Genomic DNA, 72089 nt, shown 5'->3' on the forward strand with positions numbered 1-72089 from the left:
GCTCGACCTTCACTCTCTGACATACATCACAAACTGCTACATACTCAGCAATATCCTTCTTCATACCAGTCCACTAGAATCTGTCCTTCAAATCCAGATACATCTTGGTGTTTCCTGGGTGAACAAATACGGCGAATCATGGGCCTCCTGCAGAATCAACTTCCTGATCTCGGGCTCATTAGGCACATATACGTGATCCTCAAACCATAAGGTATCATGCTCATCCACATGAAATCCTTTACCCTTTCATTCGCTCATCCTTTCCTTTATCTCATCAATCTCTTTGTCCGTCTTTTGAGCTTCCCTGATCGTATCCATCAAGGTAGACTGACTTGCCAACGTTGCTACATAACCTCTCGGAACTATTTCCAAACATAGCTCGCGAAGATCCTCTGCTAACTCCTTGGGTAATTGATAGAGGCCAAGGTGTCCCGTCTTTCGATGAGATGGTGACTATCGTTTTCTGTGGGAGTCGACATTGACGATCCGACTATGAACATGCGTGACGTCGCGCCTTAGCAATCGCTAAACCAACTTCTGAGGGGTTATTAACCATGCCGGAGCACGATCAACCTGACCACGAGGGTCTGTTTCCTGCGACAAACAAAGAACAAGCAAGAAACTAAGATTGCAATCTGGATATTGTGAATATAAGATGAAAGCTTTATTGATCAATATGGGGTCCTGTGACGTCTTGGTCTGGTCGTTGAACACAAACGAAGTATGCGAAGTTGCAGCTTTGGCGAACTTTAATCTAAACAAAACCCAAGTCTAAACGATGCCTTAAGGGCTATATTTATAGGTGAAAGAGAGGGGATTTTGTCCACCCTTGGCAAGGTGGGACTAAAACACCTCCTAAGTCATTTTCCCTATAATATGGACTCTAAAAATAGATTACATGGGCGTGGCCCAAAATAAGGTGGCGCAACACCAATAATAAGCTATGGACGAAATTTATGAAAGGCCATCTTGTATATTTCGTCCATCATCTTGTATGTCATCATGGTGGCTTCAAAGTCCGGAAATCTCCACTTGAACCTCTATTCTTGTTCTCTTCGCACGCACCTTGATCTCCGTGCTTGACCATGCTCCAATGTTCAACCTTCTTATCCGTGCTAGGCCCTTCAATTGCAAGCAACACAAATGTATCTAAGTTAGGCAGCATCATATTCTCATGAACAGTAGAAACATTACCAAGAAACGAAAGAACCTGATAATTTAATTAGCGTATCTGAGCTCTAGCAACTGTTCCAAGAGGTAAAACAATAGGGAATATGGGTGTAATTGTGGTAGCCATGTCCTCATCATCCTCCCCTTCTTGAAAACAATGCTGTCTTTGGTGTTGCTTAATCTGAAATCTGGCTAACAAAAGAGACAAGGTGTACACGTTATATATGTATATGCCATCCATTTTCACTGATCTCAGTTGGGGCACATGTGACACAATTATACAAGAGCACCCTTCAAAAGTCGTGAAATATAAAGCCAATATATTATCACAAGAAGTCAAAGGCATGAAAAAATTGCAACTCAGTTTGCACATATAAGTGAAGCTCTTATTCACATCAAAAGATTGACAATGCTTATCATTAAACCATCCCAACATTGATGAACCATCACCAAGATTAGAGGTCATATCAAAATGATTAAACATTGGCACAATTATTTTCAAACGTATTTGATCCAAATCTGATTTATTCCCTGATTCACTTGATTCTTTTGCATCGATAGTTAATTCAATGGGTTCACTCAAAATTGGTTGGTCACATGGCAAAGTCAAATCATCAACATAGTCCTCTAAAATAACTGGTGTGATCAAAGTAGTGGGTAGCTCATGGCATGGTGCATTTAAATTGACAAGCCAAGCATCATACTCATGTGGAGGTGGAAGATCGGTACCTTTGTCATTACCTATTACGATCGACTCAGATGATGTAGGCACTCTCAAAGGTGATGTGTCACATGGTGGAGGTGATGTAGTCCTCACACAAATGGATATGGTTGTCATAGTACGCATAGCAGTGGAAGGAACAACCGTATCATCACTTGGAATGTGCTCCTTGCGCTTGTTCTCCTTGTGGGCAATACGTCGTTTTATTTCCTGTTCAGCTTTGCAAGCAAGACGAAACAAACGGTCCATAGGATAAGACTTTTCATGAATTAGTATCTCCTGAATATCACGGTTTAATCCTCCCCAAAATCTATCCATAAAATCATCTTCAGTTTCCTCTAAAAAGGAGTGCAACAAGGTAGTTTGTAAATCATCATAATATTTTGTTACAATGTCGCTACCTTGTTTTAAATGTTGTAGTTTTTTAAGCATGCCACGAGTATAATAAACATCGACGAAACTATCTCTCATGACAAGTTTTAAATCATCCCAAGTATTAGGTACATAATCAGGGTATAACCGACAATGTTCACTCCACCAAACAGTAGCGAAACCAGTGAAAGTACCAACCGCGACCTTAACTTTTCGACGTTCAGAATAATTATGGGAAGCAAATATAACATTTATTTCAAACTCTCATTCAATATATAAGTCAGGCTTAAAACGACCATGAAATGGTGGCATGGAAACAAGAACCTGATCATGTGCATTTGGATGTTTTGTGCACCTCTCGTGACAGTTGTGGTATTTGCATAGGTGATGGCACGTCTCCCACGATCGACAAACCCCATGAATTGACTCTAGATCCTGTCATGATTAGTAGAACAAGAAACAAAATCCAAAAATAATGTTCCAATGAACTACTGGGACGTGATGGTAAAACGCTCACAGTATAGCAAATCAAAGCCTTACAAGTTCTTACCATGCAGCAGATGGTGACCGGCAACCAGCGGTGTCAAATAACTCCAAGAGTTGGGTAAAGCGATTACCAGGTAAACGTATGTATGCACGATGTAGAAATATGTGGAGCTGGGGTGGCTTTATATATGTGAGGAAAAAATGCTACAACCACATTAATTAATGCAAGCTGAAAATTCGTTCAAAGTGGTCGAGTGCTGGTCCTAGACTAGACTGTACTAGAGACGCGAGCCTAAGACACAAGTGAAATTCATGCGTGGTACCAACAAGAACTCAAGTTGTAAAAAAAATGAGGAGTGATGCAACAACCGGCGTATACTGGCACCTCTATGTGTCAAGACACTATAGAAGTGACTTGACAACTAGTACTACTGGTATACAAAAGATATACCTTCATATATGTGTGCCTTTTCTTTTCCTCAACACAACACTCTCCAACCAATCAAAACAGACCAACAATTTCTCTCTTTTTTTTTTTGCTCCTTGACCACATAAATGTCACAAGTACTAGGTAAAAGCACTAGTCACGCAACTCCACATGCTGCTCCTTTTTTTTGCCTTATGTTCACTGGTTAAAGATAATGTGCGTACCTTCCTTTCCTTGTATTTCGCTATCACTACTTTTTTTTCAAAGCACTACTCACGGTTTCCAAAGGAAAATAATCCCAGCAAGGTAACAACCGGACCAAAATATCTACTCTTTGGAAACGCCCCCTCTATCTTCCAAATTCCAAACATGGAAACAACCAGCTCTCCTTGATTGACGTGCAGATTTTTTTTTAAAGATTTATATCCTTCCCAAAAGCAAATAACTCATGCGGGATTACTTCCAAAAATGCCAGCCGAGCTGTGTTTTTTTTTGCAGATCAAAACTTTCCTTACTTGTTCCTTAGTTTTTCTCTCTGTATTCCTTTTATTCCGCGAACCTCCTTTTCTCGCTGCGATCTCCAAGGATCCAAACTTGCACGTATTATGATTTGGTCAGCCAAAGGAAGGAAACAAATCTTGTTTTTTTTTTTCAACCGAAGAACAAACGCGTCTGATATTTATCTGTTTCCTTTTAGTACCGATCCAAGGCGTTCCAAAAAAACTGCACGTAGGAGTCAATCCAAAGTTACTACCAATCGGACTAGATGTTTTTGTCTATCCCTTGCCGCGCTCTCCACGTCTCACGTAAGGAAGCTGTTTTTTTAAGATCCTTTCCAAACTGATCGGCTCTTTCTCTCTTTTATTTTTATTTCTTTCCAAAGTTAAACAACCAACGTGGGAGGAATCACGTCCCAGATCCAACTGATCTGCTTCGCTTTTTTTCTTTCTAGCTGATTGGATCTCTTTCCTTATCTCTCTTTCCAAACATACATGCATGCAAGGCCGATCATGATGTTTTTTCCTTCAATATCCAAACGTGGCAACTATCTCTCTCTTTTTTTTGGTCGATCAGAACTTGCCAAAACTGAGTCCAACAAAATCAATCGCAGCAAGATCACCAGATGGATGTGGCCGAACCCCCCTTTTATTTTATATAAGTAGGCTGATCTGACTTGCCTTTTTTTTCTATCACGGTGGACCAGTCCAAAGAAAATCCAACAAGCGTGAATTACTAGGACTCCACCCCACGTACACCTTTCCTTGGAACCCAAACCGAATCTGCCCTTTTTTTTCTGCTGTTTTTTTTTCTTACTGTCCAAATACCGAATCTGCTATGTAGCCTTTCTTGTACAAGAAACGAATCAGCCAACAACAAATCCAACGCCTAATCTCCACTTCGTTTTTCTTTCTTCTTTCCAAAACGTGAAGATCAACGTTGGTTGCTCCCTGTTTCTGTATCTCTTTGCGTTCCAAGAAATCTTTACGTGTAACCAATAACGCAATCTTTCGACAATTGCGGATGGAGGTGACAACGGGGATGGAAAAATAAATGGCAGCGGAATATGACAATGAGGTGGATGATCGTGTATGTGGATGCGGCGTGAACAAAACGTGACTAAAACTTGAAACTCTAAAAGACTAGATACCAAAACCAGCAACTCGACACACGCTGCAACCGAAAATTCAACAATGCAAAAAAAAAACTAAGTGGTAATGGCGAAAAGGCTCAGACTGTCTGGGACACAGATGAACTAATCTAACTTTTTTGTGGCTTTTTCTTGGACTATAGGTATGAAGAACAGATGCAATCTAAGACTGAAAAACTGGAAGATCTCACCGAGTAATTTGAAAACTGATACCACTTGATAGAGGCCAAGGTGTTCCGTCTTTCGATGAGATGGTGGCTATCGCTTTCTGTGGGAGTCGACCTTGACGATCCGACTATGAACGTGCGTGATGTCGTGCCTTAGCAATTGCTAAAGCAACTTCCGAGGGGTTATTTACCACGCCGGAGCACGATCAACCTGATCACAAGGGTCTGTTTCCTGCGAGCTAATGAAGAACAAGCAAGAAACTGAGATTGCAATCTGGATATTGCGAATATAAGATGAAAGCTTTATTGATCAAGATGGGGTTCTGTGACGTCTTGGTCTGGTCGTTGAACACAAACGAAGTACGCGAAGTTGCAGCTATGGCGAACTTTAATCTAAACAAAACCCAAGTCTAAACGATGCCTTAAGGGCTATATTTATAGGGAAAAGAGAGGGGATTTTGTCCACCCTTGGCAAGGTGGGACTAAAACACCTCCTAAGTCGTTTTCCTTATAATATGGACTCTAAAAATATATTACATGGGCCTGGCCCAAAATAAGGTGGCGCAACACCAGTAATAAGCCATGGACGAAATTTATGAAAGGCCATCTTGTATATTTCGTCCATCATCTTGTATGTCATTATGGTGGCTTCAAAGTCCGGAAATCTTCACTTGAACCTTCGTTCTTGTTCTCTTCGCACGCACCTTCATCTCCATGCTTGACCATGCTCCAATGTTCAACCTTCTTATCTGTGCTAGGCCCTTCAATTGCAAGCAACACAAATGTATCTAAGTTAGGCAGCATCATATTCTCATGAACACTAGAAACATTACCAAGAAACGAAAGTACCTGATAATTTAAGTGGCGTATCTGAGCTCTAGCAACTGTTCCAAGAGGTAAAACAGTAGGGGATATGGGTGTAATTGTGGTAGCCATGTCCTCATCAGTAATCCTCCAGTCATGAGTGTATTGACATGACTCTTGTGACTCAATGCATCGGCTACTACGTTAGCCTTTCCAGGATGATAGTGTAACTTCATATCATAATCCTTGATGACCTCCAACCATCTCCTCTGCCTGAGATTCAACTCCTTCTGCATGAAGAAATACTTTAAACTCTTGTGATCCGTGTATACCTGACAACGGTTTCCGATGAGAAAATGTCTCCATGTCTTCAACGCATGCACTATGGCTGCTAACTCCAAATCGTGTGTAGCATAATTCAACTCATGGGGTTTAAGCTGTCGTGAGGCATATGAAACAACTCTTCCCTCCTGCATCAACCCTGCTCCAAGTCCTCGACGAGAAGCGTCGCAGTAAACTTAATAATCCTTGCGTTGATCTGGAAGAATCAACACTGGGGATATAACCAAGCGTTTCTTCAACTCCTGAAACCTGGCCTCACATTCCTCAGTCCATTTGAACTTGGTGTCCTTCTTCAAGAACTCCGTCATGGGCTTTGCAACCTTAGAGAAATTATCAATGAACCTTCTGTAGTATCCCGCGAGTCCAAGAAAAGTTCGGATCTCTCCAACTGACGTGGGTGATTCCCAATTTGTCACAGTGACAACCTTGGTGGGGTCTACTGCTATTCCTTCTCCGGATATAACATGTCCGAGGAATCCAACTTCCTTCAACCAAAACTCACACTTGCTGCACTTGGCATATAACTGATGTTCTCTGAGCTTCCCAAGTACCAAATGCAAATGCTCCTTATGCTCTTCTTCATTCTTCGAGTACACCAATATGTCATCAATGAACACCACAACAAACTTATCCAAAAACTCCATAAACACCTTGTTCATCATGTTCATGAAATATGCAGGCGCGTTAGTCAGACCAAATGACATAACGGTATACTCATATAGCCCGTACCTTGTGGTAAAAGCTGTCTTGGGTATATCCTTCTCTCAAATCTTGAGATGATGGTATCCTGATCGCTGATCGATCTTGGAAAATACTTTAGCTCCTTGCAACTGGTCAAACAAATCATTGATCATTGGCAGTGCGTACTTGTTATTGATCGTCACTTCATTCAATCCACAATAATCAACAACCATGCTCAACGATCCATCCTTCTTATCCACTAGAAGCACTGGTGATCCCCAAGGTGACGAACTTGGGTGAATATAGCCTTTATCCAATAACTCCTTAATCTGCTTCTTAATTTCTTCCAAATCCTTTGCGGGCATCCGATACGGTCTCTTAGATATTGGCCCCGTGCTTGGCAAAAGCTCAATCAAAAACTCTATGTCTCTATCCGGTGGCATGCCTGGCAACTCCTCTAGAAATACATCAGGAAAATCCTTCACCACTAGTACTTCCTCTTGTACAACTCCTGATAAGGAATTCACTTGAGTCCTCTTCGGCACATGCCAGGATACATACTTAATCCTTCTTCCTTCTAGGGTAGTGAGCAAAATTGACTTACTGGCGCAGTCAATGTTCCCTCCATACTTCGATAACCAATCCGTGCCTAATATTACATCCAGTCCTTGTGACTCCAATACTATTAGGTCTGACGGGAACACGTAGTTACCAATCCTTAATGGTAACTGGCCACACCATAGGCTAGCCATATACTCTGCTCCTGGCGAGGTTACTAACATGGGTGACCTAAGGGCTTGGGTTGGCAGGTTATACTTATCCACAAATCCCCTTGATATGTATGAATGCGATGCACCAGTATCACAAAGAACGATGGCAGTAAATGACTTAACCAAAAACTTACCTATAACTGCATCGGGTTGTGCTTCAACCTCCTCCATGCTAACGTGGTTCACTTGCCCCTGTTGAAAGGGTTGGGCTTCTTCCCAGAGCTTCCATTGCCATTTCCATTCTTTGCTTCAGAACATTCCATGGCGTAATGTCCATTCTTCCCGCACTTGAAACAAGTAATGTGACTTAGATCCTTCTTGGCGGGCGTCGCTGCGTTGGAACGGTTCTGGCCGTTGCTTCCTCCATTCCCATTTCCATTCTTGGGTCCACTATGGTTATGCGAACTCCCACCATTGGAATTATGGCCTCCCTGGTTATGGTGAATGTGTCCTCCCGAGTTCGGAGTAAAACGGGGCCTCTGCTGAGCTCCTGAATTGTACTTCCCTTGTCCATACTTCCTCTTGTGGTTGTCAATCTGCTGCTGCTTCCCTTCAATCATGAGCGCTCTATCTACCAACTCTTGGTAGTTGTTGAAGGTTGCCACCATCAACTGCATGCTCAACTCATCATTCAGTCCTTCCAGAAACTTCTCTTTCCTAGCGGCATCTGTAGCAACCTCATCCGGGGCATAACATGCTAACTTACTAAAATCGTCCACATACTGGCCCACTGTGCATCCTCCTTGATTCAAGTTGTGAAACTCGCGCTTCTTCATGGCCATAGCTCCTGCTGAAACATGGGCAATGCGGAAAGCATGCTGGAACTGGTCCCATGTGATAGTGTCGATGGGGTAAGTGGCCGTGAAATTCTCCCACCATGATGCTGCGGATCCATCAAGCTGATGTGCGGAAAAACACACTCTCTCCACATCTGTGCATCCTGCAATGGTCAGCTCCCTTCCAATCTTGTAGAGCCAATCATCTGCAACAATCGGCTCGGAGCTACTAGAGAACACCGGCGGATTCAGCCTTAGAAAATGGGCTAACAGGTGGTGGTGGTGGTGGGTTGTTGTTGTTGTTCCCCTTGTTATGATTCTGGACTAGTAGCTGCATTAGGGTATTCTACTGCTGAATCAACTGAGTGAGCTCCGGTGGGAAACCAAATCCATTGTCACGTCTCGGAGGCATCTGATGGGTTTAGAAAATATGAGAAAACAAAATAGAATTAGGTCTAGAGGGAAAACACTACCCATATGCACATGAGACAAACACAATCATATCACTTCAATCAATTCAAACAAGGCATTCAAGCGGTCTAACTATCGTTACAAAAGTGCTCGGACTATACTATGTACATGAGGGAATACTACTCCTGATATGGTGATCGTCTAGAAGTTTTAATCGGTGGAAGACTCCATGATATCTGCTCCAGCATCAGCAACACAATCATCATCGCTATCCTCGGGGTCTAAGTCGGTGGCATCAATGATGATGTAGTCCTTCGAGCGAATGTCCTTGGAATCGTCGTCATCTCCTCCTGGCGCGGGGTCTCCCATGAATACTCCTAGCTTCCTCGTCAAATCGTCATTCTTCTCCACGAGTTTCGTCATTTCATCCTCATATCATCGCGTGTAGACTTGAGTTCTTCCTCCAGCTCCGTGATCCTGGTCATTGCCTTCTTCAGATCTATCATGCCTGCGCACATCTAGTTCTCCTAGCATCGAATGTGCTGGTTTAACTCCTGGATGAAAGCTGCAATGGACCTATCCCTCCTGGTGCTGATGATCTGCCATTGCTCATCTCGGCGCCCACAAATCTGGTAGATAGTATCCTTGAGATCCTTGTGGTAAACTTCTCCAATGCATCCCATGGTGATATGGGCTGCCATGCTCTTTCCCAGACTCTAGGTTGGTGCATCAAAGGAAAACTCTATGGGCTCAGTGACTGGCATCAACGTCCTTCCTGGAACTTTAACTCGAATCATCCAATGCTCCTCTTCTGGTAAAGTGGCGATGTAGGTCCCGGTGAAGCTTGGTATTTCGATGTTAAGGTAACTAGTAACTTCCTTCAGGTGTTGTCCAAAAGGTGTATCTTCATCCGGTTGTGTGAACTTGTTCCTTGCATCCTCCATCCTATAGAGTAGAAAAGAGGAGAGAAGTCAGAAATGAGAAGAGAAGAGTGACTTATGGTTTTAGCTTAGTGGTCATGTCTTACAGTCAGCGTGTGCTCTGATACCATATTGTAGCAACCAGACCTCAAATAGTGCAGTCTTTGTACATCGGTGTCATCCCTGGATCGGTAATGCTGACATGCAAAGTACTTGAGGATTTATAATAGAGTTTCAGTCACACACTTATTACATCGAATGTCTCAAAAGAGAACTTATCACAATAATATGGCTTAAGGCCATCTAAAAACGATAACATCGGAAGGCTTGGAAGATAAAGTGAGTCCATCAACTCCAACGGCATAGCTGAGTGAACGACAATGACCTATGGCATCTTACTCATCGTCTAAAAATACTACAACATGAAATGTTGCAGCCCGAAACGGGTCAGCACATTGAATATGCTGGCAATGTAACACATAGAGTAGTGAACAGAATAAATGCTATCACAACATGCATATGTGGCTGGTGGAAAGCTCTATGGTTACAGTTTTGCATAAAGCCAATTTTTCCCTACAACAAAGAAATAAAGTTTATTTAATAATCATGGTGGTTGTTAAACATTGAGAAGGTTCCTCCAACTCAATCGTAATTAAACATCATCATTAAACCCAATCAAATTAATTTAGAGTGATGAGATCAACATGATAATCCAAGAACCAGATACTCAAGAGTCCATAACCGGGGACACGGCTAACCATGATTAGTTTGTACACTCTGCAGAGGTTTGTGCACTTTCCCCACAAGACTCAAACACATCCATGGTCAGAGATTCAAGACACAGTCTTTCTAAAGCATTAACTCTCTACTATGGGTAGACAGTACCACCTACAACCCACTACATCTGCTAGTCTACCCCTTTAAGAGCTTCACGCAACTTACTCAACTATGCTAGAGACCATATTGGCTTGTGGCTGCACATGGAAGTTTCTAGCATGAATAATCTTATGATCCCTTTGAGCCTGGGTGGCGAACCGTAGGATGATCACACGGGTACTCCGGGATATCCTAGGACAACACTGGATTCTCCAGGTGCCCTGACAACCACTGGGTACTCCAGGGTGCCTCAAGCAATCCACCCAGATGTGTATTTAGGTAGCCACCTTAAGTTAACCATTAATTAACAATACTCACATCGGTCATGGATTCACTCACCCAAACCACGTCTACGAGCATCGCATAGCAATATAAGCATCACGTAAAAGTAACTCCAAAAGGTTTGATAATAAACAGGGCAATAGGTTCTACCTCATCATCTACTTCCCAAAACCCACATGTTAATCAGATCCTAACCATGCAATGTTTGAGGGTTGATCTAATGCAATAAAACTAGGTAGTAAAGAGGTATGATCAAAGTGTTACTTGCCTTGCTGATGATCCGCAAAACCTAGAGACTCATAGTAGCACGCTTCGCATTCCGGGTACTATATCACAAACAAACAATAACATACATAATCACTCAACTAGAAGCACGGGTAAAACTCAAATAAGAGATCTAACCAGAAAGTTCAAGTGAAGAACTCCGGTTTGCAAAAAGAATCAAATTGCACGGAGCAACGAAACTCAAACTGCGAAAGAAACAAGATCCGTTTACTAATCTGGACTAAAGTCAAATTTTACAGTACCAAAATGTCACACCCTGCTTTTTGTAACATGTCATTTGCATTATCAAAGCATGAAAATTTGGACCAACAAAAACTTTTGCATTATGTGGCTTTTTATCTGGAGTTGGTTTTTCTCTGTGTGGATTCTAGTGCTCCTTAAAGTCAACACAACTCCACCTTATATACTTCATCTCCTTGCCCCGAACTTCTACCCAATAATCATGCAATGTGTATAGTGAAATATAGTATTTTCTTACAAAAATAATTTGGCCAATTAGTATTTAAAAAAATTAGTTTTCCAAAACCCCCTGAATTGAGGTTTGCACTACAAGTACTTGATTTGGGGTATGAGAAATATTTCAAAGAGTATATTTGAAACCTATTAGATATAGGACCCCCATAAACCACAAAATATGATTTTAAAAGTAATTTTCCTATTTTATTTAAAGGCTTTTCCTTTAGGCCAGAAATGGTCTTTAATAGGTAAAAATTATTTTAATGCTTTAAAAATATTTGTAAAAATTCAGGGAAACTCAATGGACATATATTGTCCATATATAAGAGTTTCAACACATGGTCATGTTCAAAATATTTGTCAAACCCCTCCAGAACCCTTTGTGGATATTTCATGCTTTTGAAATATTTACAAGGAAATATTCTCTAAAAATTCGAAGAAAATTCTAGCATGTCACTTATGACATATTGGATGATCTGCCAAGCCTCATGTCTTGGAGAACAAGATAACGTCACCAAATCCCCCCAAAACCCTCTCTGACCAGAATCAAATTTGAAAAACTTTGTACTACCAACTTTCTCTCCTTGACCCCAACTTTTGTGAGCATGATCACATGACCAAATGAGGCTACCACACCAAGTGGTGCATCAAGGAGAAGTGATTTGCTCAACTAGATCTGCACAAGTTCATTCCTACCAATTTCTAGGGTTTACAAAAGTTGCATTGGGAACTTTACACAAATGAGCTCAAAATGGGTGGAAGGCCCTAATTATATGTGCCATTTCACCCTGTGGAGTCACATGACTAATGGAAATCGTCTACTTGCCCAAACCAGCATCAAACACCTTCTGCCTCTTTACCAAAATCCCATTTTTGGCCTCTCCCACTAATCTCCATGAGCTCTGCTTTTTACCACAACCCCTCCTGGTTCCCCCTATCACCTGGATGCTTTTCTGCCCGAGGAAGCAATGATGAAGGGAGGGGGAACCCCATTTTTCTTTTCTGGACAACAGATTCCTCCCTCTCTCTTAGCCTCCTTCTCTCCCCTCAGCTTTCCAGAGCATCCAAGGCTCTCTCCAGCTTTTGCCCATGTCCCCTCTAGCTGCCAGACACAAGTGGACGCGCGGGGACGCGGGAAAACCGTGTATGCCGTCCAAAGTCGCGCTCTGGAGCGCCTGTCTGGGCACCCGACCGTTGACGCCGCGCCCCCGACCTCCTCGAGTCTCCCCCGCGCGCTAGTCGATGCCCCTCGACATCCGCTCCACGCCAGCAGGCTGCCCACTTGCTCCCGCACCCTCCTCTCTCTCTTGCAGCTCGCACCAGAGCGCCGCCCCACTCAGCCAATGCTCGCGCCGCTCCTGTGGCCCGCCCGCAGCTCGTCCCCCTCCTCCTCTCTCTCCCTGGCACCCTAAACCACTCCCACGAACGCCCCCGAGCCCCCATTCCCTCTCCAACAGCCACCCGAGCCGATCCCGCGTGCACCCGTAGGCCACGCCTACGGTGGACCTCGGCCAGCCTATATAAGGCGACCCTGAGCCCCTCTCTCACTCCATGTCGCTCCCCCACGCTCCTAATCAACCTCCCGCGCCCCCCATTCATTTCCAGAGCCGCCCAAGCTCGAGATCGAGCTCGAGCTCCGCTGCCTCAGCTTGTCGGCGTTCGCGCGGTACAGGCCTCCTCCGCCCCCGTTTTCTCTTGATCTGGAACTGCGCGGCATCGCTGACCCTTTCCCCTCTCTTCCCCAATCTATTTGCAGCCGGGAACGGCCGGAACCATCGACGCCCGAAGCACCTTCGCCGCGTGACCTCGTCGCCGGCAAACCAGGCTGCTCCGGAGACCATCGCCACCACCACCCGAACGACGACATACCCCTGAGTCCAACGGTACCACCCACGCATCCCCCCGTGCCCTATATCACCACCGGCAAGCTCGCCGTCGCCTCTGGACGGAGGTAGACGACGACGGCCGTGGGCCCTGTTCGTCAGCCTCATGCCCTGACGGGTAGGACCCACCCGTCAGGTTTGAAAACGCACGCGCGCGCACCGGTTCACTCGTCGGCTGAAGGCCTACTTCGCCTTTACGCCTTCGACGTGGCGGCCTCGCGCGAGCCGATTTCCCCCCTTGGCCTGCTGCACTGTGGCCTTTCTGGCCCAGTGGCACAGTGTCATTTTTTTTCTTTTTTGTCACTTTTCCAAAAATTCCTCAAGATAAAATATTTATCCAAATGAAATAAATCCAACTCCAAAAATCTTAGAATAATCCCACCTATTTATTGATGTAGCTTTCACACACATCCATTACACTTTTCCGCACTGTTCAAATTTAAATTCAAATTTGAACAATAAATCCCTGTTTAAAAATCCAGTACTCTGTCCCCCTGACTCCAAATCCAAAACTAAGAATTTCCCCTTCTTAGTTTTCCTCCTAGTATTTTACAAAAATAAGTTGACATTTTTCTGAGCACTTTGACTTTTCTGTTTTTATTATTGTCTTATTTTTCGTTGTTTTCTTGCGACGATTAGATCCCGTGTTTGATGAAGTAGTTGGAGAAGAAGAAGGAGAAGGCCCTGGAGACTTTGAAGACCAAGCCAATCAAGGCAAGCAGCCCTTTGACCATGACACCCCTCTTGTTCATCGGTACCCTTTTTCCGATTGCATGATGATGAAATATGACGGTGGTAAACTTGTTGTGAACCACCCCATGATGCATACCCCTACACATGACCTTACCTTGTTCATGATTGCATTGTCAAGAGACTAGTGGATGCATACTGATGCATGTGTACCATGAACTCTTCATGGTTACATTCTTTCGAAAACCCCATCGGGTGCCCCTAATGCCCTTGGGAGATGTTGAACTAAGGTCACCACTTGAGGAAGAAGTGGTGTACCGAAGAGAGCTTTTGGTGTGTGTGTGTGTGTAAAATGATGGATTAGATTTATGTGTGATTACCGTCCCAACCAAACATGTGCAACCACTCTACCCCTTTATGGGATAGGGCATTATTGATTACTTAGGCTGATACTAGCATGGTGCCCACATTACTAGTGATGGGGGTGACTTGAGGTCACTCTCGGGACGGGGTCGTGCTTGGATAGGCGGCCATGACTGTTTTCACAGGGCACCGGACACACCATTGGTCCCTTCGTGTATGCGTAATAATGGGAAAAGGGCAGAGTCCCACGATCGTTTACTTATACACGAGGGCTGTGTATCAACGAGTGGACCCTATGTTAGTGTCGTCTAGGGAAAGGTAATGATCGGGTGCTTTCCCCGAGTACTTGAGGTACTGCGGGATCGTGGATGACACGAAAGATTCCTGGATCTTATGGGTAAAGTGCACCACCACTGCAGAGTGTCAAACTATTCGAATAGTTGTGTCCACAATCATGGACAATTGGGAGGTGCTACTTAAACTATGTCCAGAAATTTTACAACCTCGGTGCATGTGTGTGTGGAAGAGAACTATTTGTGTCAAGGTGGTGACTTGACATGTTGAAAGACATGGCATTGATTCAAATTCTATTTATGTTGATACCTGTAACCTGTTCTCAAGGTTACCCATGTTCATTGATGCATATCTCACAAGTTGATAGGACATCTCAACTAGCTTGAAGCTAGGTTGCTTACTTGTTGTACAGTTGCATTGTTACTTTGAACCAAATCATGGGTTGCTTGCGAGTACATTCAAAGTACTCATTGACTTGCCACTGGTTATTTAATTGACCAGGCATGGAAGAGCATGAGTTCGAGGAAGAGTTCTTTGGTGACGAACACGTGAACTAGGACGCTTCCCAGTCAGAATGCCTGTAGGGTTAAGGCAGATGGCATGGGTTCTACTTATCAACGAAGATTTCCGCTGCTTAAGTTTATTTGGTGTTCAGCCCTTGTGGCTTCATCTATGTAAGACTTGACCATAATGGTCATAATTTGTGTAAGACGGTATGTATGGATGTAAGACTCTTGTTATTCAGCTTCTGTGTGTTCAGTGAGCAATGATCTATGGGATCACTGTACACGTGCATCCGGTGATCATGACTTATGAGTCGGGGTCCCCACAGAGCTGGTATCAGAGCCATCCTGACTATAGGAAGCCTTAGTTAGCATGGACGTTAGTTAGAGTGAGACTATCTACGAAATTACCTATATACCTATGTTTTCTGAAAATATCCCAAACATAGGTCACATTTCCTCTATTGACCCTTCCCCTTCCACTTTTGTAGATGGTCGTCGTACCCGAGGACTTCCTGACCATCGGATTTCCCGTGCTTCTTGAGGATAGCCTCAGGAAGTGCCAGTTCACTCGAGACGCCACCTTCTCCTACCACGAGCACTGGATCAACATCACTAAGAAGGAGTATCATGTGGAGGTAGTCGTGAGGGCGAACGACTCCCCGACGAGATGGTTCTTTGAGGGACCCCAGATGGCGACCCTGCTTCTCGCCATTGAGACTGCTGCTCTCAAGGCGTTGAATCGCCTTCAAGATCTTCTGCTAGAGATGGCAAATGAGCCAGCCACTCGTTACCTGCCTTATCATAAGGAGGGTGATGACAAGAGCAGCGCACCAGCTCCACCAATGGACGAAGGACTTTCCCGCCGTTTCCAGACCTACTTCAGCTTGTGTGCCGACAGCCTGGCATAGCACCTGGCCTCAGAGTCGATGGAGCTTCGAAAGGAACTCCACGAGACCAAGGAACTCCCCCACCTAGCTCAGACGAAGGCGGACAGGATCAAGAAGGATGGTGCACCCCCTGGACAGTCCGTTGTTGCCTATCGGGGCGGGCGACCCCCACAGATCACGAATGCCAAGTGGTCATCTCAGCCATGCCGTATGATGGCGAAGGACTACCGCAACCTCTTCACGGTGCCCCCGGCGAAGCAGCGCCGTGTTCAGCTCCTCCACTCCCCCACTCCCTCAAGTGACGAAGAGACTGAGACAGATGAAGATGAGGAGGAAGACCCAGAGGAGCCGGAATACCCGACCGAGCATTCCACCACTTAGACACCGTTCAGGACTAGGATAGGCCAGTCCGTAACCCTTATGGTAGGATAGGTCATGTACCCCTTATGTGAAATCGAGTCCATGTAATGGTTCAAATGAAACCATGTTGTGTTGTGTTTGCTTTCGACTTGTTTTGATGGAAGTTGTACTTTCCCTTTCGGGAAATTGTAAACAACTACATCACCCGTTTGGTTTTAATGCATGAGTTTGGCCCTTCCGGCCTTGGCTTAACTTAAAATTGTATCACACCCACCCCTTACTAGGCATCCCATCTATATTGCTTTCCCTCATTTTTCCCAATCATGAGACCTTGACCGCTCCAACAGGATGCCTGTTGTAACACGTACTGGTACCTCTACCCAGCAGTAAGAAGCCGGAGGTTTTGCTGAAGCAGGAGCCAACCAGGACCAAGCCCGAGGACAGACTCCACCATCGCCACCACCTCCAAACATGGACATGGCTCAGCTTCTCCAAGCCTTCCGGGAGGAACACCAAGCCAACACTGCAGCCCTCCAGATGATTGCTCAGGCTGTCAACCGCCAGCCGACGGGGAACGGCAATGGACATTCCACGTTGGCGGAGTTCAAGAAGCATGTAGCACCCACCTTCATCGAGACTGCTGAACCCCTGGATGCAGACGACTGGGTCCGCACCATTGAGGACCTGTTGGAACTATTCGGCTGCACTAAAGACCGTGAGAGGGTGGCATATGCTACCCACTATCTCGGGGGAACTGCCAGAGCTTGGTGGGATAGATTCAAGGTCATGCATGCTGGGCAAGACATCACTTGGAATGACTTCAAGGAAGAATTCCGCAAGGCCCACATTCCTTCCGGAATCATGGCCATCAAGAAGCGTGAATTCCAAGCCCTGAAGCAAGGAGGCAGCACTGTCAAGGAGTACATGCAGAAGTTCAGTGTTCTCTCAAGGTATGCCCCTGAGGATGTCAGCACTGATGCTGCCAAAAGAGAGCGCTTCATGGAAGGCCTTAACCAGACTCTGCAGTACTCACTTGTTGTGTGTGACTGCCCAACCTTTCCTGATCTGATGAACAAGGCACTCATGCTTGAAGACAAGCGACGTGCTTTGGATGATACCCGTAAGCGCAAGATGATCAGCAAGGGTAGCTCCAGCAACTAGAAGCCTCGCCAGTGGCAGCCAGCCCCAGTCAGGCCAACCTATCAGCAGCCAAGAGCTCCTGCACCCCGCACCAACTATCCACCCCAGCAGTACTCCAACCCTAGGCCAGCTTACAACAACACCAATAACATTGGTGGCAACACGACCAACAACCCAAACCAAGTCACTTGCTTTGGATGTGGTCAGTCATGACACATCTCAAGGGTCTGCCCCAACAAGAAGCCCGATGCTCCGCGCCCCAGTGCGCAGCACCCAGGACAAGGTCGTGGAATGCCCCCAAGGAACCAAGCTCCCCGCAACCTTCCCAACAATGGCAAGGGGCATGTGAACCACGTCAGTGCAGAAGAAGCTCAGGAAGACCCGGACGTCGTGCTTGGTACGTTCCTTGTCAACTCAGCACCTACAACTGTCTTGTTTGATTCTGGAGCCACACATTCATTTGTCACCCAAAGGTTTGCATTAAAAAGTGGCATGACCCCTAACCACTGAATAACCCCATGGTGGTACAAACCCCCGGAGCAGAGATGAGATCCAAGATAGGATGTAAAGGAGTCGGGATTGTCATTAATGGGGTAGATTTCCTAGCGGACCTTATCATCCTAAGATCACAAGGCTTGGACATGATCTTGGGAATGGATTGCCTCAACAAGCACCAAGGCTTGTTAGATTGTGCCAACCGAAATGTCACTGTGACCAATGACCAAGGAGTCGAAGTTAAATTTGCCTCCAACCCCTCCTCTGCTCAAGCCACCCAAGTCAACTGTTTGACTGAAGTTGGATTGGAGCAAGTGCCAGTAGTATGCGAATACCCTGATATCTTTCCTGATGAGCTGTCAGGAATGCCTCCTGACCGAGACATTGAGTTCAGCATCAAGCTCATGCCCGGAGCAGGACCCATCTATAAGAAGCCTTATAGAATGGGATCAAAAGAGTTAGCAGAGTTGAAGAAGCAACTGGAAGAGGAGTTGAGGAAGGGATTTATCCGCCCTAGTGCCTCCCCTTGGGGATCACCTGTTCTGTTTGTGGCAAAGAAGGACGGTACCATCCGCTTGTGCATTGACTATCGCTCCCTCAATGAAGTTACAATCAAGAACAAGTACCCACTTCCCAAGATTGAAGATCTGTTTGATCAACTCAATGGGGCCAAGGTGTTCTCCAAGATCGACCTCACATCTGGTTACTACCAGCTGAAAATCAGACCCCAAGATATTTCGAAGACGAGATTTGTAACCAGATATGGCCTGTATGAGTGCACGGTCATGTCCTTTGGATTGACCAATGCCCCAGCTTACTTCATGTATCTCATGGATAAGGTCTTCATGGAATATTTGGACAAGTTTTTTGTTGTCTTCATTGATGACATTCTTGTCTTCTCAAAGACGGAAGAAGAGCACGAGCAACACTTGAGGATGGTCCTAGACAAGCTTCGAGAGCACCAACTATACGCCAAGTTCAGCAAGTGCGATTTTTGGCTGCATGAGGTTGGATTCTTGGGTCATGTAATGAATGCCGAAGGGTTGTCAGTGGATCCCACCAAGATCCAGGCCGTGACTGAATGGCAAACCCCGAGCAATGTGAAATAATTCAAAAGCTTCCTCGGACTCGCGGAATATTACAGCAAGTTCGTTGAAGGATTCTCAAGCATTTCCCGACCCATGACCCAGCTCCTGAAGAAGGACAAGAAGTTTGAGTGGACACCAAAGTCTGAAGAGAGCTTTCAGGAGCTGAAGAAGAGATTAACCACCGCCCCAGTTCTGGCCACACCTGATATTCACAAGGAATTTGTGATATATTGTGATGCATCGAGAACCGGACTCGGTGGTGTCCTGATGCAAGAAGGCAGAGTCGTAGCATATCTATCCTGATAGCTACATCCTCACGAAGAGAACTATGCTACTCATGATCTTGAATTGGCAGTTGTAGTTCACGTGTTAAAGACCTGGCGACATTACCTTCTAGGGAAGCGATGTGAGATATACACTGACCACAAGAGTTTGAAGTATATCTTCACTCAAAAGGAATTGAACATGAGACAAAGAAGGTGGCTAGAGTTGATCAAGGACTATGACCTCAATGTCCAATACCACCCTGGAAAGGCTAATGTGGTTGCAGATGCCTTAAGCAGAAAGGCTTGTACCTTGAATACTATGCTTAAGGAAAGGCTACCCGCCTTATATGAAGAACTTGAAGGCTTCAGAATGGAACTGGTTGCACCAGGATTCTTAGCCAACCTCGAAGTCAAGCCTACCCTAGTGGATGATGTTAAGGAAGCTCAGAAGGGACATGAGGGAGTCCTAGATTAGGGGGTGTCCGGATGGCCGGACTATGACCTTTGGCCGGACTCCCGGACTATGAAGATACAAGATTGAAGACTCCGTCCCGTGTCCGGATGGGACTTTCCTTGGCGTGGAAGGCAAGCTTGGCGATACGATATGAAGATCTCCTCCCATTGTAACCGACTCTGTGTAACCCTAGCCCTCTCCGGTGTCTATATAAACCGGAGAGTTTTAGTCCGTAGGACGAACAACAATCATACCATAGGCTAGATTCTAGGGTTTAGCCACTCCGATCTCGTGGTAGATCTACTCTTGTACTACCCATATCATCAATATTAATCAAGCAGGAGTAGGGTTTTACCTCCATCGAGAGGGCCCGAACCTGGGTAAAAACATCGTGTCCCTTGTCTCCTGTTACCATCCGCCTAGACGCACAGTTCGGGACCCCCTACCCGAGATCCGCCGGTTTTGACACCGACGTGCTTTCATTGAGAGTTCCTCTGTGTCGTCGCCTTTTAGGCCCGATGGCTTCTTCGCTCGTCAACCGCGACGCGGTCCGGGATGAGACTTTTCTCCCCGGACAGATCTTCGTATACAGCGGCTTCGCACTGCGGGCTGACTCGTTCGGCCATCTGGAGCAGATCCAGAGCTACGCCCCTAGCCATCAGGTCAGGTTTGGAAGCTTGAACTACACGGCCGACATCCGCGGGGACTTGATCTTCGACAGATTCGAGCCACAACCGGGCGCGCCGCACTGTCATGATGGGCACGATTTAGCTCTGTCATCGGACAACGCCCAGTGCGTCGCTCAGGTGTCCGCGCCGACCATTAGCTCGGAGCCCACTACGCCAGTCGGGGACGGACGGTTAGATGCCACCCCAGAAACTGCAATCTCTATGGCGATAGAGCTGGATACCAGCCTAGTCCCTCGCAGGGCCCGTGACTCCGAGGTGGCAGACTCCGATCCGGACTCCGCAAATCCCGCACCTCTCCCGGTTAAGCCCGATTGGGCTCCGGTCATGGAGTTCACCGCCACGGATGTCTTTCAGCACTCACCTTTCGGCAACATCCTGAATTCGTTAAAGTCTCTCTCTTTGTCAGGAGAGCCCTAGCCAGACTACGGCCAACACGGTTGGGACGCGGATGATGAAGAAATTTGTAGCCCACCCACCACCCACTTTGTAGCCACTCTCGACGATTTAACCAACATGCTCGACTTCGACTCCGAAGACATCGACGGCATGGACGCCGATGAAGGAGACGATCAAGAACCAGTGCCTATAGGGAACTGGAAAGCCACCTCGTCATACGACATATACATGGTGGACACCCCTAAAGCGGGGGATGGCGAGGAGAAAACGGAGGATGACCCCTCCAAGAAGCAACCCAAGCGCCGACGTCAGCGGCGCAGCTCTAAGTCCCGCCAAAGCAAAACCGGCGATTCCGGCACTGAAGATAACAATACGCCGGACAATGCCGAAGACAACCCCCTCCAGCAGGATTCAGTGCAGGAGAACGAAGGAGCCAACCCTCGTGAGAGAGCGGCCGACAAAGAGGATGAGGACGACAATTACATGCCTCCCTCCGAAGACAAGGCAAGCCTCGATGATGATGAATTCGTCGTGCCAGAGGATCCCGTCGAGCAAGAGCGTTTCAAACGCAGACTCGTAGCCACGGCAAGCAGCCTCAAGAAGAAACAGCAGCAGCTTAGAGCTGACCAAGACTTGCTAGCCGACAGATGGACCGAAGTCTTGGCGGCCGAAGAGTATAAACTAGAACGCCCATCCAAGAGCTACCGAAGCGCAGGCTGCTTCCCCAACTTGAGGAGGAAGCAACTAAACCTACATCACCAGCGTACGATGCGCCCGATCGGCCACCCCGTGGCCGCGATAGAGAGGCGTTCAGGCCCTCGACCCAAGCCGCACCCCGACACCACTCAAAACATACCAGAGTACGGGGAGACGCAACAGACCTGCGAGACATCTTAGAGAATAAGGCAAGGCAAACAAGATCAATCTATGGATCGCATGGGCGCCCCGCTTCATATGACGCTAGCCGTCACACAGGACGTAATAAGTATGGCCCGACCGAATACAACAGACCAAGCTCGTCTGAGCTGCGTCGCGATATAGCTCAGTACAGGGGCGCCTTATACCCACTATGCTTCACAGACGAAGTAATGGATTATCAAATCCCCGAGGGCTTCAAACCCGTAAACATCGAATCATATGATGGCACAACAGATCCTGCGGTATGGATCAAGGATTATCTCCTTCACATCCACATGACCCATGGCGATGATCTACACGCTATCAAATACCTCCCGCTCAAGCTTAAAGGACCAGCACGACATTGGCTTAATAGCCTGCCAGCAGAGTCAATCAGTTGTTGGGAGGACCTGGAATCCGCATTCCTTGACAACTTCCAGGGCACGTATGTGCGACCACCAAACACCGATGACCTAAGCCACATAATCCAGCAACCAGAGGAATCGGCCAGACAATTCTGGACACGGTTCCTGACAAAGAAAAACCAAATAGTCGATTGTCCGGACGCCGAGGCCCTCGCAGCCTTTAGGCACAACATCCGAGACGAAGGCACCTAGGATAGGGAAAGCCGAAGTCTATGGCAGCCCTCACGACACTCATGACCCGCTTCTGCACGGGAGAAGACAGCTGGCTAGCTCGTAGCAATAACATAAGCAAAAGCCCCGACAATTCGGATAACAAGGATAACAACGGCAGGTCACGCCGCAACAAGCATAAGCGCCGCATTAACGGTGACAATACTGAAGATACGGCAGTCAATGCCGGATTCAGAGGCTCTAAACCGGGTCAGCGGAAGAAGCCATTCAAACGAAACCCTCAGGGCCCATCCAGCTTAGACCGGATACTTGATCGCTCATGCCAGATACATGGCACCCCCGAACAGCCAGCCAATCACACCAACAGGGATTGTTGGGTGTTCAAGTAGGCAGGCAAGATAAGTGCCGAGACCAGAGACAAGGGGCTACATAGCGATGACGAGGAGGGGCCCCGGTCGCCGAACAGCAAAGGACAGAAGGGATTTCCCCCGCAAGTTCGGACGGTGAATATGATATACGCAACCCACATCCTCAAAAGGGAGCGGAAGCATGCTCTCAAGGACGTCTATGCGCTGGAGCCAGTCGCCCCAAAGTTCAACCCATGGTCCTCCTGCCCGATCACTTTCAATTGACGGGACCATCCCACCAGCATCCGTCACGGCGGAATCGCCGCACTGGTCCTAGACCCAATTATCGACGGATTTCACCTTACCAGAGTCCTAATGGACAGCGACAGTAGCCTGAACCTGCTTTACCAGGACACAATGCGAAAAATGGGCATCGATCCTTCGAGGATTAAACCCACAAAGACAACCTTCAAAGGTGTCATACCAGGGGTCGAAGCCAGCTGTACAGGCTCGGTCACACTCGAGGTGGTCTTCGGATCACCGGATAACTTCCGGAGCGAGGAGTTAATCTTCGACATAGTCCCATTCCGCAGCGGCTATCACGCCCTGCTCGGACGAACCACATTTGCAAAATTCAATGCGGTGCCGCACTACGCATATCTCAAGATCAAGATGCCAGGACCTCGTGGAGTCATCACGGTAAATGGAAACACAGAATGCTCTCTCCGAACGGAGGAGCACACGGCGGCCCTGGCGGCGGAAGTATAGAGTAGCCTCTCAAGGCAGTTCTCCAATCCAGGCGCCAAACGTCCGGACAACGTCAAGCGAGCCCGAGGTAACCTATAACAAATCCGGCTGGCACGTTTCGAGCAAGCATAGCAGTGCGGCCCCGACCCCAGCCCCCGCCAAACGGCAATGCTGGTACCACGCGTACATAATTACGCCTTAGACATACCATGGGCATAAGGGGAGGGGCACAACAATGGCACGCCCAGAATGCGGCTTAACCGCACTAGGGGCTCCCTATTTCGCCATTTTCCTTTTTCACACACTTTCAGGACCCAACTATTCGGAAGGCCTGTCCGACAATACTATCGCTGAACCAACGATGCAATAGCCAGGGAGGAAGCAAGCTACTTCAAAAGTCAAGGTGGTCTCTATAACGAGTTTAAATACCTATTTCTCTTACAATACTGCAGCTTGCCCCTGAAGGGGAATATGTCAAATACTACCATCTCTTGCTTACTGCACTTTTTGTATCGTTCTACTTTCGCAGCAGCCCTTTTTTAATAAACAATACATAGCTCTTATCTATTATTGTACTTATCTATTTTTATATGCAAACATGTTTAGTCATGACACTATGCAACCGTACACTTTCGCACGGATAATACACCAGGGGCTTACAACACCCCATAACATGGTGTGAGAAGACCGAACACTCTAACAAGTGCGGCACCCCAAACTTATAACACTATATGCATCGGCTACGAATCATGTCTTTGGTCAATAGTTGGGTTTGCCCGGCTCCCATGTTTTGGTACCTTACGTTCCGCATTGTTGGCTAAGGTAGCGCTGGGAGAACTACTGCGATTGTGCCCCAGTTGAGCTGGGTTAACGCCTCAGTAGAGAAAGCTAAAACTGACTGTCATGATAGTGCGAGAGACCAGTCGCTGTTCGCGAGGTTTTTTCGAGTCCTTAAAGGCTTATGCCGCTTCAAGCAAAGAACCGGACTTATCCGGCCTAGGCGTGGATAGCGCCCCGAACTCGGTCTTCCGAATACTAGGGGCTTCGCCGAAATTTAAAATTATAGAATTCTATGGCTAAGTGAGAGTGATAAAGCATTATAAGTCCAACGGCCTGGTTCGCTGTGCTGAACGCCTCCCTAGATGGACCCAAGAATGGGAACAAGAGCGCTCAGGTTTATCCCGAACAGCCCAGCACTCGTGGCATGGGGGTCGAAGCCGACGACTTGCATCTCTCAGATTTGATAAACGGCCGCACAGAAGGTAATATTTTAAATTAACAAGCGTTGCTTAACGCATATGAACAAAGCTTCAGCGTACAGGATAACAAACGCGAGTTTACTCAAAAATTACATCTTTGGAGCACTCATCTGCTATGCGGCGGGCACCCTTCAGAATGCCATTGTAATACATCTCGGGCATACGATACTCCTTGCCCGGCGGTGGCGCGTCCGTCAACAGCTTCTCCGCGTCTAGCTTGCCCCTGTGCACTTTAGCACGGGCAAGGGCCCGACGGGCACCTTCAATACAAACGGAGCGCTTGACGACTTCAATCCACGGACACGTGTCCACCAGCCGCCGCACCAGACCGAAGTAGCTCCCAGGCATGGCTTCTCCAGGCCACAGCCGAGCTATGAGGCCCTTCATGGCCTGTTCGGCCACCTTGTGGAGCTCAACCAGCTGCTTTAGTTGGTCGCTCAGGGGCACCGGATGTCCGGCCTCAGCATACTGAGACCAGAACACTTTTTCCGTCGAGCTCCCCTCTTCGTTTCGGTAGTATGCGGCGGCATCAGACACACTACGGGGCAGATCGGCGAACGCTCCTGGAGAGCTCTGGATTCGGGTAAGTAGCAGATAATTAACTTTTATATTTTTGCTTTGCATAAAGTATGCCTTACCCGCCGCTATCTTCTTCATCGCCTTGATCTCCTGAAGGGTCTTCTGGGCTTCGGCCTTACCGGTCTTGGCACTCTCAAGAACCAAGGCAAGCTCGGACTCTCGAGTCTTCGAGTCACGCTCCAAACTCTCGTGTTTTTCCACGAGAGCCTGGAGCTCTTGCCGCACCTCCTTCACCCGCCCCTCCTGCTTCTCTCGCTCGGTGCGCTCCAAGGCCGCACTCTTTTCGGCCTTCGAAACCGCCTCTTTCAGGGTCGCCACCTCTGTCGCGGCTCCTGCAACATTACCATTGGTCCTGTTATTATTATGCAACCAAGTATTTCTATATACATTTAAAGGAGGTGCTACATACCCTCTTTATCCTCGAGCTGCTTCTTGGCACGGCCGAGCTCGCTCTCGGAATGCTTGAGGCTTTCCTTCAAGGCATTGACCTCCGCAGTCAGTGCGGCAGAGGTCAGCAGCGCAGCCTGCATTTCCATATTGACATATTTCTATTAGACTCCTGCGTATATCTTTTAAGATACTCAGTTCGGCTTTTCTTTCCGAACACCGAACTAAGCATCAGGGGCTACTGTCTATGCGGTAACATTTTTTATATATGTTTTTTAACACATACGTCAAAGCCCGTTAACAGGCTTGTGCAGGCTTCCGTTAGCCCGCTCTTGGCGGACTGAACCTTCTGAATCACCGCACTCATAACAGTGCGGTGTTCTTCGTCGATAGAGGCGCCTCCGGGTGGATGGAAGTCGCCGGCGTTGCAGACCTACCCTTCTTGTGAAGGCGCCGCCTGTCGGGCTCTGGAACCACTGATGGTTCTGGAGCAGTGTCCGGCCCAGGGCCGGACTTAGATCCCTCTGGGGTTTTACCCCCTTTGGGTTGGGAGTTCGGAAGGTCGCCGTGTGGCGCTTCCAGGACCACCTCCTCCTTGTTTGTTCCCCTACGGGACTCCACCTCCGCGCCGTCTATAGGGAGAGGGGAGGAGGCCGTCGGAAGTGAAGCGCTATTCACATCCGACGAATTCGGAGATCCGCTCGACGAATCGCCAAGCTGAGCTCTGGGCGGACTGTATGATTAGCTTCGGTGTTAGAAGCTATCAAATGATAAAGGAGTGCAATAAGTCATTCGGGTAGCCGGACACTTACTATTTTGCCAGGGGCTTGACCATGGAAGGCCAGTCCTCCTCGCCGTCTTCGGCGTCGGGGGCGTAGTCTGGCAGAAGGGGCTTCCCCTTCTTGGACCCTCCGGCTTCCCCAGTTGGGGCGGCCTTTCTCTTCTTTCCTCCCCCCGCTGGAGGGGGAGAGGCATCTTCTTCTTCCTCCTGCTCATCTTCGGAGGCGGAGGGCGCGTTGGAGCCGTCGGGCAAATCTGACAACACCGGGCGCTGGGAACTCCTTTGGGTCCCCGTGGCCTTCTCCTTGGCCTTCTTCTCCGGCACCACATGGGGTGCCGGAACCAGTAGCTTTGCTAAGTGTGCGTCTACTGGGCCTTCGGGCAAAGGGGCCGGACAGTCAAACTGTCCGGATGTCCTCTTCCAATCCTGTCAAAGGAATGGGAGTTTAGATCCCACATAAGGTCACACTATGAAATGCGGATATCCCGTAAGGGACTAAAGGTAAGCTTACTTCGGAGGCTTGACTTTTGGTGCAGAACCCGCGATCCTCGGTGACGGGAGGGGAGACCTCGGAGCTTTTGAAAAGCACCTTCCAGGCGTCCTCGTGCTTCATTTCGAAGAGCCGGGATAGAGTCTGGTGCTGGGCCGGGTCGAACTCCCACAAATTGAAGTCCCGTCGTTGACACGGGAGGATCCGGCGGAAGAGCATGACCTAGACCACGTTGATAAGTTTGACCTTCTTGGCCACCAGGTCTCGGACGTAGGTTTGGAGTACGGTCACCTCTTTCGGATTGCCCCACGACAGGCCCGTCTCTTTCCAAGATGTGAGCCGGGTGGGGATGCCGGATCGAAATTCAGGGGCCGCTGCCCATTTAGGGTCACGCGGCTCGGTAATATAAAACCACCCAGATTGCCACCCTTTGATGGTTTCCACGAAGGCACCCTCGAGCGAGGTGACGTTGGCTATCTTGCCCACCATGGCACCTCCGCATTCTGCCTGTCGGCCTTGCACGACCTTCGGCTTGACGCTGAAGATCTTCAGCCATAGGCCAAAGTGGGGCTGGATGCGGAAGAAGGCCTCGCACACGACGATAAACGCCGAGATATTGAGGATGAAGTTCGGGGCCAGGTCGTGGAAGTCCAGGCCGTAGTAGAACATGAGCCCCCGGACGAACGGGTGAAGAGGAAAACCCAGTCCGCGGAGGAAATGGGGAAGAAAAACAACCCTCTCATGGGGCCTGGGGGTGGGAGTGAGTTGCCCCGCATCTGGGAGCCGGTGCGCGATGTCATTAGACAAGTATCCGGCCTCCCTCAGGTTTTTGATTTGTCCCTCCGTGACGGAGGAGGCCATCCATCTGCCTCCCGCTCCTAACATGGTTGGAGAAGGTTGAGGTGGGAAGTGCGGGCTTGGGCGCTGGAGCTCGAGCGCACAGGGACGGATAAGCAGAGGAGGAAGAGGGCGTGAATGGAAAGGGCGGATTCTTATCCCCTTATATGGGCGGCCAAAGCTACGAGCCCCCCACCGGCCTAATAAAACTCGCCTATCCCCCAAGCGCCGCGGTTAATGGCACGGTTGGGTTACCCACACCCGTATTGATGAGAATCCCGGAATAAGGGGACACGATCTCTGCTTTGACAAGACGTGCCAAGGAAACCTCCTCGCTAAACGCGCTGAGGTGGAACAATAAAATAAATAAAGAGCCTGGCTATGGCATGATTTCATGCCACGGAATACGTCAGGAGATTCGATTAATACAAATATTATTCTCTCTACGAAGGAATGTGGAACTTATTTTGCAGAGTCGGACACTACCCTGGTGTTCAACATCTTCTATGAAATATTCGGAGGAGGAACCCGCCTTGCAATGCCGAAGACAACTTGCACGCCGGACTCGTCGTCATTGAAGCCTGGTTCAGGGGCTACTGAGGGAGTCCTGGATTAGGGGGTGTCCGGATGGCCGGACTATGACCTTTGGCAGGACTCCCGGACTATGAAGATACAAGATTGAAGACTCCATCCCATGTCCGTATGGGACTTTCCTTGGCGTGGAAGGCAAGCTTGGCAATACAATATGAAGATCTCCTCCCATTGTAACCGACTCTGTGTAACCCTAGCCCTCTCCGGTGTCTATATAGACCGGAGAGTTTTAGTCCGTAGGACGAACAACAATCATACCATAGGCTAGATTCTAGGGTTTAGCCACTCCGATCTCGTGGTAGATCTACTCTTGTACTACCCATATCATCAATATTAATCAAGCTGGAGTAGGGTTTTACCTCCATCGAGAGGGCCCGATCCTGGGTAAAAACATCGTGTCCCTTGTCTCCTGTTACCATCCGCCTAGACGCACAGTTCGGGACCCCCTACCCGAGATCCGCCGGTTTTGACACCGACAGGACACGAGAGTATTGAGGGCATCAAGAGGAAGATCAAGGCAGACAAAGCCCCAAGTTTCTCAGAGGGTGAGAAAGGAGTTGTGTGGTTTGGGAATCACATTTGCGTGCCCAACAAGATTGAGCTCAAGAATCTGATCTTGCAAGAAGCGCATGACACCCCGTATTCCATCCATCCTGGAGGAACCAAGAAGTCTCAAGACCTGAAGGAAAGGTTCTGGTGGCACGGGATGAAAAGGGAGATTGCCACCTATGTTGCAAAGTGTGATGTGTGCCAAAGGGTCAAGGCTGAACATCAGCGACCTGCTGGATTGCTCCAACCACTCAAGGTTCCCGAGTGGAAATGGGATAAAGTCGGAATGGATTTCATCACTGGGTTACCCAGGTCAAATAAGGGTCATGACTCCATCTGGGTTATAGTTGACCATTTGACCAAAGTGGCCCATTTCATTCCTGTCAAGACTACCTATGATGGCAACCAGCTGGCGACTCTATACATCGACAGAATCGTAAGTCTTCATGGTGTTCCTAAGGAGATTGTGTCAGATCGAGGAACCCAGTTTACCTCAAGATTTTGGAAGAAGTTCCAAGAGGCCTTGGGAACCAAGTTGTCTTTCAGCACTGCTTTCCACCCACAGACCGGAGGCCAGACAGAACGAGTGAATCAGATTCTCGAAGACATGTTCCGAGCCTGTGTCCTAGGATATGGGGCTAAGTGGGAAGATTGTCTTCCGTTTGCCAAGTTCTCCTATAACAATATTTATCAATCAAGTCTCCAGATGGCACCATTTGAAGTGTCATATGGACGCAATTGTCGCACACCCCTCAATTGGCCAGAGACCGGAGAAGGGCTAGTCTTTGGACCAGATATTCTCTGCGAAGCAGAAGAGCAAGTGCAGGTAGTTAGAGAGCGCATGAAGACCGCCAAGCCAAGACAGAAGAGCTATGCTGACACTCGTCGCCGCCAGGTGAATTTCCTAGTCGGAGACCATGTGTACCTACGGGTAACCCCCCTTAAGGGAACCAAGTGTTTCCATATTAAGGGGAAGCTCTCACAAAGATTTATTGGCCCCTTTAAGATTACCGCACGACAAGGAGAAGTTGATTATCAGTTGGAACCACCACCTGAACTATCCGAGGTGCACAACATATTCCACGTGTCACAACTCCGGAAGTGTCTCCAAGTTCCAGACAAGCCTGATCTCTAAAAAGATGTTGGTCACCAAGCCATTGACCTTCAGCTTGATTTGACCTACCGTGAGAGGCCCATCCGAATTTTGGATGAAGCAGAACGACATACGCGAAGCCACACCATCAAGTACTTCAAGGTCCAGTGGAGCAACCACACTGAAGCAGAAGCCACCTGGGAACGTGAAGATTACCTTAGATCCGAGTTTCCCGATCTCTTTTAAGGCCTAGTTTAGGAATCTCGGGGACGAGATTCTTGTAAGGGGGGGGGGGTAGGTCTGTCACACCCTGCTTTCTGTAACATGTCATTTGCATTATTAAAGCATGAAAATTTGGACCAACAAAAACTTTTGCATTATTTGGCTTTTTATCTGGAGTTGGTTTTTCTCTTTGTGGTTTTCAAGTGCTCCTTAAAGTCAACACAACTCCACCTTATATACTTCATCTCCTTTCCCCAAACTTCTGCCCAATAATCATGCCCTGTGTATAGTGCAATATAGTATTTTCTTACAAAAACAATTTGGCCAATTAGTATTTTCAAAAATTAGTTTTCCAAAACCCCCTGAATTGATGTTTGCACTACAAGTACTTGATTTGGGGTATGAGAAATAATTCAAAGAGTATATTGGAAACCTATTAGATATAGGACCCCATAAACCACAAAATATGATTTTAAAAGTAATTTTCCTATTTTATTTAAAGGCTTTTCCTTTAGGCCAGAAATGGTCTTTAATAGGTAAAAATATTTTAATGCTTTAAAAATATTTGTAAAAATTCACGGAAACTCAATGGACATATATTGTCCATATATAAGAGTTTCAACACATGGTCATGTTCAAAATATTGTTCAAACCCCTCCAGAACCCTTTGTGGATATTTCAAGCTTTTGAAATATTTACAAAGGAAATATTCTCTAAAAATTCCAAGAAAATTCTAGCATGTCACTTATGACATATTGGATGATCTTGCCAAGCCTCATGTCTTGGAGAACAAGATAACATCACCAAATCCCCCCAAAACCCTCTCTGACCAGAATCAAATTTGAACAACTTTGTACTACCAACTTTCTCTCCTTGACCCCAACTTTTGTGAGCATGATCACATGATCAAATGAGACCACCACACCAAGTGGTGCATCAAGGAGAAGTGTTTTGCTCTACTAGATCTGCATAAGTTCATTCCTGCCAATTTCTAGGGTTTACAAAAGTTGCATTGGCAACTTTGCCCAAATGAGCTCAAAATGGGTGGAAGGCCCTAATTATATGTGCCATTTCACCCTGTGGAGTCACATGACTAATGGAAATCATCTACTTTCCCAAACCAGCATCAAACATCTTCTGCCACTTTACCAAAATCCCATTTTGGCCTCTCCCACTAATCTCCACGAGCTCTGCTTTTTACCACAACCCCTCCTGGTTCCCCCTATCACCTGGATGCTTTTATGCCAGAGGAAGCAATGATGAAGGGAGGGGGAACCCCATTTTTCTTCTCTGGACAATAGATTCCTCCCTGTCTCTCAGCCTCCTTCTCTCCCCTCAGCTTTCCAGAGCATCCAAGGCTCTCTCCAGCTTTTGCCCATGCCCCCTCCAGCTGCCAGACACAAGTGGGCGCGTGGGGAATGGGGAAAACCATGGATGCAGGCCAAAGTCGCGCTCTGGAGCGCCTGGCTGGGCACCCGACCGTTGACGCCGCGCCCCCGACCACCTCGAGTCTCCCCCGTGCGCTAGTCGATTCCCCTCGACGTCCGCTCCACGCCAGCAGGCTACCCACTTGCTCCCGCGACCTCCTCTCTCTCCTGCAGCTTCCGCCAGAGCGCCGCCCCGCTCGGCCAATGCTCGTGCCGCTCCTGTGGCCCGCCCGCAACTCGTCCCCCTCCTCCTCTCTCTCCCTGGCACCCTAAACCACTCCCATGAACGCCCCCGAGCCCCCATTCCCTCTCCAACAGCCACCCGAGCCGATCTCGCGTGCACCCATAGGCCACGCCTACGGTGGACCTCGGCCAGCCTATATAAGGCGACCCCGAGCCCCTCTCTCACTCCCTGTCGCTCCCGCACACTCCTAATCAACCTCCCGCACCCCCCATTCATCTCCAGAGCCGCCTGAGCTCGAGATCGAGCTCGAGCTTCGCCGCCTCGGCTCATCGGCGTTCGCGCGGTATAGGCCTCCTCCGTCCCCGTTTTCTCTCGATCTGGAACCGCGCAGCATCGCTGACCCTTTCCCCTCTCTTCCCCACTCTTTTTGCAGTCGGGAACAGCCGGAACCATCGATGCCCGAAGCACCTCCGCCGTGTGACCCCGTCGCCGGCGAACCAGGCTGCTCCGACGACCATCTCCACCACCACCCGAACGGCGACATCCCCTCGAGTCCAATGATACCACCCACGCATCCTCCTGTGCCCTATATCGCCGCTGGCGAGCTCGCCGTCGCCTCTGGACGGAGGTAGACGACGACAGCCTTGGGCCCTGTCCGTCAGCCGCACGCCCTGATGGGTGGGACCCACCCGTCAGGTTTAAAAACGCACGCGCGCGCACTGGTTTGCCCGTCGGCTGAAGGCGTACTATGCCTTTACGTCTTCGACGTGGCGGCCTCGTGCGGGCGGATTTCCCCCCTGGGACTGCTGCACTGTGGCCTTTCTGGCCCAGTGGCACAGTGCCATTTTTCTTTTTCTTTTCTGTCACTTTTCCAAAAATTCCTCAGGATAAAATATTTATCCAAATGCAATAAATCCAACTCTTAAAATCTTAGAATAATCCCACCTATTTATTGATGTAACTTTCACACACATCCATTACACTTTTCTGCACTGTTCAAATTTAAATTCAAATTTGAACAATAAAATCCATGTTTAAAAATCCAGTACTCTGTCCCCCTGACTCCAAATCCGAAACTAAGAATTTTCCCCTTCTTAAATTTCCTCCTAGTATTTTACAAAAATAAGTTGACATTTTTCTGGGCACTTTGACTTTTCTGTTTTTATTATTGTCTTATTTTTCCGTTGTTTTCTTGCGACGATTAGATCCCGTGTTTGACGAAGTAGTTGGAGAAGAAGAAGGAGAAGGGCCTGAAGACTTTCAAGACCAAGCCAATCAAGGCAAGCAGCCCTTTGACCATGACACCCCTCTAGTTCATCGGTACCCTTTTTCCGATTGCATGATGATGAAATATGACGGTGGTAAACTTGTTGTGAACCACCCCATGATGCATACCCCTACTCATGACCTTACCTTGTTCATGATTGCATTGTCAAGAGACTAGTGGATGCATAATGATGCATGTGTACCATGAACTCTTCATGGTTACATTCTTTCGAAAACCCCATCGGGTGCCCCTAATGCCCTTGGGAGATGTTGAACTAAGGTCACCACTTGAGGAAGAAGTGGTGTACCGAAGAGAGCTTTTGGTGTGTGTGTGTAAAATGATGGATTAGATTTATGTGTGATTACCGTGCCAACCAAACATGTGCAACCACTCTACCCCTTTATGGGACGGGGCATTATTGATTACTTAGGCTGATACTAGCATGGTGCCCACATTACTAGTGACGGGGGTGACTTGAGGTCACTCTCGGGACGGGGTCGTGCTTGGATAGGCGGCCATGACTGTTTTCAAAGGGCACCGGACACACCGTTGGTCCCTTCGTGCATGCGTAATAATGGGAAAAGGGAAGAGTCCCACGATCTTTTACTTATACACGAGGGCCGTGTATCAACGAGTGGACCCTATGTTAGTGTCGTCTAGGGAAAGGTAATGATCGGGTGCTTCCCCCGAGTACTTGAGGTACTACGGGATCGTGGATGACACGAAAGCTTCCTGGATCTTGTGGGTAAAGTGCGCAACCTCTGCAGAGTGTCAAACTATTCGAATAGCCGTGTCCACGGTCATGGACAGTTGGGAGGTGCTACTTAAACTATGTCCAGAAATTTTACAACCTCGGTGCATGTGTGTGTGGAACAGAACTATTTGTGTCAAGGTGGTGACTTGACATGTTGAAAGACATGGCATTGATTCAAATTCTATTTATGTTGATATCTGTAACCTCTTCTCAAGGTTACCCATGTTCATTGATGCATATCTCACAAGTTGATAGGACATCTCAACTAGCTTGAAGCTAGGTTGCTTACTTGTTGTACAGTTGCATTGTTACTTTGAACCAAATCATGGGTTGCTTGCGAGTACATTAAAAGTACTCATTGGCTTGCCACTGGTTATTTAATTGACCAGGCATGGAAGAGTAGGAGTTCGAGGAAGAGTTCTTTGGTGACATACACGCGAACTAGGACGCTTCCCGGTCAGAATGCCTGTAGGGTTAAGGCAGATGGCATGGGTTCTACTTATCAACGAAGATTTCCGCTGCTTAAGTTTATTTGGTGTTCAGCCCTTGTGGCTTCATCTATGTAAGACTTGACCATAATGTCCATAATTTGTGTAAGACGGTATGTATGGATGTAAGACTCTTGTTATTCAGCTTCTGTGTGTTCAGTGAGCAATGATCTCTGGGATCACTGTACACGTGCATTCAGTGATCACGACTTATGAGTCGGGGTCCCACCACAAAATCTTGTTCAAGTTGATTAAACAGAAAGAGGGCTTCGAGACGAGGTTCTATGCGCTTGAATCACTAGATTCCGACAAACGAGCGAAAAGATAAACTAAAATGAAGATCAGGGCAGAAATCACGATCGAAAATAATCGCGGAAAAACCCTAGAAAAAGAAAAACCGATGAACAGGCTACCGAACGAACGTTCGCTGTCTGCGGCTAACGAGTGAACATCGTTCGTTAAAATGAACATACAGACAAACGTCCGCTATTTAACTAAACCGAAAAAAACCGAACCGATCTAATCTAAAAAAACAGATTTAGGTTTTAAAAAAAATCGAACGGGTTTTCTCAAAAAAAAAAGACGAACAGCGGTGGCAGTGTTGGGTACCTCCGGTGAGGTCCGGCGGGTGGCGGCGGCTCCGGCGGGTTCGAGGCGGTGGCGGGCGGCTCCGGCGGCGGGGTGGCGACGGCGTGGCGCGGCGCAAGGGCGGCGGCGGAATCGAGGCGGGGCGGCTAGGGTTTGGGCTGGGTGGGCTGGCGGCTTGGGCCGACTTATAAAGCCGCCCGGGTGAGTTGTCCGGGTCGGACACGACCCAGTAGGTCGGTAACTTTTTTTTTTAAAATAATTACGACGCGCAGAAAACAAATAAAAGAAATACTAAACGGACTCCAAAAAACCTGAAATAAATTTTCCCTGTCCCTAAAAATATAGCGGACAAGATGAACATTTATTTGGGCCTCTAATGCAATTTTGAAAAACGCACTTTTTTCCTAATTCAACTAAAATAGCAATAAAACTCCGAATAAAATTCTTATTTGATTTTAATATTTTTCCTCCAATATTTCTTTATTTTGGAGAATTCATTTTATCCCCTCTCATTTTTTATATTAGAAATATTCGAAGAGAAAATAATTAAAACCAAATGATGCTCTTTTCAAAATTTGAGAAAACTCAAATATGAAAATAACGAAATCCCCAACTCTCTCCATGGGTCCTTGAGTTGCTTAGAATTTCTAGGATCAACCAAAAATGCAATAAAATATGATATGGAATGATGATCTAATGTATAACATTCCAAATTGGAAATTTGGGATCTTATAGTGCCAATGTTGGGTTTTCTCCCTCGCCGCTGCCGACCACGTCTACGCAAAACATGCTCCCTTTCCCCCGGCAGCGGGATTCGGCCGGATATGTGACCAACGGTGTGGACACCCTCGTTTTGTGTGAGAGAGTGTGAAGAGAGCAACCCTAGCAAGTTGGCTTGTAGTTTAGGCTCCTGGCAAGTATTATGTTATTATGTATATATAGTGGAGCGGTTTTCTTTTTCTCTCTATATCAACCTTTCTATATTGTGAACGTGCCATTGAAGAGTGAAATGATAGTTGCTTTGTCCGACCAACTTACTATGTGATTTGGCTGCTCATTAGTCATTATTGCTGCGCCCCCCTGCACGTACTCCCCCTATGTGTGTGACCGTTCTTGAATCTTAGTTGTACTTATCTCTATTTTCTTGCATGACACATGGACCCAGATGCTAGATGCCCACGTGTCAGTGAAAAGAAGAAGAACGATTTCCGACGACCGAGATGTACCCCTGCACACAGGTTTGTCTCACTCCTTTGTGCCCTACTCGCTCTAACATTCATCATTTCAGCAAGGGGTAATGCTGTCTAAAACTGCGTCCACACAGTACATTACGGATTTTTGGCCAAAAGCTTATGTGCACTATAAAACGGAACATAGGGAGTATGTTTTACCATGCTCATATTTCCATGCTAATACTTGGTCTTTGAAAAGAGAAGGTCATTGAGCTATCACTTGTTTCTAAATGAGAGAGTGAATTGGTGATATTGTGATCTCCATTTGAAGGTCAATGATGTACGCATGAGTAAACAGAACAGAGGGAGTATCTTGCACATTGTGGTGCGGTGTTTTCTTACGCATGTTCATGTGGAAGCATTGTGATTTAAAACCCACTTAGAATGCACTAATGCATGTAGGTGGTAGAGGATTCTCATGCATACTACATCAAACGGATGGTAGCGGATCTAGCTGGTGATCCATCTATAGCGGGCCCATGTGTCAGTTAACGAAAGAGAGAGGTATGTACGTGTAATTATGGGAGCGTGCTCAACTAGGCATTATCTGGTAACACCAACACACTGGGTGAGATCATTAATTAAGTGTCCCGTCTGCTACAACATGTATTGTCACTTCACTGTGAAGACTGGTTCAATAGTTTTCTCTAACCGATGGGGAACAATGCCTCTACGCGCATCCTATCCAATAACAAGAACCATTGGCCAAGGCTCTGGGTGCGATGTACCTACTCTCTCCTTCTGGTTTTCTAGTTGATGACGAGTCTTGAAATACTTTTTTGTACTACTACTTTGCAAAAGTACTGAATTAATAGGCTCATTTTCCTCAAGAAATTGTGTTTACCAATGTATTAATATCTGCAATGCATGCAGGAACAACAAATGACCAGAACTCTTACATGCATTGGTGACTTTCCTCCTAAACCTTGCATGAAACGTATTAATGAAGCTTTGAAATATGAATATGTGAATGTGAGGGACTACAACCCTCATGCATGCATGCAACAGTCACGCACACACACATGCACACAAAAACACGTCCTAATGCATGCATGCATGCATGCAACACGCACATGTACACATGAATGCATGCGTGCATGTGTACAACACACGACGCTCACGCTCAAGTGCTCAACCTACATGTGCATGCACACACATACACAACCAGGGTGAGCTACTGACTGTATATATTAACCATAATGAGCATATTACGAAGTCTAGTGACCCTATTTTTTTACAAATATATAGTGACAGCCGATGTATTTATCTCATTTCAAATTAAGCTATATTAACCGGAAAGGAGGTAGTATGGACTAGCATTACTTTGTTGTGTCTCGTAAACTCGTAGGATGATGAGAAGCTTGTACGCCCTCTCCCTCTACCACACGCGAGGTGGCTCGCTGGACGAGGAGAAACTTTTGACTAGTGCAAGCTCTCCCTGGCCCAAGCGATGGACGTGCAACAGTTCATTCAGTGTCAGATTGCCAGAAGCATACACTGTAGTACCATCATTGTTCGACTTCCCGAAGAGGCGAAGAGCCAAGCGCAAGGTTTAGTAGTATGAGTAGTATTAGTATACAGGTACTAGGAACCTCATGGTGGAGCATCTACACTCGTATTTTATTGTAGTTTGTGATAAAGTAATATTCTATACATTTATTCCGGAGCAGTGCGGAAAATGGCAGCCCAATTGAGTAGTACTCCTCAATAACATCAAACATGCTATAGATGACATTGATCAACCATGCTTTAATATTTTCTTGGCCTCCGTGCGACACCTAGCATGTCTGTGTTCTCGCTCCTCATCTCTCTCAAGTGCCCGTCTGTGTTCTTGCTCCTCATCTCTCTCAAGGAGCGGCGGGTTTCTATTTTGCCGTCAATTGAGATTGGTTTGCTCACACTCAGGTCCCACATGTCAGTGATATGCCAATAGGAAGTGCGTTGACCCAGCAGGCCAAACACGCACTTGGTTTTGCACCTTCATACTAGTAGGAGCGGATTCAAAGAAGAGTGTATTGATGGTTGCTTCGTCCGAGCAACTTACTGTGAGAAGGAGGGGCTTTTATGTTTTGACTGCTCATTAGTCATTATTATAGCGGCGCAACGACCAGGCTGAGTCTCCCATGTGGTTATGCACTCTAATTTGGTGCATGTCACATGGACCCGGATGCTGAATGCTTCTGGCAATGCTATCAAGCTTTCAACATTTGTTTACATAATTGATGTACAAATAATTTTTCATTGACATGAAATTGTACAATGCCCTGAAGCTTCCAGCTTTTGTTTCATGTGTCTTGCCAGTTGGAAGGGTGTCTCGTTACAACATTCAATCAAATAGAATGGAAACTAGCATCCATGCTCTTGCGCAAAAAATAAAGAATACTAACTTCCTAGCTAATTCATCTCAATGATTAGCAGATCGGAGCCAATATTTACATCATAACTGAAGACAAAATATGTGAGAAGGTGTTCTAAAGAAAAAATGATCGATGACGTCATTGGCTGCCACTTTCCCGCGGCTCTGCCAAAATCGAAAAGACATGTTCGCAAAAAAGTAGCTATTAGGAGCATGGAACATTTCGATCATTTTGTGCAACTCCACTAAAATAGAGTTGAGCACCCATGTTCGCAAAGATATTGAGTAAGAGTGATTATAGTAATAGAGGATTGTTGATGAAACAATAAACACACAAATAGAAGCCGGTCACCTTTGCAGTCTCTCTTAAGACTAACAAGTTGGAGAAGATTAGGCTCGGAGTTGGATGAGGAGGATAGCAAAACCAATCTCCCTTTGTGTAGTCACACTGAAATGTAGAAATGTTGCACATGTGACATTTCAGCAAAACTACACAAAACACTCTTAAGAAAAAAGTGATTGTGCAGTTCACCAAAAGGTCACAATAGCAACGAGGTGAAATGGATAGCCCTATTTGCAAAAGGAGGTAGAAATGAAACAATTACTGGCCAATAACAGTTGATGACAGATACACCAACAGAAAAGAATCATATTCCTTGTCCTAAGGAAATATAGCAGCACAGTTGTTTATCGAAAATGGTGTGAGGACGAGATTGCAACATGGAAAGTACACCGGCCGAGCTACGTTTTAGGCAAAGAACTAGGGAAGATGCACATGTAGGATTTTCCACATGCATCGACGTGGGAAGATGGGCAGTGGTGCAAGACTAAAGTAAGGTGTACCTGAGGGTCATCGGGATATAACTAGGAGGGCGCTAGCGGGCGAGATCTGTCCTACCATGCCGGAGCTTGGTCAGAGAGAACAACGGGTACCGCAGATCGGGATGTGCTGCCTCGACACTGTAGAATGGAGCAATGATGCACATCCTCCCTTTCCATGCGGCCGACGGGATCCAGCCAGATTGGTGACTAGCGGTGAGAGAGAGAGAGAGAGAGGCCACTGCCATCTTGTGTGAGAGAGTGTGAAGATAGACCAACCCTAGCAGGCAAGCTCCATTGTATATACTGGAGCGGATTACTTTTTTCTCGATAATAATCATTTTTTATTCTGTATGTGCCATTGAGGAATATAAGTTTATTTAAAAATAATGCATCAATTCAAACTTTGTTTCGTGCACGCGTGGTACATGCTCCTTGAGGGAGTCCCGGACTAGGGGGTGTCTGGATAGCCGAACTATCATCATCCGCCGGACTCCAAGACTATGAAGATAGAAGATTGAAGACTTCGTCCCGTGTCCGGATGGGACTTTGCTTGGCGTGGAAGGCAATCTTGGCGATACGGATATGTAGATCTCCTACCTTTGTAACCGAATGTGTGTAACCCTAGCCGTCTCCGTTGTCTATATAAACCGGATGGCTGTAGTCCATAGGATGAACAACAACCATACCATAGGCTAGCTTCTAGGGTTTAGCCTCCTTGATCTCGTGGTAGATCCACTCTTGTAACACACATCATCAATATTAATCAAGCAGGACGTAGGGTTTTACCTCCATCAAGAGGGCCCGAACCTGGGTAAAACATCATGTCCCTCATCTCCTGTTACCATCCGCCTAGACGCACAGTTCGGGACCCCCTACCCGAGATCCGCCGGTTTTGACACCGACATTGGTGCTTTCATTGAGAGTTCCTCTGTGCTGTCACCATCAGGAAGGATGCCTTTTTCCGTCTTTAAAGACGGCACCGTCGTCAAGGGAGCTTTGGCCGCCGGCCAGACTATCCGGCTAGGAGGTTTTCTCAGACCGCCTGCTCGGCCACAACCCCGACAATGACCTCTCAAGTCATTGAAAGCGATCTTCACGTCAGCTCGGAATTCGCCAAGCAGCTATATCCGATTGAGCTCTCCTCCGTAAACGAGCTCTTGGATCGCATCGCCACCCTGGGAGTCGCCACCGACTACGATCAGATTGGGCTTAAAACCGATCTGAGAGAAATTAACTCTCCCCAGGCTACCCACCACGTTGTCGTGGTGGAGGAACAATGCGGCAACTCTTCTTCTATGTTAAAATCCAACTATGTCCGGATTCCGGATCCCTCCATGACGGATTCCCGCGGAAGGACGAACGCTAATCAAATACTGAACCTAAAGTCAGGCATCGGACTAGATCTGTTGGAAAGCGCTCAGCAAACCAAGCTTCCGAATCCGGAAGCTTCTTGGCCTTTGAGCCTCGGATCAGGCGGGGTTCCGAACTTAATTCCACCCGCCCACCCAAACATAAGCGATCTATCTCAAATACGGCAAGAGCCCGCTGAAACAGTACATCATTACTGGGCCAGATTCCTCCTGGTTATGAACAGGATAAAGGACTACCGTGAAGAAAGCGCGATCTCAATCTTCTGCAACAATTGCAAGGAGAAGGGAATCATAAACGCCATCAGTCGTCGCGAAGTTTCACGCTTCACCGACCCAGCGACCATTGTACAAAAATACCGCGTGATGGAGAGTGCCTGGAAAACCGAAACCATGTTTTGGGACAATCCGGCCCTGAATAAAACCCCAGTCCGAAATAAAAGGGTGCGTCATACTCAAGCACCTGGGTTAAAAACAAAAAAGCAAAAACCCCCTAAAGGGTACGGAACCGTACTAGAGGGATGGCTCAACGGACCCTGCAAAATCCATAGTACGGAGGGCGCCACTCCAACACACAGCCTTCGAGCATGTTGGATACTACGGCAGGTGGCCAAAAGTGGCGTGGGCTTTTTAGCCCCGGGCAACCAATCCAGTAGTACCAGTACGGTATTAACAGTCTTCGAGACTTTCGCATCAAATAATGTCCGGAAACGAACAATCCGCAGCCTCGCCGAAGTCTACCAAGTAGCAACAACAAATCCATGGAGCGACACGGCTATCACCTTTAACGCCAGCGACGAACCTAAATTCCGAACAGCTAGAGCACCAGCCGCATTGGTCCTCAGTCCGACAGTGGACGGTTTCCGTCTTACTAAGGTACTCATGGATGGCGGCAGCGGACTAAACCTCATCTATGAGGAAACCCTTCAAAAAATGGAAATTGACTGGAGCCGCATCGAGCGAAGCAGCACAACCTTCAGAGGGATAATCCCTAGTCGAGAAGTACGCTGACAATTACAGGTCTGAGGAGGTCACGTTCCAAGTGGCCCCATTCGGCAGCGGATATCACGCTTTGTTAGGGCGAGAGGCATTCACAATCTTCCAAGCTATACCCCACTACGGGTACATGAAGCTCAAAATGCCCGGACCCAATGGGATAATCACTCTTGCCAGTGATCCAGATACAGCACTCCGTGCTGAAAATAAGACAGCCGCACTGGCCCTAGAGGCATTGTCCAAAGCCCTAGCGGCAGAGGAACTAACTACGCTGCGCTCCATGGTGGATAGGGACGATGTGATACTCGATAAGAGGTCCAAGTCCACCTCTTTTAAACCAGCAGACGAAATAGTCAAATTTCAGGTCCATCCAACGGACCCCACAAAGACGGCCTCCATTGGGGCACAATTAAGTCCTGATGTCGAAGCCGCACTACGAGAATTCCTTCGGGAAAATTGGGACATTTTTGCCTGGCACCCTTCAGACATGCCAGGAATCCCACGCAGGCTGGCAGAGCACAGCCTAAACATCCTAAAAGGATTCAAGCCGGTCAAACAAGCTCTTCGGCGATTTTCCGAACCCAAAAGACAGGCAATGGGAGAGGAGCTAGCCAAACTCTTAGAAGCCGGATTCATCAGAGATATAAAACATCCGGACTGGCTAGCCAATCTAGTAATGGTACCAAAAAAGGACAAATCCTGGCGCCTCTGCGTTGATTTTAAAGACCTTAACAAGGCCTGTCCAAAGGACCCTTTCCCCCTCCCTCGCATCGACCAAATCATCGATGCTACCGCAGGGCACGATTCATTGTGCTTCCTCGACGCATACTCCAGATACCATCAAATCAAGATGGCGGAGAAAGACCAGGCCGCAACGGCATTCATTACTCCATATGGGCCATTCTGCTTCAACACAATGCCCTTCGAACTCAAAAACGCCGGCGCAACATATCAGCGCATGATTCAAACATGTCTGGCGACCCAGATAGGCAAAACAGTAGAGGCATACGTAGACGATGTGGTCGTCAAGACCAAACACGTCAAAACTCTAGTAGAAGACTTGAGGGTGACATTCGACAACCTCGAGCATATGACATTAAGCTCAATCCAGAAAAATGCGTCTTCGGCGTACCAGCCGGAAAGCTCTTGGGCTTCATCGTATCCGGTAGAGGAATTGAAGCAAACCCGGCCACAATCCGAGCTCTGTCACAATTGGATATTCCAAAGGACCTCAAGCAAATACAAAAACTAACCGGATGCGTAGCAGCCTTAAGTCACTTCATCTCCTGTTTGGGATAAAAGGCTCTGCCCCTCTACCGCCTCCTCCGGCGCACCGAACATTTCGAATGGACGGATGCTGCCACAGCCGGACTCGAAGAAATAAAGGCCATACTGGCAACAAATCCGGTCCTGGCCGCGCCCAACCTGGGCGAACCTATGTTATTATATATCGCAGCAACACATCAAGTTGTCAGCGCGGTACTCGTCGTCGAGCGAGAGACAGAAGGGCACAGATTCCCTCTTCAAAAACCAGTGTACTACGTATCCACTGTTCTAACTCCATGCAAGTCCCGGTACCCACATTATCAAAAGATAGCATATGCGGTGTTCATGGCATCCCGGAAGCTGCGACACTACTTTCAAGAGTGTTCCATAACGGTGGCCTCCGAAGTACCTCTCAACGATATTATAAACAATCGCGACGCAACGGGCAGGATTGCAAAATGGGCTATTGAGCTCTTACCATTTGACATAACCTATAAACCACGGCGAGCTATAAAGTCGCAGGTTCTGGCTGACTTCGTCGCCGAATGGACCGAAGCCGAACTCCCTAAAGAGTACGGCGCATACTCCAATTGGATCATGCATTTCGACGGATCCAAAATGTTGGCTGGCTTGGGGGCTGGCGTCGTCCTGACGTCCCCAACTGGAGACACAATCCAATACGTACTTCAAATAATGTACATGGACTCCAACAACGCAGCCGAATACGAGGCCCTTCTACATGGCCTCCGGATGGCAATCTCCATGGGCATTCAACGCCTAGAGGTGCGCGGGGATTCAAACCTCGCAATATCCCAAGTAAATGGAGACTTTGACGCCAAAGATCCAAAAATGGCAGCTTACCGCAACGCCGTCCTAAAAATGTCAGCTCGGTTCGAAGGACTCGAATTCCACCATGTAGCCCGGGATAATAACTAGGCAGTAGACGTGTTAGCATGCATCGGCGTGAAACGAGACATCGTCCCTCCAAACATCTTCCTGGAACGCCTCTTTAAGCCATCCGTGTTATGGGAAGAGGAGTCCGGAAATAACAATCCGGAGCCAGCTGCATCACCTAACTCAGACCATTCTGACACAATCGGCGGCTCAGCCAATGAAATAACACCTTCAGCTCACGAAATAATGGCAGTAATTGCCCCGTTGACAGAACCATTCCTAGCCTACTTAATTCGGCAGGAACTTCCCGAAGACCAAAATGAGGCCCGCTGCATAGTTCGGCCATCTAAAGCCTACAAGGTCCATGAGGGAGAACTTTATAAGAAAAGCACAACCGGAGTCCTTCAAAGGTGTATCTCCAAAGAGGAGGGGCGGAATCTCCTGGCTGAAATTCATGCCGAACTCAGTGGGCACCACCCTGCAGCCCGAGCCCTTGTAGGCAAGGCCTTTCGTACAGGATTTTATTGGCCGACAGCCCGGGCAGATGCTCAGGACTTAGTCCAACGATGCGTCGGTTGCCAGCTCTTTGCTAATCAGAGCCACATGCCACCCACCGCCCTAAAAACTATACCCATTACCTGGCTGTTCGCGGTCTGGGGGCTTGACATGGTTGGACCCCTTAAAGGGGGAACCCACAAGCACAAATACTTATTGGTCATGGTGGACAAATTCACCAAATGGATTGAGGCCAAGCAGGTTAAAACGGCAGAATCCGGACCGGTGATAGACTTCATATCCGGGGTGGTACACCGTTTTGGCTTCCCCCACAGCATCATCACTGATAACGGCACGAACTTCACGGCCGACGAGGTTAAACTCTGGTGCCAAAACATGGGCATCAAGCTCGATTACGCTTCAGTCTATCACCCCCAAACTAACGGTCAAGTCGAGCGAGCAAATGGTCTAAGCATGAGCAGCATCAAACCCAGACTAGTGCGGTCCCTCAAGGAATCTAACACGCACTAGGTAGAGGAGCTCGACTCCGTACTCTGGGGAGTGCGGACCATGCCAAACCGAACTACTGGATTCACACCATTTTTCATGGTATACGGCGCAGAGGCAGTTCTGCCCTACGATATAATTCATGACTCACCTCATGTGCGCATGTACGAAGAAAGAGAGCCGAGTTGGATCGGCAGGACAGTTTGGACGCCTTAGAGGAGGAGCGGGACGTGGAAAAGGCTCGTTCCGCATTTTATCAGCAGCAGGCTCGAAGATATCAAAGCAGAGAAGTACATGCCAAAACTTACAATGTCGGCGAACTCATTCTACGCCTGCCGGACAAGAAAAAGGACAAACTTAAGCCCAAGCGGGAAGGTCCCTTCATCATCGACCAAGTCCTGACCGGTGGAGCATACCGTCTACTTAAAGCATCTGACAACCGACTCGAGGCGAACCCATGGAACGCAGCCCGTCTCCGAAGATTCTACGCCTAAACACCGGACTCAGAGTTCGTCTCACTCCCCCGTCCACCTTTTTATATTTTTTACTGTCTCTTGTCCCCTTCCTTCTTCCCACTTTTTTTTCAATACCTTTTATAGGCTGATTTGCGCTTTGTTCGCACACACTTGATGTGCTCATAGCACTCATTATACCTGGGGGCTTCTTTACCAGAAGCTTATTCATATGGGCTTCACGCCCAATACATGTGTCATACTTCCGCATGTACCTTTTATTCACCATTATATGCATCGATATGACTTAAGTTTTGGCCAAGCTGGGTTGCCTGGCTCCTGTGCTTACCCCTACGTTCCTGATTGTTCAGCTAGGAGGTAATGGGAGCACCTCTGCGATTGTTACTGCCGGGTCAGCCGGATGTGTACCTCAGACTGGGTGAAGCCGAAAGCTAGCGTTCTTAAGAGAATATTCGGTTGGTGACTTGAAAGATGATTATTACTTACTTATTTATCTGCCCCCAGATGCTTTTTCTGCTATTTTCGCAGTCTGGCATTGCACCTTAGGGCATGCCTCCCAGGGAAAGGAACCCTTAACGGAACTATTCTCCCTGGAAGATGTTTTTTACTAACCATGTAATATAACATAACTAGTTGGGCACTTGTCTGATAAAGCAATTATGACCCCGACGCCTTGTCTCCATGCATGCCCCGGTTCTTTTATAACCGTAAGGGTATTCGGACACACTCTGGACTGTTGGGTCCCGAGGTTGAAGCGAAACGGTCCGCAAAGACAAACGATCTACAATCCGGCTAGAAGGCATTTTACATGTCATTTCAAATTACATCGTCAAACCGACTGATTGTACTCCTCCTCAATCCCATCTAACAGGCTGTCTAATTTACAGTCCTGTTGGGAATATTTCGCGGCCAGTTCTACTTGGCCGTACATCAAGCTCACAGGGATCTCCTTCCCATCAGGCCCCGCAGGTCCGACCTCGGCCATGTTGAAGGAAATATGCCCTAGAGGCAATAATAAAGTTATTATTTATTTCCTCATATCATGATAAATGTTTATTATTCATGCTAGAATTGTATTAACCGGAAACATGATACATGTGTGAATACATAGACAAACATATAGTCACTAGTATGCCTCTACTTGACTAGCTCATTAATCAAAGATGGTTATGTTTCCTAACCATTGACATGTGTTGTCATTTGATTAATGGGATCACATCATTAGGAGAATGAGGTGATTGACATGACCCATCCCGTTAGCCTAGCACTTGATCATTTAGTATTCTGCTATTGCTTCCTTCATGACTTATACATGTTCCTGTAACTATGAGAATTGTGTAACTCCCGTTTACCGGAGGAACACTTTGGGTACTACCAAACGTCACAACGTAACTGGGTGATTATAAAGGAGTACTACAGGTGTCTCCGAAGGTACATGTTGAGTTAGCATAATTCGAGATTAGGTTTTGTCACTCCGATTGTCGGAGAGGTATCTCTAGGCCCTCTCGGCAATGCTCATCACCTAAGCCTTGCAAGCATGTAACTAATGAGTTAGTTATAAGATGAAGTATTACAGAACGAGTAAAGAGACTTGTCAATAACGAGATTGAACTAGGTATTGGATACCGACGATCGAATCTCGGACAAGTAACATACCGATGACAAAGGGAACAACGTATGTTGTTATGCGGTTTGACCGATAAAGATCTTCGTAGAATATGTAGGAACCAATATGGGCATCCAGGTCCCGCTATTGGTTATTGACCAGAGATGTGTCTCAGTCATGTCTACATCGTTCTCGAACCGTAGGGTCCGCACGCTTAAGGTTTCGATGACAGTTATATTATGAGTTTATGTATTTTGATGTACCGAAGGTTGTTCGGAGTCCCGGATATGATTACGGACATGACGAGGAGTCTCGAAATGGTCGAGACATAAAGATTGATATATTGGACGGATATATTTGGACACCGGAAAGGTTCCGGAGAAGTTTGGAGCCCCGGAAGGTTACCGGAACCCCCCGGGAGGTATATGGGCCTTATTGGGCCCATGTAGGAGGAAGAGAGAAGGAGCAAGGGAAGGGGGCACGCCCCCCCAAGCCCAATCCGAATTGGGGAGGGGGGCCGGCCCCCCCTTTCCTTTCTCCTTCCCCTCTTCCTATTACTACTACTAGTACTACTTGCTAATACTAGTACTCTTTCCTTCCCCTCCAAATAAGATAAGGAAAAGAGAGGGAAACCTACTTGGAGTAGGTTTCCCCCTCCTCATGGCGCGCCCCCCTAGGGCCGGCCACCTCCTCCCTCCCTCCTTTATATACGGGGGTAGGGGGGCACCCTAGGATACACAAGTTGATCATTGATCGTTCCTTAGCCGTGTGCGGTGCCCCCTCCACAATATTACACCTCGGTCATATTGTAGCGGTGCTTAGGCGAAGCCCTGCAACAGGAGAACATCAAGATCGTCACCACGCCGTCGTGCTGACGGAACTCCCCCTCGGCGCCTCTGCTGGATCGGAGATCGAGGGTGCGTCATCGAGCTGTACGCGTGTCAAGAACTCGGAGGTGCCGGAGTAACGGTACTTGGATCGGTTGAACCGGAGGACGTACGACTACTTCCTCTATGTTGCGTCAACGCTTCCGCTTCGGTCTACGAGGGTACGTAGACAACACTCTCCCTTCGTTGCTATATCATCACCATGATCTTGCATGTGCGTAGGAAATTTTTTGAAATTACTACGTTCCCCAACAGTGGCATCCGAGCCTAGGTTTTATGTGTTGATGTTATATGCACGAGTAGAACACAAGTAAGTTGTGGACGATATAAGTCATACTGCCTACCAGCATGTCATACTTTGGTTCAGCGGTATTGTGAGATGAAGCGGCCCGGACCGACATTACGCGTACGCTTACGCGAGACTGGTTTCACCGTTACGAGCACTCGTGCTTAAAGGTGGCTGGCGGGTGTCTGTCTCTCTCACTTTAGTTGAACCGAGTGTGGCTACGCCCGGTCCTTGTGAAGGTTAAAACGGAGTCTATTTGACAAACTATCGTTGTGGTTTTGATGCGTAGGTGAGATTGGTTCTTGCTTAAGCCCGTAGCAGCCACGTAAAATTTGCAACAACAAAGTAGAGGACGTCTAACTTGTTTTTGCAGGGCATGTTGTGATGTGATATGGCCAAGACATGATGCTATATTTTATTGTATGAGATGATCATGTTTTGTAACCGAAGTTATCGGCAACTGGCAGGAGCCATATGGTTGTCGCTTTATTGTATGAAATGCAAACGCCCTGTAATTGCTTTACTTTATCACTAAGCGGTAGCGATAGTCGTAGAAGCAATAGATGGCGTAACGACAACGATGCTACGATGGAGATCAAGGTGTCACGCCGGTGACGATGGTGATCACGACGGTGCTTCGAAGATGGAGATCACAAGCACAAGATGATGATGGCCATATCATATCACTTATATTGATTGCATGTGATGTTTATCCTTTATGCATCTTATCTTGCTTTTATTGACGGTAGCATTTTAAGATGATCTCTCACTAATTATCAAGAAGTGTTCTCCCTGAGTATGCACTGTTGCGAAAGTTTTTCGTGCTGAGACACCACGTGATGATCGGGTGTGATAGGCTCTACGTTCAAATACAACGGGTGCAAAACAGTTGCACACGCGGAATACTCAGGTTATACTTGACGAGCCTAGCATATACATATATGGCCTCGGAACACGGGGACCGAAAGGTCGAGCGAGAATCATATAGTAGATATGATCAACATAGAGATGTTCACCATTGAAACTACTCCATCTCACGTGATGATCGGACATGGTTTAGTTGATTTGGATCACGTAATCACTTAGATGACTAGAGAGATGTCTGTCTAAGTGGGAGTTCTTTAGTAATATGATTAACTGAACTTAAATTTATCATGAACTTAGTACCTGATAGTATTTTGCTTGTCTATGTTTGTTTGTAGATAGATGGCTCGAGCTATTGTTCCGTTGAATTTTAATGCGTTCCTTGAGAAAGCAAAGTTGAAAGATGATGGTAGCAATTACACGGACTGGGTCCGTAACCTGAGGATTATCCTCATTGCTGCACAGAAGAGTTACGTCCTGGAAGCACCGCTGGGTGCCAGGCCTACTGCTGATGCAACTGACGACGTTAAGAACGTCTGGCAGAGCAAAGCTGATGACTACTCTATAGTTCAGTGTGCCATGCTTTACGGCTTACAACCGGGTCTTCAACGACGTTTTGAACGTCATGGGGCATATGAGATGTTCCAGGAGTTGAAGTTAATATTTCAAGCAAATGCCCGGATTGAGAGATATGAAGTCTCCAATAAGTTCTACAGCTGCAAGATGGAGGAGAACAGTTCTGTCAGTGAGCATATACTAAAAATGTCTGGGTATAATAATCACTTGATTCAACTGGGAGTTAATCTTCTGGATGATAGCGTCATTGACAGAATTCTCCAATCACTGCCACCAAGCTACAAGAGCTTTGTGATGAACTATAATATGTAAGGGATGAACAAGACTATTCCCGAGCTCTTCGCGATGCTGAAAGCCGCGGAGGTAGAAATCAAAAAGGAGCATCAAGTGTTGATGGTCAACAAGACCATTGGTTTCAAGAAAAGGGGCAAAGGGAAGAAGAAGGGGAACTTCAAAAGGAACGGCAAACAAGTTGCTGCTCAAGTGAAGAAACCCAAGTCTGGACCTAAGCCTGAAACTGAGTGCTTCTACTGCAAGCAGACTGGACACTGGAAGCGGAACTGCCCCAAGTATTTGGCGGATAAGAAGGATGGCAAAGTGAACAAAGGTATATGTGATATACATGTTATTGATGTGTACCTTACTAATGCTCGCAGTAGCACCTGGGTATTTGATACTGGTTCTGTTGCTAACATTTGCAACTCGAAACAGGGACTACGGATTAAGCGAAGATTAGCTAAGGACGAGGTGACGATGCGCGTGGGAAATGGTTCCAAAGTCGATGTGATCGCGGTCGGCACGCTACCTCTACATCTACCATCGGGATTAGTTTTAGACCTGAATAATTGTTATTTGGTGCCTGCGTTGAGCATGAACATTATATCTGGATCTTGTTTGATGCGAGACGGTTATTCATTTAAATCAGAGAATAATGGTTGTTCTATTTATATGAGTAATATCTTTTATGGTCATGCACCCTGAAGAGTGGTCTATTTTTATTAAATCTCGATAGTAGTGATACACATATTCATAATGTTGAAGCCAAAAGATGCAGAGTTGATAATGATAGTGCAACATATTTGTGGCACTGCCGTTTAGCTCATATCGGTGTAAAACGCATGAAGAAACTCCATACTGATGGACTTCTGGAATCACTTGATTATGAATCACTTGGTACTTGCGAACCGTGCCTCATGGGCAAGATGACCAAAACACCGTTCTCCGGATCTATGGAGAGAGCAACAGATTTGTTGGAAATCATACATACAGATGTATGTGGTCCGATGAATGTTGAGGCTCGTGGCGGATATCGTTATTTCCTCACCTTCACAGATGATTTGAGCAGATATGGGTATATCTACTTGATGAAGCACAAGTCTGAAACATTTGAAAAGTTCAAAGAATTTCAGAGTGAAGTAGAAAATCATCGTAACAAGAAAATAAAGTTTCTACGATCTGATCGTGGAGGAGAATATTTGAGTTACGAGTTTGGTTTACATTTGAAACAATGTGGAATAGTTTCGCAACTCACGCCACCTGGAACACCACAGCGAAATGGTGTGTCCGAACATCGTAATCGTACTTTACTTGATATTGTGCGATCTATGATGTCTCTTACTGATTTACCGTTATCGTTTTGGGGTTATGCTTTAGAGACGGCCGCATTCACGTTAAATAGGGCACCATCAAAATCCGTTGAGACGACGCCTTATGAACTGTGGTTTGGCAAGAAACCAAAGTTGTCGTTTCTCAAAGTTTGGGGCTGCGATGCTTATGTGAAGAAACTTCAACCAGATAAGCTCGAACCCAAATCGGAGAAATGTGTCTTCATAGGATAACCAAAGGAGACAATTGGGTACACCTTCTATCACAGATCTGAAGGCAAGATTTTCGTTGCTAAAATCGGATCCTTTCTAGAGAAGGAGTTTCTCTCGAAAGAAGTGAGTGGGAGGAAAGTAGAACTTGATGAGATAACTGTATCTACTCCCTTATTGGAAAGTAGTTCATCACAAGAACTGGTTCCTGTGACAACTACACCAATTAGTGAGGAAGCTAATGATATTGATCATGAAACTTCAGTTCAAGTTTCTACTGAACCTCGTAGGTCTACCAGAGTAAGATCCGCACCAGAGTGGTACGGAAATCCTATTCTGGAAGTCATGTTACTAGACCATGATGAACCTACGAACTATGAGGAAGCGATGATGAGCCCAGATTCTGCAAAATGGCTAGAGGCCATGAAATCTGAGATAGGATCCATGTATGAAAACAAAGTATGGACTTTGGTTGACTTGCCCGATGATCGGCAAGCCATTGAGAATAAATGGATCTTTAAGAAGAAGACTGCCGCTGATGGTAATGTTACTGTCTACAAAGCTCGACTTGTTGCAAAAGGTTTTCGACAAGTTCAAGGGGTTGACTACGATGAGACTTTCTCACCCGTAGCGATGCTTAAGTCTGTCCGAATCATGTTGGCTATTGCTGCATTTCATGATTATGAAATTTGGCAAATGGATGTCAAGACTGCATTCTTGAATGGATTTCTAGAAGGAGAGTTGTATATGATGCAACCTGAAGGTTTTGTTGATCCAAAAGGTGCTGACAAAGTGTGCAAGCTCCAACGTTCCATTTATGGACTAGTGCAAGCATCTCGGAGTTGGAATAAACGTTTTGATAGTGTGATCAAAGCATATGGCTTTATACAGACTTTTGGAGAAGCCTGTATTTACAAGAAAGTGAGTGGGAGCTCTGTAGCATTTCTAGTTTTATATGTTGATGACATATTATTAATTGGAAATGATATAGAATTTCTGGATAGCATAAAGGGATACTTGAATAAAAGTTTTTCTATGAAAGACCTCGGTGAAGCTGCTTACATATTGGGCATCAAGATCTATAGAGATAGATCAAGACGCTTAATAGGACTTTCACAAAGTACATACCTTGACAAAATTTTGAAAAAGTTCAAAATGGATCAGGCAAAGAAAGGATTCTTGCCTGTGCTACAAGGTGTGAAGTTGAGTCAAACTCAATCCCCGACCACAGCAGAAGATAGAGAGAAAATGAAAGATGTTCCCTATGCTTCAGCCATAGGCTCTATCATGTATGCAATGCTGTGTACCAGACCTGACGTATGCTTAGCAATAAGCTTGGCAGGTAGGTACCAAAGTAATCCAGGAGTGGATCACTGGACAGCGGTCAAGAACATCCTGAAATACCTGAAAAGGACTAAGGATATGTTTCTCGTATATGGAGGTGACAAAGAGCTAGTCGTAAATGGTTACGTCGATGCAAGCTTTGACACTGATCCGGACGATTCTAAATCGCAGACCGGATACGTGTTTTTATTAAACCGTGGAGCTGTAAGTTGGTGCAGTTCTAAACAAATTGTCGTGGCAGGATCTACATGTGAAGCGGAGTACATAGCTGCTTCTGAAGCAGCAAATGAAGGAGTCTGGATGAAGGAGTTCATTTCCGATCTAGGTGTCATACCTAGTGCATCGGGACCAATGAAGATCTTCTGTGACAATACTGGTGCAATTGCCTTGGCAAAGGAATCCAGATTTCACAAGAGGACCAAGCACATCAAGAGACGCTTCAATTCCATTCGGGACCAAGTCCAAGTGGGAGACATAGAGATTTGCAAGATACATACGGATCTGAATGTTGCAGACCCGTTGACTAAACCTCTCTCACGAGCAAAACATGATCAGCACCAAGACTCCATGGGTGTTAGAATCATTACTATGTAATCTAGATTATTGACTCTAGTGCAAGTGGGAGACTGAAGGAAATATGCCCTAGAGGCAATAATAAAGTTATTATTTATTTCCTCATATCATGATAAATGTTTATTATTCATGCTAGAATTGTATTAACCGGAAACATGATACATGTGTGAATACATAGACAAACATATAGTCACTAGTATGCCTCTACTTGACTAGCTCATTAATCAAAGATGGTTATGTTTCCTAACCATTGACATGTGTTGTCATTTGATTAATGGGATCACATCATTAGGAGAATGAGGTGATTGACATGACCCATCCCGTTAGCTTAGCACTTGATCGTTTAGTATTCTGCTATTGCTTCCTTCATGACTTATACATGTTCCTGTAACTATGAGAATTGTTTAACTCCCGTTTACCGAAGGAACACTTTGGGTACTACCAAACGTCATAACGTAACTGGGTGATTATAAAGGAGTACTACAGGTGTCTCCGAAGGTACATGTTGAGTTAGCATAATTCGAGATTAGGTTTTGTCACTCCCATTGTCGGAGAGGTATCTCTGGGCCCTCTCGGCAATGCTCATCACCTAAGCCTTGCAAGCATGTAACTAATGAGTTAGTTATAAGATGAAGTATTACAGAACGAGTAAAGAGACTTGTCAATAACGAGATTGAACTAGGTATTGGATACCGACGATCGAATCTCGGACAAGTAACATACCGACGACAAAGGGAACAATGTATGTTGTTATGCGGTTTGACCGATAAAGATCTTCGTGGAATATGTAGGAACCAATATGGGCATCCAGGTCCCGCTATTGGTTATTGACCAGAGATGTGTCTCAGTCATGTCTACATCGTTCTCGAACCGTAGGGTCCGCACGCTTAAGGTTTCGATGACAGTTATATTATGAGTTTATGTATTTTGATGTACCGAAGGTTGTTCGGAGTCCCGGATATGATTACGGACATGACGAGGAGTCTCGAAATGGTCGAGACATAAAGATTGATATATTGGACGGATATATTTGGAAACCGGAAAGGTTCCGGAGAAGTTTGGAGCCCCGGAAGGTTACCGGAACCCCCCGGGAGGTATATGGGCCTTATTGGGCCATGTAGGAGGAAGAGAGAAGGAGCAAGGGAAGGGGGCGCACCCCCCCAAGCCCAATCTGAATTGGGGAGGGGGGCCGCCCCCCCTTTCCTTTCTCCTTCCCCCTCTTCCTATTACTACTACTAGTACTACTTCCTAATACTAGTACTCTTTCCTTCCCCTGCAAATAAGATAAGGAAAAGAGAGGGAAACCTACTTGGAGTAGGTTTCCCCCTCCTCATGGCGCGCCCCCCTAGGGCCGGCCACCTCCTCCCTCCCTCCTTTATATACGGGGGTAGGGGGGCATCCTAGGATACACAAGTTGATAATTGATCGTTCCTTAGCCATGTGCGGTGCCCCCCTCCACGATATTACACCTCGGTCATATTGTAGCGGTGCTTAGGCGAAGCCCTGCAACAGGAGAACATCAAGATTGTCACCACGCCGTCGTGCTGACGGAACTCCCCCTCGGCGCCTCTGCTGGATCGGAGATCGAGGGTGCGTCATCGATCTGTACGCGTGTCAAGAACTTGGAGGTGCCGGAGTAACGGTACTTGGATCGGTTGAACCGGAGGACGTACGACTACTTCCTCTACGTTGCATCAACGCTTCCGCTTCGGTCTACGAGGGTACATAGACAACACTCTCCCTTCGTTGCTATATCATCACCATGATCTTGCGTGTGCGTAGGAAATTTTTTGAAATTACTAGGTTCCCCAACACATGTGATTTGGGTCAGCCTTCGGGTAGCGCGTCTTCACCATGGCCCAGGCCTGCCTGGCGCCCTGACGGCAGGCCGATATCTTCCACAAACGGAGGCGTCGTCGTGCTCCCTAGAGCTTCTTAGCAAGCTCACCAAGGCCCTCGGGTAGGGAGACGGATGGCCATAAAGCCTAAACGACGCCACTCATCGCTTGCCGAACACGTTCGAGCAATTGCCCTAGCTCGGGAAGTTGGTCACCCGTTGACCCAGGCATTTCCTCCGCAGGGCGACCTGTGAGCACACCTAAAGACATTTTTCTGTCAATTGACTTCCTCGCCGAATTCTTCTTTTCAAAGGAATTTGCTCAAGCACTTACTATAAATGCCGCGACGAAGCCACTGATTCTCCTTCACGGAGCCAGACAACTGGGCCCGAACACCTTTCAGCTCTTCTCCTAGCTGGGTGTGGGCATCTTGGAGCTTGTTTCTCTCCTGCTGCACCTTCATAAGCACCCTTTCGCCAGCCTTTAGCTGGCGCAGTAGCTGTTGCTTGTCCGGATCTATTCCGGCGCCCTCTGGAATATTATTGTCATATTCACGCCGCACTTTGTTAATTAATCATCTTTTCAAAGTACGTCTTACCCGCGGGGGTCTCTGTGGCTCCCCATGTGGCGGCCAGTGCGGCCTCAAGTTGGGCCTTGCACTCTTGGAGCTCCTGGGACAGATGGGTATTCTTCTCCATAAGATCCTGCATAAAAATTGATCCTTAAATCAGTTATTTTAACTATTTTAAGTCTCGGGGGCTACTGGCATATATAACTATTAAAATTACTTACACGTATGTCTTTCACATACTGCTCCGTGGCTCTGGTTAACCCATCTTGAGCGGCACGGAGGTGCGCGTTTCACGCATCAAAGGCATTTAACGCCTCCGGGGAGAAACACGCGTCACGAAGAACTGTCCGGCGACGCCTGTGATTCATGGCGCTCTCCACCTCAGACCGGGTGGCGGACAGCCTGTCGGCATCCTCCGTCGGAGGAGCGTCCGGCTCATGCCTTGTATTCGCCTCCCCTCCCGGGCCATGCGTTGGAGCATGGCTGGCGGAGGCTTGATTGGCAACCTCTCCGGACACTGTCCGGCGAGCGCTCTTTTTGGAAAAGTTATGAGCATTAATATACCTCCTGGGAATCCTTCCCTTAAAAATAGCGGTGCTCCGTACCGTTGCGGCAACGTTTCAGTTCGCGTCGCACTCCTCTTCCGCCTGCTGGGCCGGACTGACCCTTGTTGGCCGGCCACCGCGGGTTCGGCTTCCCACCTTAAAGGCACCTCCTGCGATGCACCATCAATATGGGATGGTCAGAATTGAGCACGGATCAAATGATGGTGTCAAGACCTCGGTCGTAGTCACCTGGGAGGCCGGAAATAATCCGGGGTAATCAGTCGTAATGGCGACTAGGGCATTGTCCATGCTAAATTGGTGGAACACCCCATCGATCAGCTCCACCTTTATGTCCGGATCCTCTTCGGAGGTCGGATCAAGGGATCGTTCCGGATCCTCGGGCTGTGGAGTTAGGCTTCGTATGCCTTCCACATCCCGGCGTAGCTCCTGCATCAAAATCATAGAGTAAGATACTTGACTTTGAAAGTATGAATCGGGTGGATGAATATCCGCTTACCCAGCTCCGAGGGTTATTCATAGAGAATCCATTCAGCGGATTCGTGTGGAGGAAGTCCTCTTCCTCTCCCTTGTACAAGCCGGACAGGATCTTTTCCAGATCGGCTGCCGAGCCTGGCCCTTTGCGGCCATGACGGGTGGCGTCATCTTCCCCGTTGAAATCCCACATAGGGTGGCCCCTATATTGGAGTGGCTGCACCCCTCGCATAATGCACGTGGCCATGACTCCAATCATGGTCAATCCGGAGTGGGCCAGTAATCTAATCCGGCCCATCAGATAATGGACGCTCCTATCATCTTCCCGTTGAGGGCTCCGCGGGTGCCAACTCAGGCGTTTCTTCAAGGGAGCATTGCTGAACTCCGGGAGGCCGATCCGAACTGGATCCGGCAGAGGGGCGTCCTCCATGTAGAACTATTCCGAAGGCCAGTCTTTGGACGCCTTCTTCGGGGTGCCGGATAGATATCCGGTCCCGACGATGCGCCATATTTCGGCTCCGCCCACTTGATATATCGACCCCTCATGAGAACGGGGTACAAGGCAAAACAATCTCTTCCACAGCGCAAAATGGGGCTCGATGCCCAAGAACAGCTCGCAAAGAGCTACGAAGCCCGCGATGTGCAAAATGGAGGCAGGCGTGAGGTGGTGAAGCTGGAGTCCGTAGAACTCTAGGAGCCCCCGGAGAAACGGATGTATGGGAAATCCGAGTCCCCTTATTAGGTAGGGGACAAAGCATATCCGCTCCCCTTTGGAGGGGTTGGGGACGCTCTCCGCCTGCTTCCCACCCTTGTAGGTGGCTAGTCCGGCTCGAACCAGAACCATGAAAGCAGGGGGAAGATATCCCTCGATTTGGAGCGCCACTAGCTCGCTGTGTGGAACTGAGCATCTCCCCCAATCTCCTGGCTTAGGGCTGGGAGCGCGAGAGGAGGAGCCGCGTCGACTATCCATGATGGAATGGATTTTTGTCAGAGGCGCTTCAATGAGAACTTGCGGATGAAGGATGGTGTAAGCTGGATCTAGATCCTCGCCTCTCTTATAGGCGGCTCGTTCGCACGGTTAGGGGGTAAAATGTAAAAATACCCCAGCCTTTCGCATTCGTACGACACGTGGAAGAGGGCCATTATTGGGCGTAGAAGCCAAGGAGCGCAACATTTATCGGGAAGCCGGACACTATTCGACGGGAACATGAAGTTTGAAGGAGAACCCGCCTTACAACGCCGAAGACAATATACGCGCCGTACTCGTCGTCGCTAAAGCCCGGTTCGGGGGCTACTGAGGGAGTCCCGGACTAGGGGGTGTCCAGATAGCCGAACTATCATCATCGGCCGGACTCCAAGACTATGAAGATAGAAGATTGAAGACTTCGTCCCGTGTCCGGATGGGACTTTCCTTGGCGTGGAAGGCAAGCTTGGCGATACGGATATGTAGATCTCCTACCTTTGTAACCGACTCTGTGTAACCCTAGCCCTCTCTGGTGTCTATATAAACCGGATGGCTGTAGTCCATAGGACGAACAACAACCATACCATAGGATAGCTTCTAGGGTTTAGCCTCCTTGATCTCGTGGTAGATCCACTCTTGTAACACACATCATCAATATTAATCAAGCAGGACGTAGGGTTTTACCTCCATCAAGAGGGCCCGAACCTGGGTAAAACATCATGTCCCTCGTCTCCTGTTACCATCCGCCTAGACGCACAGTTCGGGACCCCGATCCGCCGGTTTTGACACCGACACTCCTCCTTCAAGTAAACAACCGCTACACGCGTCAAATTATCACGTGGGCTGCCTTTTCATACAGAAATGAGCTCCACCGTGTACCCGCACGGGTGTGGTTGGGAAAGAGACGTGAGTATGTGCGTCGTGCTTGCACCTCTTCTCTTCGTGCACGTAGCCCATGTACGTGGGTGTGTGTTTAAGAGATATAAACCTAGAGAGAGATGGTGTGTGCATTCGTGAGTGTTTTCTGGGTGGTGCGTGAGAGACAGGGAATATGTGTCGATGATATCTCAAACAAAAAAATGTAACATATGAAATGCATGTGAAACAGAGCCCTAGATATATCATATATAGAGGGGGCAATCCACGAGAAGAGAGGGAAGGGATCATCAGTGTGAGATATCGATAGAATCAAAGAGAGGAATGAAGTTGTAACGCTCTGGATTCGATGCGCCAAGTGTCTGCCCGTTATTCGTCGTCGTTGCCATGTCTTTTTCTTGCGTGTTGCATTTTGCCATGTCATCATCTGCATTTCATCTGCATGTTTTTCAAAACTTGCATCCGTTCGGGTTCCCCCGGTCCTCTCCGTTGTCCGTTCGGAGTCCAGACACACTCGCAGGCGCCGGCGGCACCATCGAAATATTATTTTATAAGTGGCATAAGAATGTTCTTGGAATCGGTTGCAACTTGTCGAGCGTTCTTATTATAGTGTAGACAGAGCGCCTGTCAAGTTTCGTCGCATTCGGAGCTCGTTTGATAGCCCAACCGTTAAATGCATAGCGGTGCCGTTGCTGGTATCTTCGCCGGACGTTTCAGTCTCCGGAACTATCGCCGGGCCTCTCTCTCTGTTCTCTCTGGCAGCCCAACTCCTCTACACAGCCCACCAACCCCTCTCCTAGACCCCCTCCGATCCGGAGCCATCCGATGTCGATCTGAGGTCCCGAAACGCTCCTAAAACCCCCTAACCCTAGCAAATCTGCTATATATGATCACCCCCTAGTCCATTTTGGGCATCCCCTAGCCTCCACCTACCTCCCTCCTTGTTTTCCGCACCCTCCAACCTTCAGCCGCCGCCTCCCACCTCCAAATCCGGCGCCCTCCAGCCCCCTCCGCCACGTGGCACGTCCTGAGCGGCCAGCCGCCGCCCGGCCGTCGCTCCCCGCCAACCAGGGGTCGCCACGCGGCCTCCCAGCGCCCTGGCAGTTCCCCTCGCCGCAGCCCGCCCAGGCCCGGGGAGGGCCCGCCAAGCCCATCGGGGCCCGTCCCCGAGCCCGTGCCCCTGTGCCTCGCCCCGATCCAGGGAGGAGAGGAGCTCCTCCCGTTTGCCTTGCCGCCGACCGCATCGCCCCGCTGCCTCATCGACCACCGCCGCCGCGGCAACAGGTCGTCGCCGACCGCGCCTTCGCGCGCCGCCCCGTCCTCCTTCTCGTTCCTCTCCGCCTCCCTCATGTTGGAAATATGCCCTAGAGGGAATAATAAATTGATTATTATTATATTTCCTTGTTCATGATAATCGTTTATTATCCATGCTAGAATTGTATTGATAGGAAACTCACATACATGTGTGGATACATAGACAACACCATGTCCCTAGTAAGCCTCTAGTTAACTAGCTCGTTAATCAATAGATGGTTACGGTTTCCTGACCATGGACATTGGATGTCGTTGATAACGGGATCACATCATTAGGAGAATGATGTGATGGACAAGACCCAATCCTAAGCCTAGCACAAGATCATGTAGTTCGTATGCTAAAGCTTTTCTAATGTCAAGTATCATTTCCTTAGACCATGAGATTGTGCAACTCCCGGATACCGTAGGAGTGCTTTGGGTGTGCCAAACGTCACAACGTAACTGGGTGGCTATAAAGGTACACTACGGGTATCTCTGAAAGTGTCTGTTGGGTTGGCACGAATCGAGATTGGGATTTTGTCACTCCGTGTAGACGGAGAGGTATCTCTGGGCCCACTCGGTAGGACATCATCATAATGTGCACAATGTGACCAAGGGGTTGATCACGGGATGATGTGTTACGGAACGAGTAAAGAGACTTGCCGGTAACGAGATTGAACAAGGTATCGGTATACCGACGATCGAATCTCGGGCAAGTACCATACCGCTAGACAAAGGGAATTGTATACGGGATTGATTGAGTCCTTGACATCGTGGTTCATCCGATGAGATCATCGTGGAACATGTGGGAGCCAACATGGGTATCCAGATCCCGCTATTGGTTATTGACCGGAGAACGTCTCGGTCATGTCTGCATGTCTCCCGAACCCGTAGGGTCTACACACTTAAGGTTCGATGACGCTAGGGTTATAAAGGAAGCTTGTATGTGGTTACCGAATGTTGTTCGGAGTCCCGGATGAGATCCCGGACGTCACGAGGAGTTCCGGAATGGTCCGGAGGTAAAGATTTATATATAGGAAGTCCTGTTTCGGCCATCGGGACAAGTTTCGGGGTCATCGGTATTGTACCAGGACCACCGGAAGGGTCCCGGGGGCCCACCGGGTGGGGCCACCTGCCCCGGGGGGCCACATGGGCTGTAGGGGGTGCGCCTTGGCCTACATGGGCCAAGGGCACCAGCCCCTAGAGGCCCATGCGCCAAGATATAGGAAAAAGGGGAGAGTCCTAAAGGGGGAAGGCACCTCCGAGGTGCCTTGGGGAGGATGGACTCCTCCCCCCCTCTTAGCCGCACCCCTTCCTTGGAGGAGGGGGCAAGGCTGCGCCTCCCCCCTCTCCCCTGCCCCTATATATAGTGGAGGGGAGGGAGGGCATCCATAGCTGAGCCCTTGGCGCCTCCCTCCCTCCCGTGACACCTCCTCCTCTCCCGTAGGTGCTTGGCGAAGCCCTGCAAGATTGCCACGCTCCTCCATCACCACCACGCCGTTGTGCTGCTGCTGGATGGAGTCTTCCTCAACCTCTCCCTCTCTCCTTGCTGGATCAAGGCGTGGGAGACATCGTCGAGATGTACGTGTGTTGAACGCGGAGGTGCCGTCCGTTCGGCACTAGGATCATTGGTGATCTGAATCACGACGAGTACGACTCCATCAACCCCGTTCACTTGAACGCTTCCACTTAGCGATCTACAAGGGTATGTAGATGCACTCTCCTTTCTACTCGTTGCTGGTCTCTCCATAGATAGATCTTGGTGTTACGTAGGAAATTTTTTGAATTTCTGCTACGTTCCCCAACAGTGGCATCATGAGCTAGGTCTATTGCGTAGATTCTTTGCACGAGTAGAACACAAAGTAGTTGTGGGCGTCGATATTGTTCAATATGCTTGCCGTTACTAGTCTTATCTTGATTCGGTGGCATCGTGGGATGAAGCGGCCCGGACCAACCTTACACGTACGCTTACGTGAGACCGGTTCGACCGACAAACATGCACTAGTTGCATAAGGTGGCTGGCGGGTGTCTGTCTCTCCCACTTTAGTCGGATCGGATTCGATGAAAAGGGTCCTTATGAAGGGTAAATAGCAATTGGCATATCACGTTGTGGTTAATGCGTAGGTAAGAAACGTTCTTGCTAGAAACCCATAGCAGCCACGTAAAACATGCAAACAACAATTAGAGGACGTCTAACTTGTTTTTGCAGGGTATGCTATGTGATGTGATATGGCCAAAGGATGTGATGAATGATATATGTGATGTATCAGATTGATCATGTTCTTGTAATAGGAATCACGACTTGCATGTCGATGAGTATGACAACCGGCAGGAGCCATAGCAGTTGTCTTTATTTATTTGTGACCTGCGTGTCAACTTAAACATCATGTAATTACTTTACTTTATTGCTAACCGTTAGCCATAGTAGTAGAAGTAATAGTTGGCGAGGCAACTTCATGAAGACACGATGATGGAGATCATGATGATGGAGATCATGGTGTCATGCCGGTGACGATGATGATCATGGAGCCCCGAAGATGGAGATCAAAAGGAGCAAAGTGATGATGGCCATATCATGTCACTATTTGATTGCATGTGATGTTTATCATGTTTATACATCTTATTTGCTTAGAACGACGGTAGTAAATAAGATGATCCCTTACAACAATTTCAAGAAGTGTTCTCCCCTAACTGTGCACCGTTGCGACAGTTTGCTGTTTCAAAACATCACGTGATGATCGGGTGTTTTATTCAGACGTTCAAATACAACGGGTGTTGACGAGCCTAGCATGTACAGACATGGCCTCGGAACACACGCGAAACACTTAGGGTTAACTTGACGAGCCTAGCATGTACAGACATGGCCTCGGAACATGGAGACCGAAAGGTCGAACATGAGTCGTATAGAAGATACGATCAACATGAAGATGTTCACCGATGATGACTAGTCCGTCTCACGTGATGATCGGACACGGCCTAGTTTGACTCAGATCATGTAATCACTTAGATTACTAGAGGGATGTCTATCTGAGTGGGAGTTCATAAGATGAACTTAATTATCCTGAACATAGTCAAAAGGTTTTTGCAAATTATGTCGTAGCTCACGCTATAGTTCTACTGTTTAGATATGTTCCTAGAGAAAAATTAGTTGAAAGTTGATAGTAGCAATTATGCGGACTATGTCCGTAAATTGAGGATTGTCCTCATTGCTTCATAGAAGGCTTATGTCCTTAATGCACCGCTCAGTGTGCTGAACCTCGAACGTTGTCTGTGGTTGTTACGAACATCTGACATACACGTTTTGATAACTACGTGATAGTTCAGTTAAACGGTTTAGAGTTGAGGCACCAAAGACGTTTTTGAAACGTCGCGAAACATATGAGATGTTTTGAGGGCTGAAATTGGGATTTCAGGCTCGTGCCCATGTCAAGAGGTATAAGACCTCCGATGACTTTCTTAACCTGCAAACTAAGGAGAAAAGCTCAATTGTTGTGCTTGTGCTCAGATTGTCTGAGTACAACAATCATTTGAATCGAGTGGGAGTTGATCTTCCAAATAAGACAGTGATGGTTCTCCAAAGTCATTGCCACCAAGCTGTTAGAGCTTCGTGATGAACTATAACATATCAGGGATAGATATGATGATCCTTGAGGTATTCGCGATGTTTGACACCGCGAAAGTAGAAATCAAGAAGGAGCATCAATTGTTGATGGTTGGTGAAACCACTAGTTTCAAGAAGGGCAAGGGCAAGAAGGAATACTTCATGAAACGGCAAATCAGCTGCTGCTCTAGTGAAGAAACCCAAGGTAAAACCCAAACCCGAGACTAAGTGCTTCTGTAATAAGGGGAACAACCACTAGAGCAGAATTACCCTAGATACTTGGTAGATAAGAAGGCTGGCAAGGTCGATAGAAGTATATTGGATATACATTGTGTTAGTGTGTACTTTTCTAGTACTCCTAGTAGCACCAGGGTATTAGATACCGGTTCGGTTGCTAAGTGTTAGTAACTCGAAACGAAAGGCTACGGAATAAACGGAGACTAGCTAAAGGTGAGCTGATGATATGTGTTGGAAGTTTTTCCAAGCTTGATATGATCAAGCATCGCACGCTCCCTCTACCAAAGAGATTGGTGGTAAACCTAAATAATTGTTATTTGGTGTTTGCGTTGAGCATAGACATGATTGGATTACGTCTATCGCAATACGGTTATTCATTTAAGGAGAATAATGGTTACTCTGTTTATTTGAATAATACCTTCAATGGTCTTACACCTAAAATGAATGGTTTATTAAATCTCGATCGTAGTGATACACATGTTCATGCCAAAAGATAGTAATGATAGTACCACCTACTTGTGGCACTGCCACGTAAGTCATATCGGTATAAAACGCATGAAGAAGCTCCATATTGATGGATCTTTGGACTCACTCGTTTTAGAAAAGTTTGAGACATGCGAACCATGTCTATTGGTGTATACGCATGAAGAAACTCCATGCAGATGGATCGTTTGGACTCACTTGATTATGAATCACTTGAGATATGCAAATCATACCACATGGGCAAGATGACTGAAAAGCCTCGTTTTCAGTAAGATGGAACAAGATAGCAACTTATTGGAAGTAACACATTTTGATGTGTGCAGTCCAATGAGTGCTGAGGCATGCAGTGAATATCGTTATGTTCTTACTTCACAGATGATTCGAGTAGATGTTGAGAATATTTACTTGATGAAACACAAGTCTGAATTATTGAATGGTTCAAATAATTTCAGGGTGAAGTTGAAAGATCGTCGTGACAAGAGGATAAAATATCTATGATATGATCATAGAGATGAATATCTGAATCACGAGTTTGGCACAGAATTAAGACATTGTGGAAATTGTTTCACAACTAATACAGCCTGGAACACCATAGTGTGATGGTGTGTCCGAACATCATAACTGCACCCTATTGGATATGATGCATACCATGATGTCTCTTATCGAGTTACCACTATCGTTCATGGGTTAGGCATTAGAGACAACCACATTCACTTGAAATAGGGCACCACATAATTTCGTTGAGACGACACCATATGAATTATGGTTTAGAGAAACCTAAGCTGTCATTTCTTAGAAGTTTGGGGCTGCGATGCTTATGTGGAAAAGTTTCAGGCTGATAAGCTCGAACCCAAAGCGGATAAAATGCATCTTCATAGGACACCCAAAAACAGTTGGGTATACCTCCTAATTCAGATCCGAAAGCAATAGGGATTGTTTCTTGAATCGGGTCCTTTTTCGAGGAAAGGTTTCTCTCGAAAAGTTGAGTGGGAGGATGGTGGAGACTTGATGAGGTTATTGAACCGTCACTTCAACAAGTGTGTAGCAGGGCACAGGAAGTTGTTCCTGTGGCACGTACACCAACTGAAGTGGAAGCTTATGATAGTGATCATGAAACTTCGGATCGAGTCACTACCAAACCTCGTGGGATGACAAGGATGCGTACTACTTCAGACTGGTACGTAATCCTGTCTTGGAAGTCATGTTGCTAGACAAAAAATGAACCTACGAGCTATGGAGAAGCGATGGTGGGCCCGGATTCCGATAAATGGCTCAAGGCCATAAAACCCGAGAGAGGATCCATGTATGAAAACAAAGTGTAGACTTTGGAAGAACTACTTGATGGTCATAAGGCTGTTAGGTACATATGGATTTTGAAAGGAAGACAGACAATGATGGTAAGTGTCACCATTGAGAAAGCTCGACTTGTCGTTAAGATGTTTTTCGACAAGTTCAAGGAGTTGACTACGATGAGACTTTCTCACTCGTAGCGATGCTAAGAGTCTGTTGGAATTATATTAAGCAATTACTGCATTATTTATGAAATCTTGCAGATAGGATGTCAAAACATTGTTTCCTCGACGATTCTTGAGGAAAGGTTGTATGTGATACAACCGGAAGGTTTTGTCTATCCTGAAATATGCTAATAAGTATGCAAAGCTCCAGCAATCCTTCTGAGGACTGGAGTGAGCATCTCGGAGTTGGAATATATGCTTTGATGATGATCAAAGATTTTGGGTGTATACAAAGTTTATGAGAAACTTGTATTTCCAAAGAAGTGAGTGGGAGCACTATAGAATTTCTGATGAGTATATGTTGTTGACATATTAATGATCAGAAATGACGTAGAATTTCTGGAAAGCATATAGGGTTATTTGGAAAGTGTTTTCAATGGAAAACCTGGATTAAGCTACTTGAACATTGAGCATCAAGATCTATAAGGATAGATCAAAACGCTTAATAGTACTTTCAAATGAGCACATGCCTTGACGTGATCTTGAAGGTGTTCAAGATGGATCAGTCAAAGAAGGAGTTCTTGCCTGAGTTGTAAGGTATGAAGTTAAGACTTAAAGCTCGACCATGGCAGAATAGAGAGAAAGGAACGAAGGTCGTCCCCTATGCTTAAGACATAGGCTCTACACTATGCTATGCTGTGTACCGCACCTGAAGTGTGCTTCACCATGAGTCAGTCAAGGGGTACAAGAGTGATCCAAGAATGGATCACAGGACAGCGGTCAAAGTTATCCTTAGTAACTAGTGGACTAAGGAATTTTCTCAATTATGGAGGTGGTAAAAGAGTTCGTCGTAAAGGGTTACGTCGATGCAAGCTTAACACCTATCCGGATAGCTCTGAGTAGAGATACCGGATACGTATAATGGAGCAACAATTTAGAATAGCTCCAAGTAGAACAGTTATTTGGAATAGCTCCAAATAGAACGTGGTAGCTGCATCTAGGAGATGACATAGAGATTTGTAAAGCACACACGGATCTGAAAGGTTCAGACCCGTTGACTATAACCTCTCTCACAAGCATAACATGATCAAACCCAGAACTCATCGAGTGTTAATCACATGGTAAATGTGAACTAGATTATTGACTCTAGTAAACTCTTTGGGTGTTAGTCACATGGGGATGTGACCTTGAGTGTTAATCACATATCGATGTGAACTAGATTATTGACTCTAGTGCAATGGGAGACTGTTGGAAATATGCCCTAGAGGCAATAATAAATTGATTATTATTATATTTCCTTGTTCATGATAATCGTTTATTATCCATGCTAGAATTGTATTGATAGGAAACTCAGATACATGTGTGGATACATAGACAACACCATGTCCCTAGTAAGCCTCTAGTTGACTAGCTCGTTAATCAATAGATGGTTACGGTTTCCTGACCATGGACATTGGATGTCGTTGATAACGGGATCACATCATTAGGAGAATGATGTGATGGACAAGACCCAATCCTAAGCCTAGCACAAGATCATGTAGTTCGTATGCTAAAGCTTTTCTAATGTCAAGTATCATTTCCTTAGACCATGAGATTGTGCAACTCCCGGATACCGTAGGAGTGCTTTGGGTGTGCCAAACGTCACAACGTAACTGGGTGGCTATAAAGGTACACTACGGGTATCTCTGAAAGTGTCTGTTGGGTTGGCACGAATCGAGATTGGGATTTTGTCACTCCGTGTAGACGGAGAGGCATCTCTGGGCCCACTCGGTAGGACATCATCATAATGTGCACAATGTGACCAAGGGGTTGATCACGGGATGATGTGTTACGGAACGAGTAAAGAGACTTGCCGGTAACGAGATTGAACAAGGTATCGGTATACCGACGATCGAATCTCGGGCAAGTAAAATACCGCTAGACAAAGAGAATTGTATACGGGATCGATTGAGTCCTTGACATCGTGGTTCATCCGATGAGATCATCGTGGAACATGTGGGAGTCAACATGGGTATCCAGATCCCGCTGTTGGTTATTGACCGGAGAACGTCTCGGTCATGTCTGCATGTCTCCCAAACCCGTAGGGTCTACACACTTAAGGTTCGATGACGCTAGGGTTATAAAGGAAGCTTGTATGTGGTTACCGAATGTTGTTCGGAGTCCCGGATGAGATCCCGGACGTCACGAGGAGTTCCGGAATGGTCCGGAGGTAAAGATTTATATATAGGAAGTCCTGTTTCGGCCATCGTGACAAGTTTCGGGGTCATCGGTATTGTACCGGGACCACCGGAAGGGTCCCGGGGGCCCACCGGGTGGGGCCACCTGCCCCGGGGGGCCACATGGGCTGTAGGGGGTGCGCCTTGGCCTACATGGGCCAAGGGCACCAGCCCCTAGAGGCCCATGCGCCAAGATATAGGAAAAAGGGGAGAGTCCTAAAGGGGGAAGGCACCTCCGAGGTGCCTTGGGGAGGATGGACTCCTCCCCCCCTCTTAGCCGCACCCCTTCCTTGGAGGAGGGGGCAAGGCTGCGCCTCCCCCCTCTCCCCTGCCCCTATATATAGTGGAGGGGAGCGAGGGCATCCATAGCTGAGCCCTTGGCGCCTCCCTCCCTCCCGTGACACCTCCTCCTCTCCCGTAGGTGCTTGGCGAAGCCCTGCAAGATTGCCACGCTCCTCCATCACCACCACGCCGTTGTGCTGCTGCTGGATGGAGTCTTCCTCAACCTCTCCCTCTCTCCTTGCTGGATCAAGGCGTGGGAGACATTGTCGAGCTGTACGTGTGTTGAACGCGGAGGTGCCGTCCGTTCGGCACTAGGATCATCGGTGATCTGAATCACGACGAGTACGACTCCATCAACCCCGTTCACTTGAACGCTTCCGCTTAGCGATCTACAAGGGTATGTAGATGCACTCTCCTTTCTACTCGTTGCTGGTCTCTCCATAGATAGATCTTGGTGTTACGTAGGAAAATTTTTGAATTTCTGCTACGTTCCCCAACACCTCAGTGCCTCTCTCTCCCCCCGCAGGTCACCGCTGCCATGGCCGCCATCACGGAGCTCCCCGCCGCCGCCGCGCCCGGATCCGGTGAGATCCGGGCAGGAATCAAGCTGCGCCGCCCCGCGGCGCCTCGCCGCCCCCGTTCCTGGCCTCCCGTTGTCCCTCCGGCACCGGAGCTTTGCCGGAGGAGCCGCGGCGCCTGTGCCCTCGTGTGGGATCTGCCGGAGCCGCCCTGAACCGCCTGAACCGGGTCACCCTCGTGAACCGGCGCCGAACCGCCCCGGACCGTTGCCCGGTTTCCTCAGAACCGCCCCGACCGGCCCACAGGCCCGATGTGAGCCCCAACACCTATCCCTTGCTGTCACGCCCAATATGCGACCCTATCCAAAAAGAACTCGAAGGTCCCACCAAGGATAGACCCGAATATTGAAACGCTTTTGTAAGGTGGATATCATTACATCAACATTACATAATAGATGGGGATACATACAAGAGGCATACAATGCCACACGAATTCAACATCATCATACATAAGAGCATCATCCGACTACGGATGAAACACAAACAGAAACTCAAACGACATCCACCCTGCTAGCCCAGGCTGCCGACCTGGAACCTATCCCCTGATCGAAGAAGCAGAAGAAGAACTCAACGCAAGCAAGCATCGCTCTCGCGTCATGATCATCGCAAAACCTGTACCTGCAACTGTTGTTGTAGTAATCTGTGAGTCACGAGGACTCAGCAATCCCATTACCATGGATATCAAGACTAGCAAAGCTTCAAGGGAAAGGAAGGGGGTAAAGTGGAGAGGCTGCAGTAGCGGCTAAGCATGATATGGTGGCTAACATACGCAAATAAGAGCGAGAAGAGAGCAAGCGGAACGGTCGTCAACTAGTAATGACCAAGAAGTGATCCTGAACTCCTACTTACGTCAAACATAACCCAGAAACCATATTCACTTCCCGGACTCCGCCGAGAAGAGACCATCACGGCTACACACGCGGTTGATGCGTTTTAATTCGGATCTGGTGTCAAGTTATCTACAACCAGACATTAACAAATTCCCATCTGCCAATAACCGCAGGCACGGCTTTCGAAATATTATACCCTGCAGGGGTGTCCCAACTTAGCCCATGACAAGCTCTCGCGATCAACAAAGGAATAGACCTTCTCCCAGGAAGACCCGATCAGACTCAGAATCCCGGTTTACAAGACATTTCGACAATGGTAAAACAAGACCAGCAAAGCCTCCCGCTGTGCCGACAAATCCCGATAGGAGCTGCATATATCTCGTTCTCAGGGCACACCGGATGAGCAAGACGTCGGGTTGGCATAGACCCTGGTTGCCCAGGGGGCGCCGAACATCGCTCGGTTTGGACCAACACTTAGACAAGCACTGGCCCGGGGGTTAAAATAAAGATGACCCTCGGGATGCGCGACTCCCAAGGGAAAAAGGGCTAGGTGAGGCAAATGGTAAAACCAAGGTTGGGCCTTGCTGGAGGAGTTTTATTCAAACCGACCGCGGGAACACAAAAGCCGGGAACATAACACCGGTATGACGGAAACTAGGGCGGCAAGAGTGGAACAAAGCACCAGGCATAAGGCCGAGTCTTCCACCCTTTACCAAATATACATATGCATTAATAATAAAAGAGATATTGTGATATCCCAACCAAAATCCTTTCCACCATGGAGCACTCTTCAACTTCACCTGCAACTAGCAACGCTATAAGAGGGGCTGAGCAAAAGCGGTAACATAGCCAAACAACGGTTTGCATAGGAAAGGTGTCAAAGGTTAGAGGTTCATGGCAATTTGGGATGGCTTGATGAGCAAAAGATAGGTAACGCAACATAGCGATAGAACGAAGCAACTAGCATAGCAATGATAGTAGTGAGATCCAGGGTAGCGGTCATCTTGCCTGAAATCCCGCAAGGAAGAAGAATGAGTCCATGAAGAAGACGAACGGATGAAGCCGAACCAAGCGTAGACGAACGAATCCTCACGATCGCAACGAAACGGGAACTATCGAGAAGAAGCACACAACATAGTAAACACACCACACATGAACATGACATGATGCACAACAAGCATGATGCATGACAAGGCTACATGAAGCTACTCATGGAAAGAGATGATGCAAACAAGAGCAACACATCAAGGCAAGTTTAAATGAGGCCGGGAACAACATATAACAATTCCGGTAAGTCCTCATATGCATATTTCGAAATTGGTCCAGATCAGAATAAACCATATGTTCAGGTTGCTAAATAGCAAGTTAAGATGCACAAAGATGATCTACACGAGATTCTAGTCAAGTTACATATAAAGTTCATTTAGTTCGGAGCTACGGCCTAGAAGATATGAGCAAAACAAGTTAAACATGGCATTGATGCAAAATGCACCCAAACATCAAGCAAACACCTCAAACAAGGATGCAACATGATAATATGAAACTACATGCGAAATCAAGCAAGTTTCATATATAGCACACTCAAAACGGAGCAATGGTTCAACACACACACACTATACAAGTTTAAAGGACAAGCTGTCCAAAACAACAACTAAGCATATTGCAAGCACCAAAACAATATGCTACAGGACCCCAACATAATAACAAAAGTCATGGGCATGATTTACAGGTAAATCATTACAAAACATGAACACTGAGCTATCTCTAGAAATCACTAGAACATGCTCAAACACACATGGTAAGATTGCAAGTAACAACAATTTCAGACTTTGCAGAAAATAACATCACGATGCAATGTTTAGAGCTATCAAACAACATGTTACAGGAACTTATCATGGCAAACAAAGGTATGGCATGAATCTACTAATTGCATAGATCAAAAGTCACTTACTGACCATGAGCCAAAAAGGATCAGAAAATATGATGGAACCCACGTAAACATGGCAAGTTATTATACAGATTCAAACATGGCAGAAACAGAATTATGAAGGCATGTAGATGAGCTTGTACCACTCACCACAGAGCAATCAATGGCATGGAAAGGCACCCAATAGTAAGAAGGCATGTTTGTGAAGCTAAGCATGGCAAGAGCAAGGTCATAGGGTGCATGGAACACTAGCAAAACACTTGGAAACAAGTGAACTTAATGTTAACAGGCTGACAACAACATTATGAAGCAACTTTAGAGCAAGATTACAACAAGCTACAGCAACCTATAAATGC

The sequence above is a fragment of the Triticum dicoccoides genome, chromosome 3B (genome assembly GCF_002162155.2).
Source record: "Triticum dicoccoides isolate Atlit2015 ecotype Zavitan chromosome 3B, WEW_v2.0, whole genome shotgun sequence".
In the NCBI taxonomy this organism is placed as follows: Eukaryota; Viridiplantae; Streptophyta; class Magnoliopsida; order Poales; family Poaceae; genus Triticum; species Triticum dicoccoides.